Source organism: Pongo pygmaeus, chromosome 8 (assembly GCF_028885625.2).
Source record: "Pongo pygmaeus isolate AG05252 chromosome 8, NHGRI_mPonPyg2-v2.0_pri, whole genome shotgun sequence".
Taxonomy (NCBI): domain Eukaryota; kingdom Metazoa; phylum Chordata; class Mammalia; order Primates; family Hominidae; genus Pongo; species Pongo pygmaeus.
Genome location: NC_072381.2, coordinates 45,516,015 through 45,588,103, shown reverse-complemented (window position 1 = coordinate 45,588,103; position 72,089 = coordinate 45,516,015). Strand labels below are relative to the sequence as shown.

Below are 72,089 nucleotides of genomic sequence, written 5' to 3'. Positions count from 1 at the left end.
GTCCGAGCTACTCAGGAGGGTGAGGCAGGAGAATACCATGAACCTGGGAGGTGGAGCTTGCAGTGAGCCAAGATTGCACCACTGCACTCCAGCCTAGGCAACAGAGCGAGACTCCATCTCAAAAAAAAAGATTGGAGAAATTCGACATCCTTGTCTTGTTCTAGCTCTTAGAGAAAAGGCTTACAGTTTTTCCTTATTTAGTATGTCGTTAGGTGTGCATCATTGTTACACATGACATTACCTTGAATTGCATTTATTTTATAACTAGTTCAAGAGATTTATTATGAGGAGATACTGAATTTAGTTACACTTTCATTATGCATCTATTTGAATGTTACAGTTGTGACAACCAATCCCACAAAAATACAAAAGATGTTTGCAGACTACTATAAATATCTCTGTGCACATCAACTAGAAAATCTAGAGGAAATGAATAAACTCTTAGAAACATACAACCTCCCAAGATTGAATCAGGAATAAACAGAAGTCTTGAAGAAACCAAAAATGTGTAAGTAAATTGAATTGGTGATTAAAAAAAAACTACCAATTATAAAAAGTGCTAAACCAGATGCATTCACAGCATGATTTTATCACGTATACAAAAATGAGTTGGCTGTAATTCTACAGAAAGTATTCCAAAAAATCAAAGTGGGACTTCTTCCTAATTAATTCTATCATATAATATTAGTCTCATCTTGATATATTAATCCAGTAAAGACACAACAAAAAAAATTACAGGCCAATATCCCTGATGGATACAGACACAAAAGTTATTCATGAAATGCTTGCAAACTGAGTCAGGAAATCAAAGTTATTTCACTGCAACTATGTGGACATTATTCTGTGAATGCAGGAATGTTTTAACATGTGCAATCTATAAATGTAATTTAACATATGAAAATAATTAAAAAAAAAACCACATTATCTCAATAGATGTGGAAATAACAATTAATAAAATGTAATATCTATTTATGAAAAAAATTCTCAAAAAATGATGAATTGAAGGAACATACCTCAAAATAATAACAGCCATATAAGACAAATCCTCAGCCAACATCATACTGAACAGATGAAAGATTAATGCATCCTTCCTAAAAATTGAAATAATAAAAGAATGTGCACTTGTATTCAACACTTGTATTCAACATAGTTCTGAAAGTTTTAGCCAGAACAATCAGGCAAGATAAAGAAAGAAAAAGCACTCAAATAAGAAAAGAGGAAGTCAACTTATCTATCTTTACTGATGATATAACTGTCTACCTACTTCAAAGACTCCTCCAAAAGACTCTTAAGCCTAATAAAAGACTTCAGCAAAATCTCAGGGCAGCAACAACAAAAAGCAAAACAACATTCAAAAATGAGCAATATTTCTATACACCAGTAACACTTAAGCAGAGCAAAATTAAGAACACAATCCAGTTTACAATAGCCAGAAACAAAAAATAAAATAGTGATCCATTAAACAAAGGAAGTTAAATATCTCTACTGGAAGAACTACAAACCACTACTGAAAGAAATCAGACACAGTGCAAATAAATGGAATAGTATTTCATGCTAATGGATTAGAATTATTAAAAAGATCATACTGCCCAAGGCAATCAACAGTTTATTTCTATTTCTATCACTCTACCAATGCCATTTTTTATAAAATTAGACAAAAAACTATTCTAAAATTTATATGAAAACAAAAAAGCTCAAATAGCCAAGGCTATACTAAACAAAGAATAAACCTGGAGACATTATGTTACCAAACTTCAACCTTTACCACAAGCTACGGTAACCAATATAATATGGATGCAGATACACACACACCCCTATTGAACAGAAGAGAGAGCCCTGAAATGAAGCTGAACTCTTACAATTAATTGATTTTTGACAGCATCAACAGAAAGAACTCCCTACTGAAAAAAAGGTGCTGGAAAAACTGGTTAGTCATACGCAGAAGAGGAAAACTCGACCCCTACTTCTCATGATATAGAAAATTAACTCAAGATACATTAAAGACTTATCTGTAAGAGTTCAACCTATAAAAATCCTAGAAGAACACCTAGAAAATTCTCTCCTTGGCATTGGTCTCTGTAAAGAATTAATGACTACATCCTCAAAAGTGAAAGCAACAAAAATAAAAATTAAAAATTGTGACCTGTACAGCAAGAGAAACTATTAACAAAATAAACAGACAACCTACAGTATGGGCTAGAATATGTGTAAACTGCATACAACAAATAACTAATATATACGTTTTATAAGGAATTTAAGAAAAAATGTTAACAAAAATGTGAACATAAACTTTTAAAAGAAAGACAAAAAAAGCAGCCAACAAACATGAAAAATTGGTCAATATTTCTAATGATTAGAGAGATGTAAATCCAAACCACAATGTGATACCATCTCACCCCAGTCTAAATGGCTATTATTAAAAAGTAAAAAAAAAAAAAAAACAGGTGTCAAAATTGTGTAGAAAAGAGAAGCCTGATATACTCTTAGGGGGAATGCAAATTAGTTCACCTCCTGTAGAATGCATTTTGGGGATTTCTCAAAGGAGTAAAACTAAAGTTACCATTTGACCCAGCAGCCTCACTACTGGGCATATACCCAAATACAAATAAATTATTCTACCAAAAATACACCTGCACTCGTATGTTTATTGCCGCACTAGTCACAATAGCAAAGACATGGAATGAAACCATGTGCTCATAAATCTTAAGATGGATTTTTAAAATTAGGTAATTACACACCATCCAATACTATGCAGCCACTGAGGAAGAATCATGTAATACTCTTTGCAGCAACATGGATGCAGCTCAAGGTCACAATCCTAAGCAAATTAACACAGAACAGAAAACCAAATACTACATTTTCTTACTTATAAGTGGAAGCTAAACATTGGGTACACATGGAAGCAAAGACGAGAACTATAAACACTAAGGATTCCAAAGTGGAGGGAGAAGGGTTACAAGGGTTAAAAAGTACTTGTCATGTATAATGTACACTACTTGGGCAATGGGATTATTAATTGCCCAAATCTCAACTTCATGCAGTATACCTGTGTTACAAATCTGCACGTGTATCCTTGAATCCAAAATATAAATAATAAAATACTTTGTGATATAATGTCATGTTAGATTTCTCCAGTTTTGGTTAATGGTTGAAATTTAGGGTGGAAGACATAGAATTTTGTTGCCTTTAGACATAGGGGTGAATGTTTCTGTAACAGGTCTCCTGACATCCTATAAGCTATTTTCTCTGAAAGCTCTCAGCCTTAGTCTTGAGTGTGCAGCTAAAATAAATGACTGTACATCAAGCTTGTCCAACTCATGGCCTACAGGCTGCATGTGGCCCAATATGGCTTTCAGTGCAGCCCTAAACAAATTCATAAACTTTCTAAAAGCATTATGAGTTTTTTGTGACTTTTTTATCATCATTGGTGTATTTTATGTATGGCTCAAGAAAATTCTTCTAGTGTGTCCCACGGAAGCCAAAAGATTGGACACCCCTGCTCTACATCTTTATTTTTCATCTGTTTACAGTATGCTATATGATAGTGTTAATTTATTACCCTACTCCTTTGGGAAACAAAGATGGTCAGTGGTTTAAGTTTTTTTAGAACCATTTTTGAAAATATGAAGCTATGGTAATCATACCTAAGTGACATAATTAGGAAATAAAGTTTCTAGAAAAAGCATGAAAGCATTATGGTTAAAGTTCAAGAAAAATGAAATGGGAGTATTGTTTATTTAAGACAACAGTCCTGCAAAGGCAATCATTTCATCACAACCATTTTGGTGAAGAAGAATAATGTGTCAGAAGGAATTTTTAGAATAATTTTCTGACTATATGACAGTGTTAAATTTTTATTTCTATTATTTGTCATATATAAGTCTGTAAATCAAAAAGAAGATGGCATGACTTTCAGATGAATCTTTTCACACATTATATTCTCCCTAGAAGGGCACTGGTGTGTTTTTCAAAAGGGGTAGCATTGCTGGCCTTCATTGTGCTGCTATGTTTGTGTGCTAAATGAAGGCAGAAAGTGAAGCAGAGTCAACCAGGACTTTTCTAGTTTCTACATCCACATCATCTGAAATCTAGAGGTATGTCAACTAGAAATAATCCTGGGCTAAGTATTTTAAAACTGAAAAAAATGCATTGATAGATATATTTTTAGTTTATTTTTACAGTTTATAAAAATTTATAGTTTCTGACTTATTAGAAGTTAAAACAATTTGAACATGCAGATGACTAAAAGTTCCATCTAGATGATGGTATTAATATTTAGTAACTTAAGATTTTGAGCCACAATTGCCCCATTTGGCTTACTGAAAAGCAGTATTTTAAATGGAGAATAAGATTTCCATAATCCCAAGCATACGGATCTTTTAAGATAAGCACTATGCTTAGATGTGAATAGATTATGTTTGTAGTAACAGGAACTTTAATATTTTTTCTAATAGGAGCAAAAAAAGCAATAGAAATAGGTAGTTAAAATTAGTTCAAAAGAAACTTCACATGTGGTCATTAAAGGAGTAGCTGGGATTATAGGCATGTGCCACCATGCCCAGCTAATTTTGTATTTTTAGTAGAGATGGGGTTTCACCGGGTTCATCAGGCTGGTCTCAAATGACTGACTTCAGGTAATCCCCCCACCTCAGCCTCCCAAAGTGCTGGGATTACAGGCATGAGCCACCGTGCATGGCCAGAAAAAGTATTCTTATGTTACTGTTTCTGAAACTTTCAGAAACTTTAGTCGACTCAATGGATGATGATGTACATGCAGACCACAAATTATAAATAAAATAATAGGCTCCTTTTAGCTTTTAATATTAAGACTAAATATATTTCAAAAGTAAAATTAGTGGCTCTTTTAAGTCATAAGAAGAATGTCAGTGTTAGAAAGCCTTTACCAAAATATTTGTGTTAGGCTTAGTAATGAGTGCTTTGCACCAAAAATTAAGTTCACTTGTTTTTATATCTGTCTTTTTTCTTTTTTGTTATTTCTAGAAATATTTTAATTTTAAAATGTAAACTATGAGTGTGTTAATGCCTTCATTTCTATGCCTTTTTGTTAATATTTTGTCTGACTTAGAAGGTAAGTTTTTAAAAAAATTTTCTTGAATGAAGACCATTAATCAACATAGAGACAAAATAGTAATGCAAATCGACCTTGATTAGTAAAATAATTATCTAGCTCCTAGTAATCCTTACCTGTCTCACTCAACATAAAGTCTACATCTTTGCATCTCTCTTAGTTATAAGGAAGTGTTGTTTGATCAAATTGGTCAGCACGACACTGGGTAAAATGAAACTATGTTTTGGTCTGACAGTTGAACTGATTTATTACCAAAGAAGTTGATTTTTTTAGTATGTGATATTTTACTATTTTCTATTTATTTAGGGAAACTAAACTGACAAAGCATGAAATTAAAATTTTATTTCAAATGGAAAATGCTGAAAGACTTTTTATAGTAACTAAAGCTAAAAATATTTTTGGATTTTTAAATTAAAGAACATCTCAAGTACTTCAAGTTACCTTCCCCTGACAGTAGATTATATTTTACTTTATTGCTAAAATGGAGTTTGGCTGTCTTTTTTGACTGTATTCATCATTTTCATTCTATTTTTTTGTGCAATATTTGTGTCATGCATTTCACATTTTAATAGTTGTACTTCATGCGATGTGATTTTCAAACAATTGTCCTATTTACATGGCAAGCCATCTGCTTAATCAGCAGTCACTTTATTTTCAGTCTTTTCAAAGCCACTTTGCCTGAAAAGCAAAGAGACAATTCAACCCAGTGTGCCAAGCTGGTCCCCTCCAGTGACCATCTATTCAAATTCACACAGGTGATCTTTTGGTGAAGGAAGGAAGGTGCACTTCAACAGCATTGTCACAGCAATGTGGAACAGATATTATAAAATACAAGATGAAACATTGCCTTCAAGGAAAAAAGTTGATTTTTCTTATTCTGTGTACATGAGTATCTAATGGTTGTAAGGTTGAGAATGAAGAGTAAAGTTGGGCCACGTGCAGTGGCTCATGCCTGTAATCCCAGCACTTTGGGAGGCCACGGCAGGTGGATCACAAGGTCAGGAGATCAAGACCATCCTGGCTAACACGGTGAAAGCCCGTCTCTACTAAAAAATACAAAAAATTAGCCAGGCATCATGGTGGGCACCTGTAGTCCCAGCTACTCGGGAGGCTGAGGCAGGAGAATGGCGTGAACCTGGGAGGTAGAGCTTGCAGTGAGGCGAGATTGTGCCACTGCACTCCAGCCTGGGCGACAGAGCAAGACTCCATCTCAAAAAAAAAAAAAAATTACAGTTAGAGGAAGAAAATGCTTTATATTAGTAGTACCTTCTTGTTTGTCTAACACATCCTGAATGGTTTTGTCAAGTGTTAGGTTGCCATATCCATCATTTGTTAGACTCTGATAATCATTTTCTATCTTATCAGTGTAATTATGCAATTGACATCATCTGGAGTTGATGTCTTTGTTTCTTAGGTTCTCAGACATAAAACTATTAAATTATTATTGATAAAAATATTAGATTTTATTTGCCTGTTTGTTTTACTACAGAACATTTGATACCAGTAAGCTGAAGTCCCTTGAACCTTTGAAAAAAATGCTTTAGCTTTTCCTGTTTGGAAAGTCAAATTTGGTCAAAAGTAAATATAACAACAAACGAATATATGTTATTTATAATTGAATCCAAAAAATTGAGTAAAACAATACATTTGATATTTACTTGAGTATATGTCAGAAATTTTCAAAAAATTCAAATAGATACAAATTTGTGACTGAACTGAAACTTGAAAAATATACCTGGTTTCATGACAAATCATTTTGTGATCACATTAATTTTCAATTTAACCATGTTTTATAGTAGACTTCAGTAAAAGTCAGCTGTGGTCCAAATGTAAATATTGACATATTAGAGAAGAACACGTTGGTGATAAAGAATACAAAACAAAGTGTAATAGTACTTGCCTTGATTTATTCCCAACCACCAACTCTGAGACCAAGATTTAACTGTTACATCAACATTGTCCACAGTGGAAAAAGCAGAATTTTAAAATCAAACACATCTGAGCTTGATTTGGGTCATTAGCTGTGTGTCCAGGATAAATTATTCCACAACCTCGAAGCTTTAATTTTTTTTTTTTTTTTTAGATGGAGTCTCACTCTTGTCACCCAGGCTGGAGTGCAATGGTGCAATCTCAGCTCACTGCAACCTCCACCTCACAGGTTCAAGCAATTCTCCTGCCTCAGCCTCCCGAGTAGCTGGGAATACAGATGCCTGCCACCATGCCTGGCTAATTTTTGTATTTTTAGTAGAGATGGGGTTTCACCATGTTAGCCAGGCTGGTCACTGACCTCAAGTGATCCGCCCACCTCAGCCTCCCAAAGTGCTGGGATAATAGGTGTGAGCCGCTGTGCCCTGCCTTAATCTTTATTATTAATAGAATTACTATTTCTTCCAGGGCTGTTTTAATTCATACATTGTAGCTATAAGTATTTTTCATCAAAAGTCTTGTCTAAATATGGTAAATATTTGAAAATAAGATTATCATTTAAAAATATTTTATTGTGATTGTATACATTCTGTTATATTTAATGTATTTTTTAAATGCTAATTTTTTATTTGTTGCAGGAAGTCAGGGACCCCAAACAGAGGGACTGGCTGAAGCCATGGCAGAAGAATGTGGATTGTGAAGATTTCATGGACCTTTATTTGTTCCCCAAATTAATGCTTTTATAATTTCCTATGCCTGTCTTTACTGCAATCTCTAAACACAAATTGTGAAGATTTCATGGACACTTATCACTTCCCCAGTCAATACCCTTGTGATTTCCTATGCCTGTCTTTAATCTCTTAATCCTGTCAGCTGAGGAGGATATATGTCACCTCAGGACCCTGTGATAATTGCGTTAACTGCACAAATTGTAGAGCATGTGTGTTTGAAAAATATGAAATCTGGGCACCTTGAAAAAAGAACAAGATAACAGCAATTGTTCAGGGAATAAGAGAGATAACCTTAAACTCTGACCACCAGTGAGCTGGGCAGAACAGAGACATATTTCTCTTCTTTCAAAAGCAAATGGGAGAAATGTTGCTGAATTCTTTTTCTCAGCAAGGAACATGCCTGAGAAAGAGAATGCAGCCCCGAGGGTGGGCCTATAAATGGCCCCCTTTGGTGTGGCCATCTTCTACGGTTGAAACTTTAGGGATGAAATAAACCCCAGTTTCCCATAGCTCTCCCAGGCTTATTAGGAAGAGGAAATTCCTGCCTAATAAATTTTGGTCAGACCGGTTGCTCTCAAACCCTGTCTCCTGATAAGATGTTATCAGTGACAATGGTGCCCGAAACTTCATTAGCAATTTTAATTTCACCCTGGTCCTGTGGTCCTGTGATCTCACCCTGCCTCCGTTTGCCTTGTGATATTCTGTTACCTTGTGAGGTACATGATCTTTGTGACCCACACCTTATTCGTACACTCCCTCCCCTTTTGAAAGTCCCTAAAAAAACTTGCTGGTTTTGTGGCTTGGGGGGCATCACGGAACCTACTGACATGTGAAGTCTCCCCCAGATGCCCAACTTTAAAGTTTCTCTCTTTTGTACTCTGTCCCTTTATTTCTCAAACCAGCTGACGCTCAAGGAAAATAGAAAAGAACCTGCGTGAGTATCGGGGCAGGTTCCCCAATATTTATTGGCATAATAGACTAAGGGTTTCTGTGTTGTGACTTTGGTAATTTTTTCAAATGGTTTTTGCCTGGTACTGTTGAAGTTAGGCTGAATTTTGAACCAGTAGATTTGTGTTTAACTTATGTGGTTTTGGTTTCATTTGTTCTATATGTATAATGCATATTCTTTTGGGGGTAATTTGGCTTTATTTCTGCTTTTTTATTTTTACATCTGGGACTGGAGAAATTGCTAGAATTTCATAAAGGTTGATTTGAAATCAAGCAACAGAAAATCCCAGAAAAGACTGAAGGTTGTATGTACTGGATAATGCCTTTAGGTGAGGTTTACACATAAAACACAATTCAGTAAAATTTATATAATCATTACAAGTTTGTTAAATTTGAGAACAAAATGCCTATGACATATTAGGCACTTGTCTTAGTTTGTCTTTGACATCCCTATCTTGGAGAAGCTGATATTACATGAAAGGATATTGCTAATATAATATAATAAGATGTGGAACAAATACTTATGTGCTAGAAACATTCCCCTTAATAACTCTTAAATACATTTACATTTTATTCTGGCTCAATCCTTTTTTTTTTTTTAATTGATGGAGTTTCGCTCTTGTTGCCCAGGCTTGAGTGCAATGGTACTACCTCGGCTCACTGCAACCTTTGCCTCCTGGGTTGAAACTATTCTCCTGCCTCAGCCTCCCAAGTAGCTGGGATTACAGCACCTGCCACCATGCCCAGCTAATTTTTTGTATTTTTGGTAGAGATGGGGCTCCACTATAGTGGTCAGGCTGTTCTCGAACTCCTGATCTCAGGTGATCTGCTCACCTCGGCCTCCCAAAGTCCTAGGATTACAGGCATGAGCCACCACACCCAGCTGGCTCAATTCTTTTGGCACAGCTATTTTTGATCCCAGAGGCTTCTTCCCACCAAATTTAAGCCATGGTATTTTCAAATTTGTATTTTTAGTTTTATTTGCTTGTTTTGTTTTTTACTTTCTTGGAAAGGGGAGTGTGGGCTTACTTCTGAGAAATGAGATCAGCCTATTTGTAGTTTTATCCAGTAAGCTTCATAGTTGACAGCATTATATTGAGTTTCCCCAGGCCACCCTGAGCATCAGAGCTGACCATCCTACCTCATCCCTCTTGGTTTTACAGGCTCTGATGTTAAGTCCCTCTCACTTCAAATTTGAGCTTTCATAATGCCTCAGTTTGAAAGAAGCAGAAGAAAGTGTTGCCATATTTATTTGGGTGAGGATCAAGAGTTTACATCCATCATTCATAGTACAAAGCAACACTTTTAATAACGTGGACATGTTTCACTCAAATTAAATATAAGCAGTTTTATCAGCATGCTAATATAGTCAAAATAAATAACTATCAAGTTAACTAAAATGTTATGCTTTAGATTTTCCCAGCACAAAGATCAATATGTATGCATTGGTGGATGTTAGGGTTTTTTTGGTGTAGATTTTTGTTTGTTTCTTTGTTTTTATTTTTTGCAGATTTTCTCCCTACTTTATGCTGATGTAAATTTAACTACCCAAGGCTTACCAGAGGTTTTATTTTATGTTATTTTTACCAAAAAGTCATATTCTCAAATATTAAAAGTGGCATTCTGTATTACCAGTTTTCAAGTAATATAGTCTGCATTTATTAGTACATTTCAATATTTTTTTTTTACATGGGGTAAGGTTATAAAGATGCCTTGCAGTTGATTTTCTAGGTAACAACAGAATCTGTTTTCTCAAACAGTAGCATCAGAATTCTTGATATACCACCTTCAGAAGTACTGAAAACAACTATATAATTTTGCTGAAATTTGGATTTTTTCATAGTATCTTCAGAGGCTGAGTCATGGCAACATATGACAGCTCAATTCATTTTTCTTGTCTGAATGTTATGGAGACACATCCACCTATGTAAATAACACCATCTGGGTAAAAGCTTTTTTATACTAAGCCAGAAATCATTATACCTGGTGGTTTTATTTTAAATATATGAACAGTATTCTATAACATTCAAATAAGTGATAGAAATTTAATTCTATATATATGGAAAGAAAAGTTATACAGGCACACTGAGAATAAATTGGAATCTGGAACTGAACGCTGATTAGCATGGCCTATAAAATCAAAAGGAAGTTAATTACTTCTAAGATACAATGAGGGTACAGGCATTGGATGAGGCTGCTCCCATTCCAAATAGGAGAACTGGACAAAACAAAGGGGCTAAAGGCCCCATGCAAGTCTGGAATCCAGCAGGGTAGTAATTGAATTTTAAAGCTCCAAAATAATCTCCTTTGACTCTATGTCTCACATTTAGGTCACAATGGTGCAAGAAGTAGGCTCCCATGGTCTTGAGCAGCTCTGCCCCTGTGCCTTTGCAGGGTACAGCCCCATTCCAAGCTGCTTTCATGGGCTGGCATTGAGTGTCTGCAGCTTATCCAGATGCACAGTGCAAGCTGTTGGTTGATCTACCATTCTGGGATCTGGAGAACAGTGGCTCTCTTCTCACAGCTCCACTAGGCAGTGCCCCAGTGGGGACTGTGTTTGAAGGCTCTGACCTCACAGTTCTCTTCTGCACTGCCCTAACAGAGGTTCTCCATGAGGGCTCCACCCCTGCAGCAAACTTCTGCCTGTATATCCAGGCTTTTCCTTACATCCTCTGAAATCTAGGTGGAGGTTCCCAAACCCCAATTCTTGACTTCTGTGCATTCACAGGCTCAACACCATGTGGAAGCCAACAAAGCTTGGGGCTTGTACCTACAGAAGCAATGGTCTGAATTGTACCTTGGCCCCTTTTAGTCACAGATGTAGTGGCTGGGACACAGGGCACGAAGTACCAAGGCTGCACAAAGCAGCAAGGCCTGGACCCTGCACACAAAGCCATTTTTTTCTCTTAGGCCTCCTGGTCTGTGATGGGAAAGTCTTCTGTGAAGGTCTCTGACATGCCCTGGAGACATTTGCCCCATTGTCTTGGTGATTAACATTAGGCTCCCTGTGGCTTATGCAAATGTTTGCAGCTAGCTTGAATTTTCCCCCAAATAATGGGTTTTTCTTTTCTATAGCATTATCAGTCTGCAATTTTTTCCAAACTTTTATGCTCTGCTTCCCTTTTAAATGTAAGTTTTATTTTCAGATCATCTAAGTTCAAAGTTCCACAGCTCTCTAGGGCAGGGGGAAAAGGCTGCCAATCTCTGCTAAAGCATAGCAAGAGTGACGTTTGCTCTAGTTCCCAATAGGTTTCTCATCTCCATCTGAGACCTCCTCAGGCTGGGCTTCATTATCCATATCACTATGAGCATTTTGCCAAAACCTCAACAAGTCTCTAGGAACTTCCAAACTTTCTCACATCTTTCTGTCTTCTTCTGAGCCTTTCAAACTGTTCCAATCTCTGCTCATTACCCAGACCCAAAGTCACTTTTACATTGCTGGGTATCTTTATAGCAGTACTCAACTCTACCAATACCAATTTACTGTATTAGTCCATTCTCACACTGCAATAAAAATCTTCCCAAGACTGGGTAATTTATAAAGCAAAAAGGTTAAATTGACTCATAGTTCCTTATAACTGGGGAGTCCTCAGGAAACTTACAATCATGGCAAAAGGCAAATGAGAAGCAAACTGGACCTTCTTACATGGCAGCAGGAGAAAGAACATGTATGTGTGTGCAGAGAAAACCGCCATTTATAAAACCATCAGATCTCATGAGAATTCACTCAGTATCACAAGAACAGCATAGGGGAGACCGCCCCCCATGATCCAATCACTTCCCACCAGGTGTCTCCCTTAGCACCTGGGGAATTATAATTCAAGATGAGATGGGGGCACACAAAGCCTAACCATATCTATCATAAAGACATAGTCCCAATTCCCTGATATCTCTGCTTCCTGACCCCTGTATGAGACAGGCTATGTGTGTCCCAGAATGGCCTGTTTCTCTTGATTTGGGGGGCAGTGTATTAAGCATCTTTCAGCAGAATTCACCTTCTGTTTATGAATTAAGACCTAGGCACAATTCACAATGCCAGCTCTCAATAAATTTGTTACTGTAATTTGTTTCCAGAAATGATATGGGAGCAGAAACCCAAAGCAAAAGAAACCAAAAGATAGGTAATGCTGAATGGCTGGAAAATATATTTATGAAAGAGCTATGCTTCACAAAAGCACCTTTGCTATGACTCAAGGGAGAAATCACTAAACACCAACCCCATCATATCCACATAAATCCAGCAATCTACAGACTGTTAGTCTTTTTTCTTTTCTGCATTATGTTTCTGCTCTCAGTAAAGCCAGGCTTTAATTGTAATATTGAAGCATTGGAAATTTAACACTAAGATATTTTCAAAACTGTTTTTTTGTTTGTTTTTGTTTTTGTTTTTTTTGATGGAGTCTCGCTCTGTCACCCAGGCTAGAGTGCAGTGGCGTGATCTCGGCTCACTGCAAGCTCTGCCTCCCAGGTTCACATCATTCTCCTGCCTCAGTCTCCTGAGTAGCTGGGACTGCAGGCGCCCGCCATCACACCTGGTTAATTTTTTTTTTTTTTGTATTTTTAGAAGAGACGGGGTTTCACCATGTTAGCCAGGATGGTCTCGACCTCCTGGCCTTGTGATCTGCCCACCTTCGCTTCCCAAAGTGCTGGGATTACAGGTGTGAGCCACCGTGCACGGCCAAAACTAAGTTTTAAGTATAATAGGGAAACTAATGTGAGGCCAGAAATTATTGACTTTGTTCACAGAATGCTAATTTTCCCCAGAAAAAATATGCAGAGCTGTTCATTAATATGCAGAGCTGTGTTTTATTACCAAAACACACTATTGACAAATGCACAAAAGGAAAAAAGATATTTGTACCCTGTGCTAAAACAGATTCATTTGTGGTATTTAAATGACAAAACTGGAATTATTTCAACCTGGAAATCATTGGTTCAAATTTCCATGGTTAAAGGTTTGCTCAAGCAAATCTCAAAACACAGGTATGTATTTCAGAGGATCAACCAAATTCAAGAGTTTCCATCCCATTTTGGGTACCTTATAAATACAAATTTCAAAATCTTCCTCAAAAACATCTGCATTTGTTTTCCAGATTCTTGCAACCCAAAATAAAACTTCACAGAAACTCTGCACAAGAGTTGGTAGACAGCTAAACCTTCTCCAAATTGAGTTATGGACAATAAGGTCTTGATTATAGCAGAACTGGAAGGGCTATTTACAAGCCTGCACACAGTGCTATGTAAATTGGCTGCTGGGACACATTGATTGGCAGGGAAAGGCCAGGGAGGCAGTTGAATCCCTGGCATCTTTCAAAACTTTTTTTCCTAGTTTCATTATTCCTGGAATTTTGAATCTTATTAAGACATTCTCTATCCTATGTCATACTCTAGAGCACTCTAGTCAATCCTGATAGAAATAAACTCTTTTTTTCATTTTTAAAGTGTACATTTCAATGATTTTTAATAATTTTTTTATACTTTAAGTTCTAGGGTACATGTGCACAATGTGCAGGTTTGTTACATTTGTATGTGTGTGCCATGTTGGGGGTGCTGCTGCACCCATTAACTAGTCACTTACATTAGGTATATCTCGTATTGCTATCCCTCCCCCTTTCCTCCACCCCACAACAGGGCCTGGTGTGTGATGTTCCCCTTCCTGTGTCCAAGTGTTCTCATTGTTCAATTCCCACCTATGAGTGAGAACATGCAGTGTTTGGTTTTTTGTTCTTGTGATAGTTTGCTGAGAATGATGGTTTCCAGCTTCATCCATGTCCCTAAAAAGGACATGAACTCATCCTCTTTTATGGCTGCATAGCATTCCATGGTGTATATGTGCCACATTTTCTTAATCCATTCTATCATTGATGGACATTTTGGTTGGTTCCAAGTCTTTGCTATTGTGTATAGTGCCGCAATAAACATACAAGTGCATGTGCCTTTATAGCACCATGATTTGTAATCCTTTGGGTATATACCCAGTAATGGGATGGCTGGGTCAAATGGTATTTCTAGTTCTAGATCCTTGAGGAATCGCCACACTGTCTTCCACAATGGTTGAACTAGTTTGCAGTCCCACAACCGTGTAAAAGTGTTCCTATTTCTCCACATCCTCTCCAGCACCTGTTGTTTCCTGACTTTTCAATGATCGCCATTCTAACTGGTGTGAGATGGTGTCTCATTATGATTTAGATTTGCATTTCTGTGATGGCCAGTGATGATGAGCATTTCTTCATGTGTCTGTTGGCTGCTTAAATGTCTTCTTTTGAGAAGTTTCTGTTCATATCCTTCACCCACTTTGTGATGGGGTTGTTTGTTTTTTTCTTGTAAATTAGTTTGAGTTTTCCATAGATTCTGGCTATTAGCCCTTTGCCAGATTAGTAGATTGCAAAAATCTTCTCCCATTCTGTAGGTTGCCTGTTTGCTCTGATGGTAGTTTCTATTGCTGTGCAGAAGTTCCTTAGTTTAATTAGATCCCATTTGTTAATTTTGGCTTTTATTGCCATTGCTTTTGGTATTTTAGACATGAAGTCCTTGCCCATGCCTATGTCCTGAATGGTATTGCCTAGGTTTTCATCTAGGGTTTTTATGGTTTTAGGTCTAATATTTAAGTCTTTAATCAATCTTGAATTAATTTTTGTATAAGGTGTAAGAAAGGGATCCGGTTTCAACTTTCTACATATGGCTTGCCAGTTTTCCCAGCACCATTTATTAAATAGGGAATCCTTTCCCCATTTCTTGTTGTTGTCAGGTTTGTCAAAGATCAGATGGTTGTAGATGTGTGGTATTATTTCTGAGGGCTCTGTTCTGTTCCATTGGTCTATATCTCTGTTTTGGTACCAGTACCATGCTGTTTTGGTTACTGTAACCTTGCAGTATAGTTTGAAGTCAGGTAGCATGATGCCTCCGGCTTTGTTCTTTTGGCTTAGGATTGTCTTGGAAATGTGGGCTCTTTTTTGGTTCCATATGAACTTTAAAGTAGTTTTTTCCTATTCTGTGAAGAAAGTCAATTGGTAGCTTGATGGGGATGGCATTGAACCTATAGATTACCTTGGGCAGTATGGCCATTTTCATGATATTGATTCTTCCTATCCATGAGCATGGAATGTTCTTGCATTTGTTTGTATCCTCTTTTATTTCATTGAGCAGTGGTTTGTAGTTCTCCTTGAAGAGGTCCTTCACCTCCCTTGTAAGTTGGATCCCTAGGTATTTTATTCTCTTTAAAGCAATTGTGAATAGGAGTTCACTCATGATTTGGCTCTCTGTTTGTCTGTTATTGGTGTATAAGAATGCTTGTGATTTTTGTACATTGATTTTGTATCCTGAGACTTTGCTGAAGTTGCTTATCAGCTTAAGAAGATTTTGGGCTGAGACAATGGGATTTTCTAAATATACAATCATGTCATCTGCAAGCAGGGACAATTTGACTTCCTCTTTTCATAATTGAATAATATTTATTTCTTTCTCCTGCCTGATTGCCCTGGCCAGAACTTCCACCACTATGTTGAATAGGAGTGATGAGAGAGGGCATCCCTGTCTTGTGCCAGATTTGAAAGAGAATGCTTCCAGTTTTTGCCCATTCAGTATGATATTGGCTGTGGGTTTGTCATAAATAGCTCTTATTGTTTTGAGATACGTCCCATCAGTACCTAATTTATTGAGAGTTTTTAGCATGAAAGGTTGTTAAATTTTGTGAAAGGCCTTTTCTGCATCTATTGAGATAATCATGTGGTTTTTGTCATTGGTTCTGTTTATATGCTGGATTACGTTTATTGATTTGCATATGTTGAACCATCCTTGGATCCCAGGGATGAAGCCCACTTGATCATGGTGGATAAGCTTTTTGATGTGCTGCTGGATTCGGTTTGCCAGTATTTTATTGAGGATTTTTGCATCAATGTTCATCAGGGATATTAGTCTAAAATTCTTTTTTTGTTGTGTCTCTGTCATGCTTTGGTATCAGGATGATGCTGGACTCATAAAATGAGTTAGGGAGGAATAGTTTTGGAATAGTTATTGGAATAGTTTCAGAAGGAATGATACCAGCTCCTCTTTGTACCTCTGGTAGAATTCAGCTGTGAATCCAACTACTCCTGGACTTTTTTTGGTTTATGTCCAATCAAAAATTTATATCCAGAATATATGAAGATTTGTAGGAGATTTTTATATATTCTGGATATAAATTTTTGATTGGACATAAACATTGCAGATATCTTCTCCCACTTTAACTTGTCTTTTCTTTCTCTTAATGGTGACTTCATTAATACCAATTTCTAAATTTTAATGTAGTTCAATTTATCAGATTTTTTCTGTGTAGCTAATGCTTGTTTAGTCTTGCTTAAGAAATTTTTGTCTACCCCATTGTCATAAAGGTATTCTTCTATGTTACAGAAGCTTTTGTTTTTGAATTTTAACCTTTCAGATTGAGCTTTATAACCCACCTACGATTGACTTTTGTTTGTGACATAAGGGTTAAATTCTTTTATTCCCCCATATTGATATCCAAATTATCTAACACCATTTATTGAGAAGATTATTATTTCCTCACTGCACTGCAGTTTCACCTTTGTGATAAATGAGGTGATGGTATGAGTTTGTTTTTGGTTTCTCTATTTGTATGTCCTGCTAATACCATCTTATTTTAATTGTAATAAAGATGAAAACATCTGATGGTATACATTCTTGAGCTCTGTTCTTCTTCAGAACTTTCTTGGTTCTTCTTGTCCTTTATGTTTTCAAAAAAATTTTAAATTAGCTTGTCAATTTTCAAATTATCTGATAGGATTTTGAGTAGGATTGAATTCAACCATAATTTAATGAGTAGAAATGACTTATTTACAATATAAAATCTTTCTATTCATAAACATTGTGTGTCTTTTTTATGTATACAATATTTATATCTGTTTTTAAAATTTTACTTTAAGTTCTGGGAGACGTGCAGAATTCACAGGTTTGTTACATAGGTATACATGTGCTGTGGTGGTTTGCTCCACCTATCAACCTGTAATCTAAGTTTTAAGCCCCACATGCATGAGGTATTTGTCCTAATGCTCTCCCTTCTCTTCCTCTCCAACCCCTGACCGGCCTCTGTGTGTGATGTTTCCCTCCCTGTGTCCATGTGTTCTCACTGTTCAACTCCCATTTATGAGTGAGAACATGCACTGTTTGGTTTTCTGTTCCTGTGTTAGTTTGCTGAGAATGATGGCTTCTAGTTTCATCCATGTCCCTGCAAAGAACATGAACTCATTCTTTTTTATGGCTGCATAACATTCCATGGTTTACTCTAATTTGTACATGTACAAATTAGAACTCAGGATTAAGAAACTCACTCAAAACCACACAATTACATGGAAATTGAACAACCTGCCCCTGAATGACTACTGGGTAAATAACAAAATTAAGACAGAAATAACAAAGTTCTTTGAAACCAGTGAGAACAAAGAGACAACATACCAGAATCTCTGAGACACAGCTGAAGTAGTGTTAAGAGGGAAATTTATAGCACTAAATGCCCACAACAGAAAGCTGGAAAGATCTAAAATCGACCCCTTAATATCACAATTAAAAAACCTAGAGCAGAGTAAACAAATTCAGAAGCTACCAGAAGACAAAAAATAACTAAGATCAGAGTAGAACTGAAAGAGATAGAGACACGAAAAACCCTTCAAAATATCAGGGAATCCAGGAGATTAACAAAATAAATGGACCACTAGCTAGACTAACAGAGAAAAAAGAGAAGAATCAAGTAGACATAATAAAAAATGATAAATGGGGCTGGGTGCAGTGGCTCATGCCTGTAATCCCAGCACTTTGGGAGGCCGAGGCAGATGGATCACGAGGTCAGGAGTTTGACAACAGCCTGGCCAATATGGTGAAACCCCATCTCTACTAAAAATACAAAAATTTGCTAGGTGTGGTGGTGTGTGTGCCTGTAATCCCAGCTACTGGGGAGGCTGAGGCAGAAAAATTGCTTGAACCCCGGAGGTGGAGGTTGCAGTGAGCTGAGATAACACCACTGCACTCCAGCCTGGGCAACAAAGTGAGACTCCATCTCAAAAAAAAAAAAAAAAAAGAATGATAGAGGAGATATCACTGTTGATCCCACAGAAATACAAACTACCCTCAGAGAATACTATAAACACCTCTCTGCAAATAAACTTGAAAATCTAGAAAATATGGATACATTCCTGGCACATACTCCCTCCCATGACAAAATCAGGAAGAAGTCAAATCCCTGAATAGGCCCATAACAAATTCTGAAATTGAGGCAGTAATTAATAGCCTACCAACCAAAAAAAGCCCAGGACCAGATGAATTCATAGCTGAATTATATGGGAGATATAAAGAGGAGCTGGTACCATTCCTTCTGAAACTATTCCAAACAATGGTAAAAGAGGGACTCCTCCCTAACTCATTTTATGAGGCCAGCATCAACCTGATACCAAAATCTGGCAGAGACACAACAAAAAAAGAAAATTTCAGGCCAATATTCCTTATGAACAGTCATGTGAAAATCCTCAATAAAAGACTGGCAAAATGAATCCAGCAGCACATACAAAAGTTTATCCACCATGTGCAACACTTTTTTTTAAGGCATGCTTCAATAAAGAAACACTTCCATTTAGTCAGGAGACTATTTCTTTGAGTCTAACATAGATTACAGCCTTGACATGAATAAGATTCTTCTTTTATGTCTCAATAAATGTTTACTTACAGCCTATTTTATGCTGGGTAGTATTATGGGAACTGGAGAGAGAAGGTCTGTGTTTATGGAGCTTGCGGTATAGTGACAGAGATAGAACATAAATGCATAAACAGTTGCACACTAAAGTGATAGATGTACTAAGTGCTATGAAGAAATACATTAGCCAAGTGTGGTGGTGCTCACTTGTGGTCCCAGCTACTTGGGAGGCTGAGACAGGAGGTCTGCTTGAGCCCCAGAGTTTGAGGCTGCAGTGCCACTGCACCCCAGGCTTGGTGACAGAGTGAGACCTTATCTAAATAAAAAGTATAATAATACAAAGAAAATAGGGTAGGGTAATCACATTCAGGGTGTCAGGGACTGCTACTTTAGATAGGGAGCTCTGGAACAATCTTTTTGAGGAGATGACACTTGAGCAGGTCAGAATGGTATGACAGAGTGAGTTAAGCGAATGTCTAGAGGGCAGAGAGAAGAGACACTGTGCAGAGTCTGAATATAGACAGCACTTGATGAGCTCAAAGATCACTGCAAAGACCAGTCAGGCTGCAGGCACTGGGAGGAGGAAAGGAGAATACACAGTCTGAGGAGCAGATAAACACAGACCATAGTAAAGAGCTTGGATTTCTTTGTTAATTGTGATAGGTAACCACTGGAGGATTCAGAGCTGGGAATGAAATGGTATAAGATATGTTCTTACAGGAATAGTCCAGCTTTGTGGGAGAATAGATTACAGATTACCATAAATAGAATAATAACAAATGCAAAAGCAGCTTAGAAATGATTATATCTGTCCAGGGGTTGATACTGGTGGTGTGAGAACTGTGAGGTCCAGTATGATAGCCACCAGCTGCATTTAGTTGTTTACATTTAAATTAATTAAAATACCATAAAATTTATTCCTACCAGGGACTTGGGAGGAAAGGGAGAATGAGGAATTATTGCTTAATGAGTACAGAGTTTCAGTTTGGGGTGAAAAAAATTTCTGGAAATACATAGTTTTAATGATTGAACAACATTCGGAATGTAATTAATGCCTCTTAATTTTATGTTTAAAATGGCAAAGTTTATTACATATGCTTTACCACAACAAAACATTATAAAACTAATCACAGAACCAAAACTCTAAAACCATTTTTTAAAATTGTATAAATTTAAGGAGTGCAAGTGCAATTTTGTTACATGGGTATATTGGGTAGGACTTAAGTCTGAGCTTTTAGCGTGTTTATCACTGGAACAATGTACACTGTATCCACTAAGTAATTTCTCATCACCCTTCCCCCTCCCACCCTCTCACCCTTCTGAGTCTACGGTGTCTTATCATTTTACACTCTTTGTTCATGTGTACACATTATTTATTTCCCATTTTAAGTACGAACATGCAGTATTTGATTTTATGTTTCTGAATTACAAAACTATAAAACTCTTAGAATAAAAAATAACAATAACAATCTTTATGGCCTTGGATTTGGCAATAGTTTCTTAGATATGGCACCAAAAGCACAATGATAAAAGAAAATGTACTGGGCTTCATCAAAATTAGAAACATTTGTGTTTCAAAGGAGGTAACAAAGAAAATAAAACAACAACTGCAAAAGTGGAGAAAATGTTTGCAACTTATATATTTGATTAGAAATCTGTATTCAAAATGCACAAATAACTTTCACAACTCATCAGTAAAAAGGAAAAATACACAAAAATAGGCAAAATATTTAAATAGACATTTTTGTGAAGAAGATACAAGAGTGTCCAATAAGTGCATGAAGAAAAGCCTAACATCACAAGCCATCAAGAAAATGCAAAATCAAAACCACAAGGAGATATCACTTAACACCCACTAGTGTACCTACAATAAAAATTGGCAAATGGTTGGGTGCAGTGGCTCACGCCTGTAATCCCAGCACTTTGGGAGGCTGAGGCTGGTGGATGATGAGGTCAGGAGATCCAGACCATCCTGGCTAACATGGTGAAACCCCGTCTATACTAAAAAATACAAAAAATTAGCCGGGCGTGGTGGCAGGCACCTGTAGTCCCAGCTACTCGGGAGGCTGAGGCAGGAGGATGGCGTGAACCCAGGAGGTGGAGCTTGCAGTGAGCTGAGAGTGCGACACTGCACTCCAGCCTGGTGAGGCCATAGAGAAATGAGATCTTTCATACATTGCCCATGGGAAAGGAAAATAGTACACACTTTGGAAAACTGTGAGGTGATTGCTGAAAAGGTTATGCATAGGTACCTTATGACCCAGCAATTCCATTCCTAGGTACATACCCAATAGAAATGAAAACTTATGAATGAAATATACAAAAGTTTGTACCTAAATATTATAGTGGCATTATCATAATTCTGAATAATACGTACTAAATTGAAGGGATATGAAAAGTAATATTGATGAAATAAAGTTAGAAATATAAAATTTTTACCAGAGATTGATTGACCTGATTCAAATTACTTCTTACACTCTTCAATTCCATATTTTGTATATTCGGAGAGCCAGTTCAAGTTGCTTCACTTCTAACTTTTTCTTTTGTTGCTCTTCGATTTTTCCTAATTCTTCCCTATTTTTTTCATTTAATATATTGGCATTTCTTCTCTTCTCTTCTTCTTGGTTTAAAGTCAATCTGCCATTAAATATACTTATCTTAAAATTCATTTTGTTAGAAAATAGAATTCACTTTGAGATCTACTTTTTCCTACATTGGTTTATTAGTCCAATAAAATTCCTCTATTGTTGAATATGTTTTTCCTTTCTAGTTCTGAGGTATTTAATTTATTACTGAACTCTCTTCCAAATGACACACATACTTGAAAAATAGTGAGAAAAGAACATCTTCTAGTTAGAAAGATTCTGTTACTAGTAACTTCAACAACTGTTATGGGAAAGAATACTGGAAGCTATCCAGTAAAGTTATAAGTTGAAAATTATTATTTTAAAAATATAACAGTCAAAATTACTCCTCAATGAGGACAGATTATTTAGAGTTAACTAATTAAAATGACATTACATTTTATAAACAAGTTTACATATTCATTAGACATAAATATTCATCTTTATAAAATAAGGCAAGTATCCCTAAAAATAATTATAATATTAAAATCTGAAACTAGGCTGAAGAATCTAATATCTGTTATCCCATATATCTTTTGTTTCTTTTTTTAGTAATACTTTAAATGTATCTTGTTGATTATTATATATTTTATCAACAAATTTTGAATCTCTTTTAGAATAAGGCAGAATATAATATTTAATTAAGGAATAAAAATAATAAGTATTTTTAACATAGAACTCTGAATTAATTTTATTTATGTAGGAGAGAGCGAGATGTTGAATATACTAGTCATAAATTACTCTATGTTTTTCTTTATACTCCATGTATATTAAGATTACAAGTGTATAATTAAAGGAAAACGATTATTGGGGGTAGAGGAATGGCCGTTTCACCCTCTCTTTGTTGAACTATAAATGAATATAAATTTTCTTGAGAACAATTTAGAAGTAATGAACAAAGAACTTCTTAAAAACTTCCTATAATTTAACCAAATATTTTTATATTGAAGAATTTATTCCAAGTCAATAATTAGAATGGTAGAAAAAGATTTACATGCAGTTATGCCTTGCAGCACTTATTATAACACAAAAAAATTAAAAATAAAAAAATTAATTTGTTAAGTAAATAATGGGGCTTCCAAATAATGGCCTTCTATATAGCCATTAAAATTGTGATTTAAATAAATATGCATTTGATTTTCAGGAGATGTATTCACAGTTAAGAACTTGTATTATTTAAATGAATTTGACACTCTATAATACAGAGATTGCTTTCTCCAGTTAAACTTCAGTAAGTCAGCTAGTACAAAAAGTATCCTATATACTAGTATGTCATACCTCACACTGCAGAGCTCTTGCTCTCTTTTAACTTTTTGATTCTCTATGATTTTATTTCTTTTGCTTCTGATAGTTCCTTTTGTAGTACATGAAGCTTATTTTTCATTTGTTTCATTTTTGCTGTAAGTTGTTCACAGGGATTTTTTTTTTCCTTTTTTTTTTTTTTTTTGATGGGGTCTTGCTCTGTTGCCTAGGCTGGAGTGCAGTGGTGCGATCTCCACTCACTGCAAGCTCCACCTCCTGGGTTAATGCCATTCTCCTGCCTCAGCTTCCCGAGTAGCTGGGACTACAGCCACCCACCACCACGCCCAGCTAATTTTTTTTGTATTTTTAGTACAGATGGGGTTTCACTGTGTTAGCCAGAATGATCTTGATCTCCTGACCTCATGATCTGCCCACCTTGGCCTCTCAAAGTGATGGGATTACAGGCGTGAGCCACGGCGCCTGGCCCACAGGGATATTTTTTAAGTTCCCTTGCTCTTTCACAAGAAAGAACTGCATCCAAGATTTTTGATAGGCTAGTTGAATCTGTCTCAAGGAGGAGATAGAAGTAAAATATATTAGTACTTTTGGGATATAAAGAACTGCATATTTTAACAATCACTAATTCATATACTGAACAAATATATATTGATTGCTTACCACGTGGAAGGCATTATAGGAAGCTCTGCAGATTAAACAGAAAAAAACAAAAAACCTCTGCCCTTGTTTAACTTAAAATGTGCTAAAAGACAAAGCCCCAGAAAAGTGACAGTTATAAATTCAGATAGATGCTCTAAGAAAACAGATTGCTAAGAATTAGATCTATACTAGGCTCCTGGAAAATTCCCCCAAGGAACATATAGCTACACTGAGGAATGAAGAATGAAAAGGAAGCAGTTGAGCAAATGGAAGGAAAGCATTTTAGCCAGTCTGTGGCATGTGCTGAAACTCTAGTGTAGTCTGTCTCTAGCCAAGAGAGAGCAACAGGTACGATTTTTCTTCTTAGCTAAAATAACTAAAATCAAAAAAATATATATATTAAACAATTTTTCAGACACTGGACATTAGGCAAAGAAGATAATAATCCCTGAAAAATGGAAAAAAAAAAAAACAAAAGAAAGCAAACCTTATGAATGTTTCAGCTTCCTGCCTTGACAGAGATTCCAAGACATGACACAGGAAGAAAAAACTGAGGTGGGATCTACCAGACTCTCTTGGTTACGTTGATGAAGCTTAGAGTCTGGTAAAACCAAAACAGACAGATATTACAGAACAAACCCTGAGGAGGAGAGAGAGATACAGAAGCAATGGCAAGAAACCCCTGGAAACCCCCTGTCACTATTTAGGAAAATTTTGAAAATTGCATGTGAGCTAGAAAACTACCTAAGAACAAACCAGGTGGGGGTGGGGGATGGCTTATAAAATTAGAGGAAATCACACCTGGTGCTCACACAGTGCCAAGAAGAGTGGCTACTTTTATAGATTTGCCTGGGAAAACTCAGACTTCACAGGAAAATGAATACTCAGAAAGACCTTGCCTCAGGTGTGGGGAGTTAGCTCATATCATAAAAAGCAAAAATGAAAGGATCAACTCTATTCTACTATAAAAATCAAGAAGATAAGTAAAGCAATAGAAGATACTTTTAAAAACTAAATTGCACTTGTAGAGATACAAGTTACAATGCTGGAGATGAAAGCTGCACTGAGTAGATATGAGCATGAATTAATTCGCCATCATGAAAGAAAAGATTCACAAATTTGAGACACTAGTGAACTATGAGCAAACTTCCAGCAGGTAATATATAAGTCCCCAAAGAGGTAGGAAGAGAGGCAGAATAAAAAATTTGAGGAAAAATTGGCTAAATATGTTCTAAACTTAACGAAAGCCATAATCCCACAGATCTAGGCTGGGATCTCGCTGATAGAAAAGAAATGAAAATATATGATTGTAATTTCTTATACCATCTATGATATAATATTACTTGAAGGTGGGTTGTGATGAGGTAAATTCATACACTATAAATCCTAAAGCAACTACTAAGGCAGCAAAGAGTTATACCTAATACCAAATAAACTTATACCAAAAAAGATACGACTAAATCATAAAGAAATGTAAAACTAGATTAACAACTTAAAAAGTTATGCATATACAGACATATAACTAAATCATAAAAATTACTAAACTAGTCTGAAGGAAGCAGAAAAAGGAAAAAAGCAAAGCCAAGAAGATCTGGGACTAATAGAAATCAAACAGTGTGATGACAGACAACTAATCATATCAATAATTACATTATAAATTAAACTGGTCTAAAAACCTCTGCTCAAAGGCAGATTGTCAGAATGGATAAAAAAGCAAGTCTTACCTGTATAATGCATATAAGAAATAAACTTTAAATATAAAGATAAAAATTGGTTAAAAGATGAAACAAGATATACCACACTAACACTTGACAAAAGAAGGCTGAGGAAGAGTGGTTGTATTAATACCAGAGTACATTTCATAGCAAAAATATTACCAGCAATAAACAAGGTCATTTTATAGTGACAAATGGTTCAATTAATCAAGAAAACATAACAGTCCTAAATATTTATGTACATAATAACATAAATGTTTTAAAATACATGATACAAAAATTGATAGAACTGCAAAAGAAATAGACAAATTCCCAAGTATAGTCTAAAATTTCCAAACCCCTTACTCAAGTGGTATAATAAGGAGGCAGAAAATTCTGGAAAAATGTTGGAATGTGTACTCACCAGTCTAGACATTTTCCCACACCCTGTGTATGTATGCTGCTTTAGTTACAAAAAGTTAGGCAGGATCTTGGGAGATTTCTTCTTGGATACCAGAAATATCAACCACATCAACAGTATACCCAACAACTCTAAAATAATTCTTTTGAACAGATTACCACTGAAGAACTTGTAAGTTAAATCCAGTAGACTTTTCAGTAATTTTACTGCTTGAAATTCTCACATTTAAAAGAAATTTGCAACATCACTTTCTCAGACTCCTCTCCTATGTTTCTTTAACCACTGCTCAGTCTCCTTTACCAAGTCCTTTGACTCTTGTGAAATGTTGATATTCCCAGGGTTTTGTCAATGGCTTTCTTTTTATTTTACATCTTCTGCATCATGGATAAGCTCATTGAGATCTACGGCTTTGCCTAATAATTATAATAAAAGTATTCTAAGCCTGCATCTTCAACCAGAGTTCTATCTCCAGCTAGAAATGCATATAATCCAATTACCTACTGAAAGTATCCCACATGAATGTTTCATTGAACTCAATATGTAAAGAAAACTGTTGGTCTGTCCCATGACTGTTTGCACTTCTGTGTTAACCTGACAATTTCCTACTCCTTCCCCAAGAGCATTGTAAATGCTTGTGCACAATCTGAAAACTTATGAATGACCTGAGATTGTATCTGTCCCCTAGCTTTTTAAACTCAATTGTCACTAAGCCATATTAACTGCACCTATTTTCTACCTTTGCTTTATCTTTCCAGTGCCACTGGAAATACAAACTTATTTATTTTATATTTATATTTCCTAGTTAAATGTGGCCCCTTAACTGATGGCTTTCACAGGGAAAAAGAAACCCTACAAATTACTGTTCTTATTTTTTAAGTTAAAAAAATTAATCAAAATAAAATAATGCCAAAGAAGGACCTACATGTTTAAATGTGTAAATGGAGCTTCTGAATTTGATTCATTTTACCCTTGATTGGTCAAACTTTCATAATAGATTGATACTAGGCCACAGATTGGTTACAAAAAAAAAAAAAAAAAGACTATCGCATGAACTACTACAAAAGCTTCATCTTTAAATCTTTATGTGATTATCCTCCATCTTTCTTCTATATGAAGGACCAGAAACTATAGGCCACAGGCCAAATTCAGCTTACTAAATCGTTTTTTATACAAAGTTTTATTGGAGTACAATCATGCCTCTTTGCCCATACATTATCTATGACTCATTTCACCCTACAATGGCAGAGTTGAATAGCTGTAATAGAGACCACATGGCCCAACATATTCACTATCTGACACTTTACAGGAAAAGTTTGCCAATCTCTGCCTTATACCATGACCAGAATGCCCTGATACTCAAATCTAACCTTGTGACTCCCCTGCTCAAACTTTTCCACTGAATTCCTGCAGAAAACATTGCTGGCTTCCTATGCATAGTCATTATTTATTCTTTATTGCTGCAGAAACACAAGTTCATTTATATATTTATTATTCCATTACCCCCATCCAATCTTAAAAGAAAAATCATTATTCTAAGCTAATCACAGTGATTATGTTTGCTTTCCTAGTGATCGGTATAGAAATAAGCATGTGGTATAATCCAGCCAATAAAATGTTACAGGAAGATTACTGCAAGCTTCCAAGTTTTCTTCCTATTTAAAAAAAAATGTGAACAAAAGCAGCCCTCCCAGCCTTCAGATATTGTCTTGAGATAGCATGATGATTGGAGCTGTTGCTAATTAGCCAACCAAGAAAGGAGACATGAAAAAAACACTACCGATAGCACAACTAATAATGGGGGGGGGGAGTGAGATCCTATAATATCCCTGTACCACCAAAACAACTTTGATTTCTATTGTTTTAGCAATTGTTAGTCAGTTCATCTAATATTTACAGCCAGAAGTATTCTGAGAATTTTTCCAGGGCCTACAGAATAAACTCTACTCATTTCTACACTATTAAAATGTGTTGCCTAAGCTTGCCTTATCTAGACATTCAAGTCATTCCCAACTACTCCCATACCCCACTATTTCCACTAGGGAATCCAAAATGCCAATAAACTCTACAAAGTTCACTCAAGCATCTTACCATTTGTACTTGCTTTTGTAGCTATTTTTTTTGTAGGACATGTGATCATCTTAGATGTTCCTTCTTCCAAAATTTCAATTTTATTAGATGTTACTCCTGGCACACATTCAGTTTCTACAGATGTTTCTTTTTCCTCCCAAGTGGTCTTCGTAGGTCTTTCTTGTGGCCATGCAAATTTCTCAGATGTTTCTTTCACAGGCCTTGTAATTTTCCTAGGTGTTTCTCCTGCTGACTGTTCAATCTTTCCAGATATTGTTTTCCCCAAACATTGAATTTCATCAGATGTTCCCTCCACCAAGGGTGCAGCTTTGTGTTAGAAATAACTTTTTGGTGCCACAAAGAAGAGTTAGCACTCCAGCAACAAGTTAACACTCCAGCAAGGCAAATTTACTTCTATAGAAGGGTAAGTCTTGCAGATGGAGCAATGGCAAGAGCACACTGGATAAGGGAGGGGAAAATGTTCTTATTTCTAACGCAGCTAGTCCCGACTGCTATGTCTTTCCCATATTGGCTAGGGTTGGAACACAGACTCTAAGCTAATTTTGACTGGCTACTTCAAAGAGGACAGGAGTGCAAGTCAGAGTGGCAGGGTGGGTAGTTTCCACAGGAAGGACGGTTACAGAGCAGGTGACTAAGGATGACTAAGGACAGAGCAGGTGACTAAGAATGACTAAGGACAGAGTAGGTGATAGGGACTAGGAGGAGGTTGTTTACTGAAACTAGGGGCAAGGAGGCATAAAGAATGAGGAAGTTAAACTTTAAAATGGAGAACAAAGAACAGAGAAGCTGAACATACTGGCATATTGGTTCTTTGAAGAGGAACTCAGAACACACTATACTTAACAATCTTCCCTCTCTTGAATTTTAAAGGATGTTAACAGGCTAAAACCTTTGAAGAGGAATTCACTGTATTCTACAATTCCCTCTTTCAATTTGTATAGTCCTTCCTCTTCAAACCTTTTTAACATGTCTTGGCTTTGTTTTTCAACTTGATCCTCTAAAAGGAAAAGCCTACCTGAATAAGGTGGAGGACAGCTAAGGGAGGTTTTAGAAAGTGTTGTTTCTATAAGCCTTTGCACTAGCCCATGGATGCACGGTATGACACAACACCCAACAAGAATGAGTACACCTGTTACTGCTGTAAGAGGAGTAAGAATTGAGGCTATGATTTCTTTCCATTTACTGAACCACCTTTCTAGCCATCTTGAGAAAGGGTTATTAACTCCAGAATTTTTAGCTAATTCATTGGATAAAGTGGTAAATCCTTGTAGGGCCCTTGTTATGCTCCCACTGGGGGAAGTGTTGTCCGCCCCTGATGGATAAAGATACAACACTGAGTTTTAATCACAACACAAACACCACCTTTTTCAGCTAATATCATATCTAGGGCCATTCTGTTTTCCCAGGCCATCTGGCTAGTGGGACTGAATTGTTCTTCTATTCCTTTGACAGCATCCCTGGTGTAATTAATAAACCACTGTTGATTATTATAGATGTAATTTATCCAATCTACATTTTTATTGTCACCCACCAAAATATCAATTCAAATCCTGTAGCTATTTGATCCTGGGCTTAAATGTATCTGGTACTCCTCGTGGGATTCCGATAGCATCTAAATAAATGTGGGAGTGAAAAGACCCATAAGGGACTTCCCTTGCTTTATGATGTTGTGTTTTCCCTTTTTTTTTTTGTGGTTGATGAAATGTCAGAGTGAAAAGTATAGCCAACTGAACTAGAGCACAAGGGCTTCTCCAGTTACTTGGCAGAGTGTCCAGTAAAAGTCCACCACAACACCACAATACATCTGCTCAGGAGTGTACAAGGGCTGACTGATTGGTAAGCTCTTGGAAAGTCTTAAGCTTACTGCATCCTTTTAGGTCTCCAAGCAATGCTAAGTTTCCTCCTTGTTGTGAGAGACATGATGTGAACTTAGTGTCGGGAGACAGAAGCTGGATGGCCCTTGGGGGCTGACCTTCAGGGTGTTGAACTTTGGGTTATAGCAGAGACAGAGATTGACACGACTTGTTACCCCAGGCTGTGGAACCCTGGAAAAGAGCTACCATACAGCCCATGCCTGGTCAACTGAAGGACCATCCTAGTGGAAAGGGGACAATCTGTGCCTCTGGTCTGCCATGTGCACAAGCATAACATTGCTTTTGTTTAAAGTAAAAATGGAGTACTTGATCCATTCTAACCAGGCATTCACATCTTGATATCCTGTCTGAGTTGCCAAAGTTTGTTTTAGGTCTTTAACTTCTACAATACCTACCTTGGTCTTGTCATTAGATGGAGGAGGAACAACAGTTTCATTGTGAGAGTTTTTGGAAGAAGGCTTAGGGGAAGGTGTAGGCAGTAGGGGAGCAATGAAGCATATTTCAAAAGATCCAATAGGGTCTGTTTCTGAAAACTCAGACCCCATATCATAAAACCAGCTTAAAGAAGGGAATCAGCTTAGAGAAGGGGAAGAATTTTAAGGGTTTGAAATAATAACCTGCATTGGGTTGCACTAGTTTACCTGAAAGTTTAATATCTTTATTAAAATGAATGTATGGTTTTAGGAATTACAACTACTGATTGGGGCAGTCCATCCTTGCTCTCACTTGCACATAGTTGGACCAACTACGTCATAAAACTCCGTGTCAATGGGGCAAGACTCTCAGTTGACACTGGGGTCTTCATTGAGACTTTCCCAGACTAAATGATCCAAATTCACTAATGTCCAGTCTGAGGAGAGCCAGGAAGTACAGAGGTACTTTTCTGAAGTGGAGAGCTGTCTTTGACTTGACAAGTCTCCACAAGGTATAACAAGGCAAGCATCAAATGTAATAGTTTGAGGCAAAATAGGTTCCATTGCCTGAGTCAATATTTTCTATTAGCCTAAACCTGGGCACTATATTTTCAATTAAGGCCTCAACTACATTATTGGCCATCACATTTGAAAAGGGAATAGCTTTGACCCAGTGAGTAAGGTGATCTACTATCACTACTATCACTAGTAAATATTTTAGATGACGTATTGGAGGCATCTCTGTGTAATCAATCTGGATACTTTGAAATGGCCTTAAGTCCGGACTCCTTCTCCCAAGGGGTAATCTTTTTATAGTTTGTTTATTAGTTTTCTTACATACTAAGGGACGGTCTGTAACCTATTTGGCAAGAGTATATATTCCTATACACCCAAAAACTTTCAGAACTGTGTCACACGTGGCTTGGGGCCCCCAGTGGGTCCCTTGATGCAGTTGGGACAAGTTTTCCCTCATAAGGGGTTTGAACAACATTTCCCTCTGGTCTGGCAATATCCATTTTTCTTCTGAATTCTCTTAGCACCTATTTTTATTAGTTTCTCTTTTCAGTGGAAGAGAAAATGGAATGGAGATGATGGTAGGAGGAGGAAGGTAAAGAATTCAGTGAAAAATAGATGTTTTAAAAGAAATGGCAGCCTGTTTACCTATGTAATCTGCTAGGTTATTTCCTAGACTGTCAAAAGAAAGACTTTTCTGGTGTCTGGGGACATGGACAATCACTATTTCTTCTGGCAACTGAAGGTTATTCAATACTTGGGTGATTAGCTCCTTATGAACAATATCTTGATGTTTGCTATTAATGAGACCTCGTCCAGTCAAAATTTTTCCAAGTATATGAGCCCCTCCAAAGGCGTACTTAGAATTGGTATAGATGGCTCCTTCCTGGTTCTGCAAGTACTTTAAGGCTCAGCTGAGTGCAAACAGCTCACAGGTTTGGGCAGACCAATTCTTAGGCAATTTTCCTGCCTCTATTTCTTCAAGAGTTTCTCCATCAATTACTGAATACCCATTGCATCTTTTTGCCTCAATCACCTAGGGGGAACCATGTATAAATAAGTGTCGTCCCATCCTGAAGGGAGTTTCTCCTAGGTCTGGTCAGACCTTTGTATGGTAATCAGTTAAATCTAAACATGTGTGCTATCTCTTTAGATTTGGATCCCCTATTAGGAAAACTGCTGGGTTAAGGGAATTATCAGTGGTTAATGTTAAATCATCTTTTTCTAACAGAATAGTTTCATACTTTAAGATTCTTGAGTCAGTAAGCCACCTCCCTGCTTTCTGGTTTAAGATACTTCTAACTTGGTGGGGCGTTCTTACTGTCAATTTTCCTCCAAAGGTTAACTTCCTGCTTTATTTGACCATTAGTGCTGTAGCCACAATGGGATTGGATGCATTGAGGCCACCCACAAGTAACTGGATCTAAGACTTTTGACAGGAAGTCCACCATGGGCTGCTGATGGCCTCTGTGTTCTTAAGTGAGCACTCCTAAAGCTACCCCATTATCCACGTTGACAAAAAGGTGGAATGGCTTTTCTAGGGAAGGTAAGTCTAAGACAGCGGTGGTTATAAGCCTTTTTTTCAGCTCTTCAACCTGATCAACTTCCTCAGAAGTCCACAGGAGATGGTCAGTCTTCACCTGAGGAAGTTTTGGATATAGAAGTTTACTGTTTAGTGCATGTGAGTTAATCCATAAGGAGCAGTATCCAACTAACCCAAAAGTTTCCTGAGTTCTTGTTTAAGTTTGAGGCAAGGGTAGGGACATGATTCCCTCAACTCGTTCAGGCCCTATTCTTCACTTCTCTGCACTTATCAAGTGGTCTAAATATTTAATTTCAGGTTCTACATACTGAAGCTTTCCCTTTGAGACTCACAACCCCTCGAACTGCAGATGGTTGAGAATATGTGTAGAGAAGCCAGCTCTACGTTATCTATATCTTCACCAGATCTAAGAATATCATCAACATATTGGAGTAGGCATATTTGTTTGGGATGACAACTTTTTCTAATACTTGTTCTAAAATTTGACTGAAAAGGTTAGGGGAGTCTGTGAACCCTTGGGGTAAAATTATCCATCAATATTATTGTTTCCACCCTGAATGGGGATCCTTCCACTCAAAAGCAAATGTATCTTGCCTATCTTCGGCCAGGAGACATGCCCAAAAAGCATCCTTCAAATCTATTACAGTAAACCATTGATTATTATATGGAATCTTGCTGAGAATGGTGTAAGGATCGAGGACAATGGGGTGGGTAGTTTGGACTATTTGGTTAATAGCCCTAAGATCCTGTACCAGCTGGTATGACCCATCTGATTTCTTGAATGGCAATACTGGGGTGTTATAAGGGGACATAGAAGGCTCAAGAAGCCCAGCTTTAATAAGACCTTCAATTATAGGTTTCAATCCTATCTTGTCCTCTATGGGAATGGGGTATTGTTTCCTCCTTACTACTTCCCTGGGGACTTTTAGCTTTATGTGGTTGGAGGGACTCAGAGTTTCCCTCAGTTTCCTTCTTTGGATCAGACATTAGGATTAATATATTTTTCATCTGCAGTGGTGAGTAGCTTTAATAAGGTGAGGAATCCTCTTGGGCTGAGTTGCAGGCCTATGCCTAATTTCAACATTAAATCCTTCCTTAGTAAATTAGTCCCTGCTTTAGGTATTAACAAAAGCTGAATATGAGCTGATTGAGCCTGGTATCTGACTTCCGTGTTTTCTAAAATTTTTGCTTTAAATCCTTCTCCCTTTACCCCAGAAACCAAAAGTTCCTCTGAAAAGCAGGCAATATTAGATGGGAGGAAAACAAGCAGAGGATCGAGTCACTCCTGAATTGACTAAAAAGTTATAAACTCATGGTGAGTTCCCACTTCTAGACTTATCAACGGCTCCTGGTGTGACTCAAGATAAAAGAGACAGAACCTCTGATCCCATTATTCTTCCTCAAAAGCCATGAGTGGAAGGGCTTCCTTTTCCTTTTCTAATTTGGGACATTCTCTCTTGAAGTGGCCTGTTCTTCCACATTTGTAGTGTCTACCTTGCCCTTCCCCACTCTCAGTTCTGGGATTCTTTGATTTTACTCCCCTATACTATTTAGAGGGCCTGGTAGATGAGAGCCTTGATCCTCCCTATGGAAGCTTGGGTCCTTTAAAGGAGGGTTTGGAACCTTTATAGTTTCTGGCCCAGTGGAAGCTCTGTTTAGGGGTACTTGGGTTTGGAGGCATCTGTTGGAAGGTGAATAACATAAGTTTTGTCTTTTGTTTTTGCTTTTCTTTGTGTCTCTTCGCAGATACTTTTTGAGTCTCTCTGAGAAGTTCACTTGAAGTCAGTTTTCCCAATCTTCTAATTTTTTGACTTTTTTGAAATATCTGGACAATGTTGGCCAGGTGCAGTGGCTCATGCTTGTAATCCCAGCACTATGGGAGTCTGCGGTGGGTGGATCACGATGTCAGGAGATTGAGACCATCCTAGTTAACACGGAGAAACCCCGTCTCTACTAAAAATAGAAAAAACTTGCTGGGCGTGGTGGTGGGCACCTGTAGTCCCAGCCACTCAGGAGGCTAAAGCAGGAAAATGGAGTGAACCCGGGAGGTGGAGCCTGCAGTGAATCAAGATTGCACCATTGCACTGTAGCCTGGGTGACAGAGACTCCATCTCAAAAAAATAAAAAGAAATATCTGGACAACTTTTAGTGACAAAATGGAGCTTTAACATTCCCTGTCCCAGGGGATTTTCCAAATTTAGGCCTGCATATTGTCTCATTTGCTCCTTTAGTCTGTCTAAGAATTTCATAGTCCACTCATCCCTCTCCTGTTGTATATCAAATGCTTTAGAGAGATTTTGAGTTTGGGGTACTGATTCCCTAGTTTCTTTCATTATCATTTCCCTTATGTCTTGCATGTTTTCTTGGTGAGCTGTGTTATTATCACACCGGGAATCTTGGGCAGGGAATTTTTGGTCTGTGGTAAGAAAGTTTTGACAAGGAGGATGTTCACATTCCCAAATTGCCATAGCAGCCCTACGGATCAGATCATGCTTCTTTCCTCCTCCAAAAAGAGGATGCCTAGGATGGACATAAACTCAACCCCAGTGTAAAACTGAGGTCTCAAGGACTGATCAACCTTATCTGCCTCCTCATAAGGGTCGTCTAACAATGGCTTAATTTCCTTTTTCAAACTTCAAACTTCTGAACTGGTCAAGGGAGCATTCACAAATACAATGGCTCCTCCTCCTTGTGGCATGTCTTTTAAGGGGAAGAGAGTTGGGGCTGACTCCTTAGGTGCAGAGGGAAAAGGGAAGTTCTGAATGTCCTTTTTACATTGCTGTACCTCATGCTGGAGTCCCTTTAGGGAGAGGTATTTAGGCTGAAAGGGAACAGTCTCATGGGATGATAACTCCCAAGAATTAGAGTTGTAAGGAGGAGGAACAGCGTGAGCAGGAGAAGGATCTGGCGTAGGATCTGGGGTGGCAGCCACTGCCCGAGGGGAAGGGTCAGAGGCACTGAGTAGGGCAAAATGGTATACGGGATCTCATGTGCTGGCTTTAGGTGTGGGAGTCAGTTCGTCTGACTTTTCAATTTGAGATGCTGGATCGGCTTCTTCCCTACTTGTCTTTAAGGGAATAAGGACTGGTCCCTGTCTCCAACAAAGAGCATAGTCTAGTTCTTGAGAAAGCAGATTTTTATCATTAACATATTGAATTAGAAGTTGACACATTACATCCTCATTTGACCCAAACTTTGGCCAGAAGATTGAGGGTTTGAAAATGGGACCTTGTGTCCAAATGAAACAGCAGTATTTTATCATCTAATGCTTTTTCTTAGGTTTAGTCCTCTCATTATCCTTCCAATATTTTAACATGAGACCCAGGGGACTATCAGGGGGCATGTCTTTGTTACTATCCTCTTCTTTTTTGCTCCATGTCTTCTTGGGGCTTTTCCCATGTTAGGTCCTGGTTAGGCTCAATCCCGCATGCTAGAGATTTCTTCCCTATCCTTTAGCCCCATCTGCTGGAGGCTCCTTGCACGCTTCTTTCACTTCATCCACTCTGGCTGCTTCTCGCCCAGGAATTTTAGGTCCCTCTAACCATTGGCATCATGGTATAAACCCCATATCAGGATCTGCCCTGAGCCCTATAAGGATACAGTGAATTCCTCTTCAAAGGTTTTTTATTCAAATAAAAAACCGCAGATAGGACCCACTCACTCCTCACAGCAATAATGCTTAGTATCATCCACACAAACAGCACCGCAAGCAGTAGTGCTTGTGATCATTCACACACACTTTCAACCTCCAGAATATCCCGACCACCAAGGAAATACTTTGTCACCCCTACGATATTTCTTACCTCGGTCTGTGCACAGTTACCTGGTCGCCACATTATGTGAAGTTCCTTTCCCCCAAGTTGCTGGCCTGTTTCTTTCCACATTGCTGAGAGCCCGGGTTTATTAATTGCACCAGTTGAGTCTTGATTCCTTACCTTTATGGCCACTGCAACGAGGCAGCGAGGTGTGCCTCCTCACGGGAGAGGACGGGACCCTCCCCCAGAGGAGAATGGGAATGCTGGGTGGGCCCCCAAATTCGTGCAAAATAAATTTTCTGTGCCTCAAAGAAGAGTCAGCACTCCAGCAACAAGTTTTTTCAGCAAGGCAAATTTACTTCTATAGAAGAGTGGTCTTGCATGTGGAGTAATGGCAAGATCACACCGGACAAGGGAGGAGAAAGGGTTCTTATTCTTAACGCAGCTAGTCCCTACTGTTGTGTCTTTTCCCTATTGGATAGGGTTGGACTGCACACTCTAAGCTAATTCAGATTGGCTATTTCAAAGAGGGCAGGGGTATGAGCTGGAGTGGCAGGGTGAGTAGTTTCAGCAGGAAAGACAGTTACAGAGCAGGTGTCTAAGGATGACTAAGGACAGAGCAGCTGACTAAGAACGACTAAAGACAAAGGCAGGTGTTAGAGGCTAGAAGGGGGTTGTTTAATGAAACTAGGGGCAAGGAGGCATAAAGAACGAGGAAGTTAAACTTTAAAACGGAGAACAAAGAACAGAGAAGCTGAACATACTGACATACTTGTTCTTTGATGAGGAACTCAGAACTCACTGTCTTAATCTTCCCCCTCTTGAATTTTAAAGTATGTTTACAGGCTAAAATCTTTGAAGAGGAATTCACCATATCCTATCCGTCGGTGTACTTTTCACCAAGCATTCAGCCTTGTCAGGTGTTCTTTCTGCCAAGGATGCAGCCTCATCTCCTGTTCCTTCAGATGTTCCTTCTGCCAAACACACAGTCTGGTTAAATTTTCCTTCTGCTAAATATCATCCTTCTGACTCTTTACCTGGAAAACTTCTACTCATTCAGCTTGCTTTCCTTAAATACCACCAAATTTTTGTTTCCTCCTTTTTTTTTCTTTCTTTTTTTTTGAGACAAGAGTCTCGCTCTGTCACCCAGGCTGGAGTGCAGTGGCACGATCTCAGCAGATCACTGCAACCTCCGCCTCCTGGGTTCATGAAATTCTACCTCAGCCTCCCATGTAGCTGGGATTACATACGCACGCCACCCAGGCCCAGCTAATTTTTTGTATTTAGTAGAGATCTGATTTCACCATGTTAGTCAGGGTGGTCCCAAACTCCTGAGCTCAAGCAATCCACCCACCTTGGCCTTCCAAAGTGCTAGGATTACAGGAGTAAGCCACCGCTCCTGGACACTACCAAACTTTTTAAAGCTCTAATTCTTCACGTTGGATATAAAATATCTGACACATACTGAATATGGTAATGACATACTAAGTGATAATTACAAGCTCCCAAAGGGGTTCTGGCACAGAGTAAGCACTAAATAAAGTAGTAAATAATAAAAAAGATGATAATAACAAGAAAAATGCTTAGTACCTTAATAAAGTAGTAAATAATAAAAAATGACAATGATAACAAAAAAGATGCCTAGTACCTTAAAGACACCTGACAGTTATTTGTTAAATGGACAAGTAGATAAAGGAATAAAAAACATAGTTAGGAAATTCTGTTGGAAAAATGCAGAAATTCAATAGAGACAGCTCTAATGTATTATGAGCACCTTAAAGGCCCAGACTATGTATATTCCATCTTGGTCTCCTGCAACTTCCAAAATCTAACTTATAGAAGTCCTTTGATAAATATATAATAAATTAAAGATGTGCTCATACAGTTCATATTTTACAATGTATTGTGTCACATTTAGGTATCACAGTAGCACTTTTATTATTTGGAAAATTTTTTCCACTTTTATTATAATTTGTTGAGCCTAGAGTTGAGCTAGTTGAATATTCATAATGATAATATTTTGGCTAGTAGGAACAGAGTATCTTGTTGTAACAAAATTACTATTAATACACTAATTATCCAGCAGATAGAACAACACATTTTGTTCTAATGAAGTAAATATATCTTATTTGGTTTCAACTTAGAGAGAATGAAGTTGATAATCATGAGACCTTGTTGGTACAAGACTATGTAACATAACCTGAGCTTCTCAACAAAGAACTGCTTTTCTGACTTCTGCACCCAGTAGGTATCTTTGAAAAATAATACCCTATTGATACTGATGCATCCTGGCTAAGTTATGTTAATTCTTATTCACATTCATTTATGGTGCAAGAAAAGTATTATTGAGTTCCAAATTCTAAAGATAAGTTACTTTTTTAGTGACACAAGTCACTATGTCACACAGTTGATCGTTGAATAAGGGTTTTCACTCTAAGAGCCCACTAATAGACAGATTTTTCTTTTCCTTTGCCACTGCAAGATAGCAAGACAAATCTCTCGTCTGCCTACTCCTTATCAGCCTACTCAACATGAAGGCAATGAGAATGAAGTCGTTTATGTATAATAATTCACTTCCATCTAATAAATAGTGAATATATTTCTTCCTCTTTATAACAGTTTCTTTTCTCCAACTCACTTTATTCTAAGAATACAGTATATAGTACATATAAAATAGAAACTATGGGTTAATTGACTGCTTATGCTTTCATCTTTTTTCAGGTTCCAGGTCAACAGTAGAATATTAGTAGAGTTTTTTCAGCTCTGCACCAAGCCAACCTAATAGACATCTACAGAACTCTCCACCCCAAATCAACAGAATATACATTTTTTTCAGCACCACACCACAACTATTCCAAAATTGACCACATGCTTGGAAGTAAAGCTCTCCTCAGTAAATGTAAAAGAACAGAAATTATAACAAACTATCTCTCAGATCACAGTGCAATCAAGCTAGAACTCAGGATTAAGAATCTCACTCAAAACCGCTCAACTACATGGAAACTGAACAACCTGCTCCTGAATGACTACTGGGTACATAACAAAATGAAGGCAGAAATAAAGATGTTCTTTGAAACCAACGAGAACCAAGACACAACATACCAGAATCTCTGGGATGCATTCAAAGCAGTGTGTAGAGGGAAATTTATAGCACTAAATGCCCACAAGAGAAAGCAGGTAAGATCCAAAATTGACACCCTAACATCACAATTAAAAGAACTAGAAAAGCAAGAGCAAACACATTCAAAAGCTAGCAGAAGGCAAGAAATAACTAAAATCAGAGCAGAACTGAAGGAAATAGAGACACAAAAAACCCTTCAAAAAATTAATGAATCCAGGAGCTGGTTTTTTGAAAGCATCAACAAAATTGATAGACTGCTAGCAAGATTAATAAAGAAAAAAAGAGTGAAGAATCAAATAGATGCAATAAAAAATGATAAAGGGGATATCACCACCGATCCCACAGAAATACAAACTACCATCAGAGAATACTACAAACACCTCTACGCAAATAAACTAGAAAATCTAGAAGAAATGGATAAATTCCTCAACACATACACCATCCCGAGACTAAACCAGGAAGAAGTTGAATCTCTGAATAGACCAATAACAGGAGCTGAAATTGTGGCAATAATCAATAGCTTACCAACCAAAAAAAGTCCAGGACCAGACGGGTTCACAGCCGAATTCTACCAGAGGTACAAGGAGGAACTGGTACCATTCCTTCTGAAACTATTCCAATCAATAGAAAAAGAGGGAATCCTCCCTAACTCATTTTATGAGGCCAGCATCATCCTGATACAAAAGCTGGGCAGAGACACAACCAAAAAAGAGAATTTTAGACCAATATCCTTGATGAACATTGACGCAAAAATGCTCAATAAAATACTGGCAAACAGAATCCAGCAGCACATCTAAAAGCTTATCCACCATGATCAAGTGGGCTTCATCCCTGGGATGCAAGGCTGGTTCAATATATGCAAATCAATAAATGTAATCCAGTATATAAACAGAACCAAAGACAAAAACCCCATGATTATCTCAATAGATGCAGAAAAGGCCTTTGACAAAATTCAACAACCCTTCATGCTAAAAACTCTCAATAAATTAGGTATTGATGGGATGTATCTCAAAATAATAAGAGCTATCTATGACAAACCCACAGCCAATATCATACTGAATGGCCAAAAACTGGAAGCATTCCCTTTGAAAACTGGCACAAGACAGGGATGCCATCTCTCACCACTTCTGTTCAACATAGTGTTGGAAGTTCTGGCCAGGGCAATTAGGCAGGAGAAGGAAATCAAGGGTATTCAATTAGGAAAAGAGGAAGTCAAATTGTCCCTGTTTGCAGATGACATGATTGTATATCTAGAAAACCCCATCATCTCAGCCCAAAATCTCCTTAAGCTGATAAGCAAATTCAGCAAAGTCTCAGGATACAAAATCAATGTGCAAAAATCACAAGCATTCTTATACACCAATAACAGACAAACAGAGAGCCAAATCATGAGTGAACTCCCATTCACAATTGCTTCAAAGAGAATAAAATACCTAGGAATCCAGCATAGGAGGGATGTGAAGGACCTCTTCAAGGAGAACTACAAACCACTGCTCAAGGAAATAAAAGAGGATACAAACAAATGGAAGAACATTCCATGCTCATGGGTAGGAAGAATCAATATCATGAAAATGGGCATACTGCCCAAGGTAATTTATAGATTCAATGCCATCCCCATCAAGCTACCAATGACTTTCTTCACAGAATTGGAAAAAACTACTTTAAAGTTCATATGGAACCAAAAAAGAGCCCACATTTCCAAGTCAATCCTAAGCCAAAAGAACAAAGTTGGAGGCATCACCCTATCTGACTTCAAACTATACTACAAGGCTACAGTAATCAAAACAGCATGGTACTGGTACCAAAATAGAGATATAGATCAATGGAACAGAACAGAGCCCTCAGAAATAATGCCACATATCTACAACTATCTGATCTTTGACAAACCTGACAAAAACAAGCAATGGGGAAAGGATTCCCTATTTAATAAATGGTGCTGGGAAAACTGGCTAGCCATATGTAGAAAGCTGAAACTGTGTCCCTTCCTTACACCTTACACAAAAATCAATTCAACATGGATTAAAGACTTAAATGTTAGACATAAAACCATAAAAACCCTAGAAGAAAACCTAGGCATTACCATTCAGGACATAGGCATGGGCAAGGATTTCATGTCTAAAACACCAAAAGCAATGGCAACAAAAGCCAAAATTGACAAACGGGATCTAATTAAACTAAAGAGCTTCTGCACAGCAAAAGAAACTACCATCAGAGTGAACAGGCAACCTACAAAATGGGAGAAAATTTTCATAACCTACTCATCTGACAAAGGACTAATATCCAGAATCTACAATGAACTCCAACAAATTTACAAGAAAAAAACAAACAACCCCATCAAAAAAGTGGGCAAAGGACATGAACAGACAGTTCTCAAAAGAAGACATTTATGCAGCCAAAAAACACATGAAAAAATGCTCACCATCACTGGCCATCAGAGAAATGTAAATCAAAACCACAATGAGATACCATCTCACACCAGTTAGAATGGCAATCATTAAAAAGTCAGGAAACAACAGGTGCTGGAGAGGATGTGGAGAAATAGGAACACTTTTACACTGTTGGTGGGACTGTAAACTAGTTCAACCATTGTGGAAGTCAGTGTGGCAATTCCTCAGGGATCTAGAACTAGAAATTCCATTCGACCCAGCCATCCCATTACTGGGTATATACCCAAAGGACTGTAAGTCATGCTGCTATAAAGACACACGCACACGTATGTTTATTGCGGCATTATTCACAATAGCAAAGACTTGGAACCAACCCAAATGTCCAACAATGATAGACTGGATTAAGAAAATGTGGCACATATACACCATGGAATACTATGCAGCCATAAAAAATGATGAGTTCATGTCCTTTGTAGGGACATGGATGAAATTGGAAGTCATCATTCTCAGTAAACTATCGCAAGAACAAAAAACCAAACACCGCATATTCTCACTCATAGGTGGGAATTGAACAATGAGAACACATGGACACAGGAAGGGGAACATCACACTTCGGAGACTGTTGTGGGGTGGGGGAGGGGGGAGGGATAGCACTGGGAGATATACCTAATGCTAGATGACGAGTTAGTGGGTGCAGCACACCAGCATGGCACACGTATACATATGTAACTAACCTGCACATTGCGCACTTGTACCCTAAAACCTAAAGTATAATAATAATAAAAAATAATAATAAATAAAAATAAATAAAAGGCAAAAAAAAAAGAATATTAGTAGAGTTTTGGAGGAGTCAAAATAAACAGATTTTCACATAAAGCAGATTTTCAGCTGCATGGGGGTATCAGCACCCTAACTCTCATGTTGCTCAAGACTCAACTGTAATTAATTCTAATTTTCTAAATGCAAATAATTTATTGTAAAAATTAAATAAAGCCCAGAAGTTCAAGACCAGCCTGGGCAACTAAGGAGACCATGTCTCTACAATAAAGAAACAAACAAACAAATAAATAAACTGTGTTCCTTTATGGTTTATAATATTCAAATGTTGCAGTTTTCTGTTACTAATTCCTACTTTTCATTATTAGATGTTCTACTATTTGTGGCTTGTAATTCAAGGCATCTAAGCTATTTTATAATTTGTAATAAAATTTATTTATAAATATATTAATTCATTAAATTGGATAAGCTGATAATCCCCTATTACTGAGCTCATCAATCACACCAAGGATTATACATTTTATAACAAGCATAAATTGTTATGAGAGTTGAGGAAAGATACAATATATAAACTTAAAAATTGTTTTACTTATTTATACAAAAGTATTATACAGGATATTAGGGACCACAATTAAACAAATATTTTTTCAGATAATATTTTTAAGATTATAAACCACCTAAACTAAATTCTTAATGAATTCTGAATTATAAACTAAAAAATTAAATCAAAGCTATGTATATATATACAAACACTTACATATAGGTATATATGTAAACACATGCTACTTACACATTGCTTTTTTAATAGCTCTTTTGTGATCAACACTCCTATAATCTTATGGTAGCACCACCAAGAGTAGTTTATTATCAGAGGTCTTACCTGGATTGCTATTTTGAGAATTTTTAGATATCTTTTGTTTATATTCCAAAAGTTGTTGATGAATGCTATGTATAAAAATGAAATAAATAAAATTACTATTTTAACATTGATATAAAAAATTTACCAAACTTATTAAGTTCTTAGAGTATTTTAGACAATATTAGAGCTAACATCAGAACATCACTTTTTCCATAGACTTTAAGTTTGTAAGCTCTATGAACTTATTAAGCTTCTAATTAAAGAAGAAAGAAAGATAAAACACTCATGAATTGAGGGCAGTATAACAATAAATTAACCAGAGTTAGCTTGACATATGGAAAATGTCCTTAACTCAGAATAAGTCCTAGCATGGCTACCAACAGGTATTTTTACTTGAATAAGTTGCTTCTCTTAGATTCAATGTCTTCTAAAAATGAGGATTTTAGGGCCTTATTTCACTAGGTTATTATAAAGATTTAACAAGATAACATTTTAAAAATGCTTAAAGAAATAGTGAAGCAAAAAAATAATTTGTTCTTGAACCTTATTGCTGAAACTATTTTAAAAGTCCCAATAAAACCCAACATATTGAACTGGTGCAGTGGCTCATGCTTGTGATGAAAGCACCTTGGGATGTTGAGACAGGAAGATTGCTTGAGTCCAGAAGTTCAAGACCAGCCTGGGCAACATAGGAAGACCATGTCTCTACAAAAAATAAATTACAAAAAAAAAAATAAACAAATGTGTTTCTTCATAGGTTATAATATTCAAATATTGCAATTTTCTGTTATTAATTCCTACTTTTGGATATTAGATGTTCTATTCTTTGTGGCTTGTAATTCAGAGCATCTAAGCTATTTTATATTTTGTAATGAAATTTATTTATAAATATATTAAATCACTAAATCAGTTAACTTAATTATGTTCTATTACTGAGCTCATCAGTCACACCAAGGGCAGAAAACTAATAGATGTCAGTATCTGGCTTGGACTACTACTACTCTTTATCTACCTCCTTAAATTCTGAACCAACAAATCTTTGTTAGAATGATGCTTAGTCACTATGTTCATTTCCAGCTGCTGTGGAAGACAAAACCCTACCTTTATTTTTTGTAAGTTCCACAAAGAAGATGCAAGTTGGTATTTTCTCATTACTGAGATCCCTACTAACAAAATATTGCACACAAGATCCTATGTGTTACCACATCTCATTTCATAGATCACCTTACATAAATAATTTTTTGTATGAAAATCACAATTGCAGTACTGGGTGTCACCCATTTTGCTTTGACTCACATCATTTCCTTGGAGCTAGTTAGAAAGTAGTAAAATGTGCTTTTGGGGACTGTAAGAAATATGCAACACTTTACAGATTTGTGTGTCATCCTTGTGCAGGGACCATGCTGATCTTCTCAACATTGTTTCAATTTTACTATATGTACCACTGAAGCCAGCACAAATCCTTACTTTTATACATGAAGACTGATTAGTGATGGATGCTTAGCTCTGTTAAATCTTACCAACTTACTTGAGATTTCGTGAAGTCTATTGAATGGCTTCATGGTGATGCAGCATTGGAAAATACTTTAAAAACTCGAGGTAGAGATGTAAGTAGCATGGGAGATTTTTACTTTTAGGAAAAAAGAATCACTTGAGGGGACAACCACAAGTTGGAACCCACTACAACTTGGGAAAGATGACATTACAGAATAAGATGAGACCTTCCACTACCTACAAAATGATGCTACACAGGATTTAAAGAGCGAGGGATATAGATCTGGTAACAAAGACAAAATAGATCTCTAATTTCTTCCCGTAACATTATTTCAACCTGACTTACAGTTTCAAACTACCACAACTAATATTGGCTAGAGAAAATAGAAAAAAGCCACTCAAAGTATAACTTACCATGAATGTCTAGGCCATGTCCAGGCTAAGATGTGGGTTTCACATCAGGTTTTGAGTGTGAGGAGAAGGGTCAATTTGCTCACTATGTGTGTGGCTAAAGCTAAAAGTTCCAGCTGCCACAGCGGGGTGCTGGTACTTTGGAAACAATGGCTGAGAATATGTACGTGAACTTTAAAAACATGTAATAACTTCGAAGTCTACACCATGAAGACTGAGGGATCTGTGTTAGTAAGGGCAACCTGGTCACAAAGGTCAATCATTACCAGACTGCAGAAGCAGTTTCAATGGCAGCAATGCAGCAACAGAATCAATGGAAACAACAAAATGAAAAGAATGACCATTTCCCCCCTAATCCTTCTGATTTGTACAAAACGAATGTCTTCCTTGGACTTAGGTTCAGATTCTTTTAAAAAATTCAAGAATGAAGGTATGGAAGACAGCCCCCAGGGGACAATATCAGGTTTTCTGCTTAAAGTGGACATTTTGAGACCCAAATAACTAATTAGAAAAACCAAAATTGTGACATTATGTTTATCCCATGCATAGGGGTTATACTTCAAATCAAGTAGACAACGTTAGCGGCCCTAAAGCCCTAACATAAAGAATCCTGGAGCCATTACTCCTTCTAACTAGTCTAGCTTTTTGCCTAGTTTCTGGCTGAAGAAGTGAACTAACTCACTGTCATTCAAAAACTACCTGAAACAAACTATAAAATCTCACCTAGCCTTTAAATGTAAACACTTACAGATTAAATCCACAAGCAACAGCATAACATTCTGCAGTCATTCCACACGTATCTTCAGCACAGATGTCAACATTTTGCTGAAGAACCATGCCAACTATTTCTGATGATCCGTGACATATGGCAAGCATGAGAGCTGTGCTAAAATAACAAAAAGATAACTTCATCATTAGGAACAGAACCAATTTAATATGTGCCTGTCAGTGTAGAATTAACAATTTGCATGTATTAACAAACGTTAAGTATCTTGAGTGCTCAAGTGTTTATCCTTGTAAATCACGACCAAGGCTAAAAGGAAGGGGCAAAAAGACTCATGTCCCACTGGGATATGGCATAGTAGAATTGGCTAACATAAAGTCCACTGAGGGGCAAGAAAATATCTTCTGTTCACTAATTTAAAAGAGGCAAAGTTTTAAGTGAAGAATTATCTATTTCCTCCTTAGTCTGATATAATATTTTGTACTTCAAAATTAGCTAGAAGTCAGACAAGTGAGAGCAATCTGAAGGCTTAAAACAATATTAGGAATAATATTGTCCAGAGTAGCTGGGACTACAGGCTTGTGCTACCGTGCTTGGCTAATTTTTATATTTTTCATAGAGATAGGGTTTTACCATGTTGGCTAGGCTGGTCTCGAATTCCTGGCCTCAAGTGATCCACCCACCTTGGCCTCCTAAAGTGCTGGGATAACAGACAACAGCTACTATGCCCAGCAAATATTGCATTTTTTAAAAGTGTATGAAAAACAGAAGTTAAAAAAATACAATAAAGGTGTTAATCATTCAACATTGAATTATAAAGTAAACTAAAAATTCATACTTCTTAGAACTAATATAGAACCACTTTAGCTAATAGAAGATAATGCAACCAAAAGCATCAGATTACAAATAAGAATCAGTCAATGTAATAAAAGAAGAAAGTCCTACTATATACTGTTCTTTATGTTGACCAGTCCAAATAATTGCTTTTCTTCCCAACTGATAATTTGTGTTGGTATTTTTCTGTATAATCTAATAATTTTAAGTAAATGTTATTAATTTAATATTTCTGACTTGAGTGTTATTACTCTAGCACACTACTCAAGTGTTTTTTAATTAAAAAAACTACTGTACCATTTAAACTTATCAACTGCATTTGCATTTGCATTTTTTGTCAGTAAAAGTTCCACAATTTGCTCACTTCTTTTCCTTATGGCCAGTAAAAGTGGTGTGTGGCCAGCCTGTAAAACAGCAAAAACAATTTATAATTCATGAAATTACATATTTCTCAGCTGAACTGAATATTTTATATAATATCCTATGAACTTAAACAACAGAAAGTAAATCAATAGCAATCCCTTCTTTTTCACTTTTCTGTGCTTTCCCATGCACTGCACCTTCTCTTGTAAACATTCAGCCTCTGCATCATCACATTAACTCTGGTTATCTCCAAAAATCATTATATTGTAGTGATTTTATTGTTTCCCATGTAAACCAAGAGCTTCTTGAGGGCAGGGGCTGTATCTTTTATCTCTATATCCTTAAACCCTAAGACATAGTAGTAAATACTTTGTTTTTTACTAAATTAGTAATCTAAATTATTGCCTCTAGAACAGTGTTTCTTCAACTATATTCCAAAGAATAATTACCTTACCAGAAGCACTGTACCCCAAGAGATTCCACTATTATTTATGTTCAAGAAATGTTATTTATAAAACTGTGAATTAAATGTTCATTATTCAAGAAATGAACTTTACCTAATCCTTATTTGACAGTATATTTTTGTGGCACACATTAACATTTGACAAATTAGAATTTCAGAGATGCAGTTTTGAAAGCTTCCCCCCAAAAATGGAGGTTTCCTCTGGGTGATACAAACTCATTGATTCTCTTCTATTAATGATCCCAAGATTCCAGATGCCAATGTCAGGCACTCCTGCTCTAAATGGGTCACTAAGGAAGTGGCTCTAAATTAAAAGAGATTGACTTCAAATAAACTTTGATTGCTTATTATTAAATAGTCCATGGGGTTTATCCTATTACCAGACAATAGGATTTTATCTCAGCTATTAGAAATTCAGTATAAAAGGCCAGAGAAGGTGGTTCATGCCTGTAATTCCAGCACTTTGAGAGGCCAAGGTGGGCAGATCACAAGGTCAGGAGATCGAGACCATCCTGGTCAACATGGTGAAACCCCATCTCTGCTAAAAATACAAAAAATTTAGCTGGGTGTGGTGGCATGCGCCTGCATCCCAGCTACTCAGGAGGCTGAGGCAGGAGAATCGCTTGAACCAGGGAGGCAGAGGTTGCAGTGAGCTGAGATCACACCACTGCCCTCCATCCTGACGACAGAGCGAGTCTCCATCTCAAAAAAAAAAAAAAAAAAGAAAAGAAATTCAGTATAAAAGTTTATTCCCAATTATAATGATACTCCTAGGATCCTAATGCATATCTACTTCTTAAAATGCAGTAATCCATTTTTATTCTGGTTTCTATTGTAATTGATACTATTTTTTGGCAAAATATCAGAAGTATGAATAAAATGGCTTATTAATGAAAGTTCTAACTCATGTATATGGATTAGCAAAATAGAAGCCACTAAATCACTTGAATTTTAAGGGACAATTCTGTGGAGAAAGATATAATATTCTCTGCAATATGCATAATCTATTCAAACATAACCATGATTAATCTAAAAAGGTTTAAAGGCCTTCTAATAGAAGATGATTATTTATGGTATATATAAAGAAAAATCATCGTTTAAAAAATATTCTAAATTCTAGAAGACAACCCCATTGTTAATGAATTAATGTAAAATATAAACTCTATATTATAAACACCTATAAACTGCCTTCAGTAACTTAAAATCTTTACCAAAATATACTATGAGAGAGGAATTGATAACTGAAATATTTACAGAGGCAAAAGAGGTAAGTTGAGTAAGTGATATAACTAGGTGGGCACAGTGGCAAACTGGAAACGTATGCTTTATGTAAAGCTAGAATGTCTTCATAGCATACCAAAGAGTCATATGGGCTCAAGAGACACCAGGTTCAATCCTTTAAGAGGAAATCCAGATTTCTGCATGTCTCCTAAATTTTACATGTTGACTCAATTTATGCAGGCAAATTTTACTTTCCTGTAGTTTTACACTAACTGGAAAGAAAAAAAAAAACTTGGGTGGGAAAGAATATTTGAAAAAGTTTTACCTTTAGCAAATTCAAATATTTATCATAAATGCACAGAAAAGCCATACTAATAGTTCTTGTAAAAATATTAATATTTAAAGCAAAATCCTAGACAATTAAGTTTTGTCAAACTATTTTCATAGAAAAATGGGAATGTTTGAGCTTCCAAATATAAAACAATTTATATATGCTAATGTTAAAACAAATGGATTTCAAATATTTTGAAAATAACATTGGTTAATGTCTACCTTGTTCTTCACTTAGATGTCTGCACCACAGGACAGCAATTTTGCCACCACTGACAAATTCTCACTATAAACAGCATAATGGACAGCTGTGTTGCCATACACATCTACAATATTTGGATCAGCACCAGAATCTATGAGAATATTTGCACAAGCCTCTCTCTGGCATTGCAGAGCCTGTCAGTATTCAAGAAAGAAGTAAATTATAAATTATAGGAAATATAAATAAATATTCCACAGGTTTCACAAACTAGTTATATTTCAATGAGATAAATTCATTTTTATTCTATGTATTTAAACCAAATCCATCTCCTGCTGAAAGAACTGGCTACCGTTTACCTTCATCAGAAGTGTCCTGTTTTCACCATCAAGGATGTCAAGCTGGCACTTTCTATCTACCAGAAGTGTTACTACTTCTGCATGGCCATTGGCACAGGCCCAGGGTAGAGCAGTCCTATGAGAGTGAGAGGATTTTTTAGGAAAGTTTAGTCCACTGTTTCAAAACATATAATGATTTATGTAATTGTCAACATTAAATACCATGTTCTTTCTCTGCCTTCAGAACAAATATTTAATATTCTCCTGAAGAAAGTACAACATTCATTCGCTCTTATTACTCACTACATTAATGAAAGAGTGGCCTATTTGAATAGAAAGAGTTTGGCCTTTGGATTCCATTCAACTTGGGCTTGAATATTACTTTAAAGTCTTTCACCTAGCTATCACTTAACCTTTCTGTGCCTCAATTTTCTCATCAATAAAGTGAAGATGAATACAGCAGTTATCTCACAGGACATCACTGTGATGCCTCATGAGAATCTGTGCAAAGTATTTTGAAGAATTCCTAGCACATTTAACAGCTCAGTAATTGTTAGATATTGTAATTATTTCTACTACTTAACAAAGAAAACATTTTAAGTAAAATGGTACAATTATGCCTACTTTGTGGATTGTTTTAAAGGCTAGAGATAAAACTATTTTAATAATTCTAAGATACTCTATTTCTCATATTTTAACATCTCTGACATTGAAATGCCACTTATAAGTCATTATTTATTACAAGTATATTTTGCAGAAATTTAAACAATCTTTTATTGGTACATAAATAAGGAGGCATCACACAATTCACGGTGCCTTCCATGAAGTGGAATATGGTATATACAACAGGATGATGGCAGTCCTAGTCACAGGATTAACATTTAAAGAAATTTTAGCTTTTAAGAGTGCTACACAAAAGGAGAGTTGAAATAAAAACAAAATGTTAAAACAAAGTATTTCTTTAATATTTTTAAAACTTCAAGCCAAAGAAAACTTGGGATTCAAGTAGGTATGGCTCATTTTATTCCATATTTAGATTTGCAGAGAGCCAAGATGGCCGAATAGGAACAGCTCCGGTCTACAGCTCCCAGCGCGAGTGACTCAGATGACGGGTGATTTCTGCATTTCCATCTGAGGTACCGTGTTCATCTCACTAGAGAGTGCCAGACAGTGGGCGCAGGTCAGTGGGTGAGCGCACCGTGCGCCAGCCGAAGCAGGGGCGAGGCATTGCCTCACTCGGGAAGCGCAAGGGGTCAGGGAGTTCCCCTTCCAGGGGTGATAGACGGCACCTGGAAAATCGGGCCACTCCCACCCGAATACTGTGCTTTTCCGATGGGCTTAGGAAACGGGGCCCCAGGAGAGTATAGCCCGCACCTGGCTCAGAGGGTCCTACGACCACGGAGTCTCACTGATTCCTAGCACAGCAGTCTCAGATCAAACAGCAAGTCAGCAGCGAGGCTGGGGGAGGGGCGCCCGCCATTGCCCAGGCTCGCTTAGGTAAACAAAGCAGCCGGGAAGCTTGAACTGGGTGGAGCCCACCACAGCTCAAGGAGGCCTGCCTGCCTCTGTAGGCTCCACCTCTGGGGGCAGGACACAGACAAACAAAAAGACAGCAGTAACCTCTGCAGACTTAAATGTCCCTGTCTGACAGCTGTGAGGAGAGCAGTGGTTCTCCCAGCACGCAGCTGGAGATCTGAGAACGGGCTGACTGCCTCCTCAAGTGGGTCCCTGACCCCTGACCCCCGAGCAGCCTAACTGGGAGGCACCCCCCAGCAGGGGCAGACTGACACCTCACACGGCCGGCCAGGTACACCAACAGACCTGCAGCTGAGGGTTCTGTCTGTTAGAAGGAAAACTAACAGAAAGGACATCCACACCAAAAACCCATCTGTACACCACCATCATCAAAGACCAAAAGTAGATAAAACCACAAAGATGGGGAAAAAACAGAGCAGAAAAACTAGAAACTCTAAAAACCAGAGTACCTCTCCTCCTCCAAAGGAACGCAGTTCCTCACCAGCAACGGAACAAAGCTGGACGGAGAATGACTTTGACGAGCTGAGAGAAGAAGGCTTCAGACAATCAAATTACTCCGAGCTACAGGAGGATATTCAAACCAAAGGCAAAGAAGTTGAAAACTTTGAAAAAAATTTAGAAGAATGTATAACTAGAATAACCAATACAGAGAAGTGCTTAAAGGAGCTGATGGAGCTGAAAACCAAGGCTCGAGAACTACGTGAAGAATGCAGAAGCCTCAGGAGCTGATGCTATCAAATGGAAGAAAGGGTATCAGCCCTGGAAGATGAAATGAATGAAATGAAGCGAGAAGGGAAGTTTAGAGAAAAAAGAATAAAAAGAAACGAGCAAAGCCTCCAAGAAATGTGGGACTATGTGAAAAGACCAAATCTACGTCTGATTGGTGTACCTGAAAGTGACGGGGAGAATGGAAACAAGTTGGAAAACACTCTGCAGGATATTATCCAGGAGAACTTCCCCAATCTAGCAAGGCAGGCCAACATTCAGATTCAGGAAATACAGAGAATGCCACAAAGATACTCCTCGAGAAGAGCAACTCCAAGACACATAATTGTCAGATTCACCAAAGTTGAAATGAAGGAAAAAATGTTAAGGGCAGCCAGAGAGAAAGGTCGGGTTACCATCAAAGGGAAGCCCATCAGACTAACAGCGGATCTCTCGGCAGAAACCCTACAAGCCAGAAGAGAGTGGGGGCCAATATTCAACATTCTTAAAGAAAAGAATTTTCAATCCAGAATTTCATATCCTGCCAAACTAAGCTACATAAGTGAAGGAGAAATAAAATACTTTACAGACAAGCAAATGCTGAGAGATTTTGTCACCACCAGGCCTGCCCTAAAAGAGCTCCTGAAGGAAGCGCTAAACATGGAAAGGCACAACCGGTACCAGCCACTGCAAAATCATACCGAAATGTAAAGAACATCGAGACTAGGAAGAGACTGCATCAACTAACGAGCAAAATATCAAGCTAACATCATAATGACAGGATCAAATTCACACATAACAATATTAACTTTAAATGTAAATGGACTAAATGCTCCAATTAAAAGACACAGACTGGCAAACTGGATAAAGACTCAAGACCCATCAGTGTGCTGTATTCAGGAAACCCATCTCACGTGCAGAGACACACATAGGCTCAAAATAAAAGGATGGAGGAAGATCTACCAAGCAAATGGAAAACAAAAAAAGGCAGGGGTTGCAATCCTAGTCTCTGATAAAACAAACTTTAAACCAACAAAGATCAAAAGAGACAAAGAAGGCCATTACATAATGGTAAAGGGATTAATTCAACAAGAAGAGCTAACTATCCTAAATATATATGCACCCAATACAGGAGCACCCAGATTCATAAAGCAAGTCCTGAGTGACCTACAAAGAGACTTGGACTCCCACACATTAATAATGGGAGACTTTAACACCCCACTATCAACATTAGACAGATCAACGAGACAGAAAGTCAACAAGGATACCCAGGAATTGAACTCAGCTCTGCACCAAGCGGACCTAATAGACATCTACAGAACTCTCCACCCCAAATCAACAGAATATACATTTTTTTCAGCACCACACCACACCTATTCCAAAATTGACCATATACTTGGAAGTAAAGCTCTCCTCAATAAATGTAAAGGAACAGAAATTGTAACAAACTGTCTCTCAGATCACAGTGCAATCAAGCTAGAACTCAGGATTAAGAATCTCACTCAAAACCACTCAACTACGTGGAAACTGAACAACCTGCTCCTGAATGACTACTGGGTACACAACGAAATGAAGGCAGAAATAAAGATGTTCTTTGAAACCAACGAGAACCAAGACACAACATACCAGAATCTCTGGGATGCATTCAAAGCAGTGTGTAGAGGGAAATTTATAGCACTAAATGCCCACAAGAGAAAGCAGGTAAGATCCAAAATTGACACCCTAACATCACAATTAAAAGAACTAGAAAAGCAAGAGCAAACACATTCAAAAGCTAGCAGAAGGCAAGAAATAACTAAAATCAGAGCAGAACTGAAGGAAATAGAGACACAAAAAACCCTTCAAAAAATAAATGAATCCAGGAGCTGGTTTTTTGAAAGGATCAACAAAATTGATAGACCGCTAGCAAGATTAATAAAGAAAAAAAGAGAGAAGAATCAAATAGATGCAATAAAAAATGATAAAGGGGATATCACCACCGATCCCACAGAAATACAAACTACCATCAGAGAACATTACAAACACCTCTATGCAAATAAACTAGAAAATCTAGAAGAAATGGATAAATTCCTCAACACATACACCCTCCCAAGACTAAACCAGGAAGAAGTTGAATCTCTGAATAGACCAATAACAGGAGCTGAAATTGTGGCAATAATCAATAGCTTACCAACCAAAAAAAGTCCAGGTCCAGATGGAATCACAGCCGAATTCTACCAGAGGTACAACGAGGAGCTGATACCATTCCTTCTGAAACTATTCCAATCAATAGAAAAAGAGGGAATCCTCCCTAACTCATTTTATGAGGCCAGCATCATCCTGATACCAAAGCCTGGCAGAGACACAACAAAAAAAGAGAATTTTAGACCAATATCCTTGATGAACATTGATGCAAAAATCCTCAATAAAATACTGGCAAACAGAATCCAGCAGCACATCAAAAAGCTTATCCACCATGATCAAGTGGGCTTCATCCCTGGGATGCAAGGCTGGTTCAATATACGCAAATCAATAAATGTAATCCAGCATATAAACAGAACGAAAGACAAAAACCACATGATTATCTCAATAGATGCAGAAAAGGCCTTTGACAAAATTCAACAACCCTTCATGCTAAAAACTCTCAATAAATTAGGTATTGATGGGATGTATCTCAAAATAATAAGAGCTATTTATGACAAACCCACAGCCAATATCATACTGAATGGGCAAAAACTGGAAGCATTCCCTTTGAAAACTGGCACAAGACAGGGATGCCCTCTCTCACCACTTCTATTCAACATAGTGTTGGAAGTTCTGGCCAGGGCAATTAGGCAGGAGAAGGAAATCAAGGGTATTCAATTAGGAAAAGAGGAAGTCAAATTGTCCCTGTTTGCAGATGACATGATAGTATATCTAGAAAACCCCATTGTCTCAGCCCAAAATCTCCTTAAGCTGATAAGCAACTTCAGCAAAGTCTCAGGATACAAAATCAATGTGCAAAAATCACAAGCATTCTTATACATCAATAACAGACAAACAGAGAGCCAAATCATGAGTGAACTCCCATTCACAATTGCTTCAAAGAGAATAAAATACCTAGGAATCCAACTTACAAGGCATGTGAAGGACCTCTTCGAGGAGAACTACAAACCACTGCTCAAGGAAATAAAAGAGGATACAAACAAATGGAAGAACATTCCATGCTCATGGGTAGGAAGAATCAATATCATGAAAATGACCATCCTTCCCAAGGTAATTTACAGATTCAATGCCATCCCCATCAAGCTACCAATGACTTTCTTCACAGAATTGGAAAAAACTACTTTAAAGTTCATATGGAACCAAAAAAGAGCCCGCATCGCCAAGTCAATCCTAAGCCAAAAGAACAAAGCTGGAGGCATCACACTACCTGACTTCAAACTATACTACAAGGCTACAGTAACCAAAACAGCATGGCAGTGGTACCAAAACAGAGATATAGATCAATGGAACAGAACAGAGCCGTCAGAAATAATGCCACATATCTACAAGTACCTGATCTTTGACAAACCTGAGAAAAACAAGCAATGGGGAAAGGATTCCCTATTTAATAAATGGTGCTGGGAAAACTGGCTAGCCATATGTAGAAAGCTGAAACTGAATCCCTTCCTTACACCTTATACAAAAATCAATTCAAGATGGATTAAAGACTTAAATGTTAGACCTAAAACCATAAAAACCCTAGAAGAAAACCTAGGCATTACCATTCAGGACATAGGCATGGGCAAGGACTTCATTTCTAAAACACCAAAAGCAATGGCAACAAAAGCCAAAATTGACAAATGGGATCTAATTAAACTCAAGAGCTTCTGTACAGCAAAGGAAATTACCATCAGAGTGAACAGGCAACCTACAAAATGGGAGAAAATTTTCGCAACCTACTCATCTGACCAAGGGCTAATATCCAGAATCTACAATGAACTCCAACAAATTTACAAGAAGAAAACAAACAACCCCATCAAAAAGTGGGTGAAGGACATGAACAGACACTTCTCAAAAGAAGACATTTATGCAGCCAAAAAACACATGAAAAAATGCTCACCATCACTGGCCATCAGAGAAATGCAAATCAAAACCACAATGAGATACCATCTCACACCAGTTAGAATGGCAATCATTAAAAAGTCCGGAAACAACAGGTGCTGGAGAGGATGTGGAGAAATAGGAACACTTTTACACTGTTGGTGGGACTGTAAACTAGTTCAACCCTTGTGGAAGTCAGTGTGGCGATTCCTCAGGGATCTAGAACTAGAAATTCCATTCGACCCAGCCATCCCATTACTGGGTATATACCCAAAGGACTATAAATCATGCTGCTATAAAGACACATGCACACGTATGTTTATTGCAGCATTATTCACAATAGCAAAGACTTGGAACCAACCCAAATGTCCAACAATGATAGACTGGATTAAGAAAATGTGGCACATATACACCATGGAATACTATGCAGCCATAAAAAATGATGAGTTCACGTCATTTGTAGGGACATGGATGAAATTGGAAATCATCATTCTCAGTAAACTATCGCAAGAACAAAAAACCAAACACCGCATATTCTCACTCATAGGTGGGAATTGAACAATGAGAACACATGGACACAGGAAGGGGAACATCACACTCTGGGGACTGTTGTGGGGTGGGGGGAGGGGGGAGGGATAGCACTGGGAGATATACCTAATGCTAGATGATGATTTGGTGGGTGCAGCGCACCAGCATGGCACATGTATACATATGTAACTTACCTGCACATTGCGCACATGTACCATAAAACCTAAAGTATAATAATAATAATAATAATAATAATAATAATAATAATAATAAAAGAAAAAACAAACAAACAAAAAAAAGATTTGCAGAATGTATGTAAATTCATATTTAAATTTATAGAATGCATGTAAATTAGGTATTTCCAATGATTAATATTACTATTTAAAGCTGTTATAAATTTCCAAAATCGTGGTTGGTAGTTATCTTTTACTAGTTTCTCACTTCAGAAGTGTTTTTGTTTTAAAAATGAGAGGAAAAGCTTCAACTGAGATTCAGTCCTAGTACTCCAACTTTAAATCTCTCACTTTGCTAAGGCTGAGCAGGTAAATGTGAAGTTTTTAAGGATGAAAGGATCTTCAGAGTTAATGTATATTCTAAATAATAGGCATTCAGCTTACATGTGATAAATTGATTAAAAGGATAAATAGAGTTGGGAAGTTCAATATCTTAAAAAAACTGCTATAAATAAAGCACTTATATTTTCTATTTTATTTTCTTAATAATAAAACGACACTAATTAACCTATAATTATTGACATATATGTAATAAATCTATATAAAAATAAAAATATGTGCCTAATAAGATGTATATGTAAATCAACAAGCACAGGTAAAAAGATTGTCTTTTGAAGATGCTAAAAGTTCACAGTATATACTAATCCACAAAAAATAATAATCAAAATATGGTAAGTGAGAAATTATTTTTATTGGTGCAAAATTATATTCCTGCTCTTTCCAAAAATAACAAATAACAAATTCTTGCCCTCTAATAACAAATTTTATCATATTTCATACACAATTTCAGATAACACAAGACTGTAGTCTGTGTGTACGTATAATCAAACTGAACTTTACCCTCACTTGATACACCAAAATACATTTTCAAATGTCACCTACTTCTCTATATATTTCTACCTTCAGTGGTCACATATCCCATGCTGTAAATTCACTGAAATGTATTTATAAAAGCCATTATATGGATTCTTCCTAATAATATGGTACTTACCACCAAATTGTCTATTTGAAAAGTTATCTGCAACTTAAACTTTAAACAGCAGTATAAATATCACTGCTCTTTATCCTCACAAACTTTGTAGATAGAAAACAGTATTTGATTCCTCTTTTAACTTAAATGCCTTCTCTAACCAGGAACACTAAATATTGTTTTCTGTGTGCATAGGTCTCTTATAGATCTTAAGAAAATACTTTGCCAAATTTTAAATTACAGGCAAAGTACTATTTTTAGATCTGCAATTTAGATCTCTAATTTAAATTGCCCAATTTTAAATTAGAGAGTTTTTTGTTGAGTTAAGTGAATTATCTATAAAATGACGATTTTTAAATCTAATATATATACACACACGCACATACATGTGTAGTAAATATTTTACAAGTATGCTGCCTTTTATTTTTTCTCATTACAGGTTAATTTAATTTTGTTTTGCTTAAATATCCTTCAGACTGCTTGCTTCTGAGCTTCTTAGGTGTTGTCAACATAAAAATGTACCTGTGTAAATAGGCATTTATGTTTTCTTCTGGTGCTTTTATCATTTTGTATATTAAAAAATTTTAATCTATATTCTGTCAGAAATTTACTTTGTGGCATAAAAACCTAGTTTTCTCCAAAAAGCAGGCATTTCACTATGAAACTAATTCTTTCCCTACTAGTATAAAGTGTGAGCATTACCAAGTTCTAAATTCTTAGATATTTGGGTGTTTCTGGATTTTCTATTCTGTTGTATTCATTTACCTGTCTTTTCAGCTGTTATCAAACAATTTGTGATTTATTTATTTTTGAGACAGAGTCTCACTCTGTCGCCCAGGCTGGAATGCAGTGGTAGAATCTCAGCTCACTGCAACCTCCGCCTCCCAGTTTCAAGCGATTCTCCCTCCTCAGTCTCCCAAGTAGATGGGATTACAGGCTCCCGACACTGTGCCTGGCTAATTTTTGTATTTTTGTAGAGTCGGGGTTTCACCATATTGGCCAGGCTAGTCTTGAACTCCTGACCTCAGGTGATCCACCCACCTCGGCCGCCCGAAGTGCTGGGACTACAGGCGTGAGCCACCACACCCGACCCTTTTTTTTTTTTTTTTCCAAATTTTATTTATTTATTTATTATTATTATTATTATTATTATTTTTCTTTTTTGAGACAGAGTCTCGCTCTGTCACCCAGGCTGGAGTGCAGTGGTGCGATCTCGGCTCACTCCAAGCTCCACCTCCCGGGTTCACACCATTCTCCTGCCTCAGCCTCCCTAGTAGCTGGGACTACAGGCACCCACCACCACGCCCGGCTAATTTTTCGTATTTTCAGTAGAGACAGTGTTACCCAGGATGGTCTCCATCTCCTGACCTCCTGATCCACCCACCTCAGCCTCCCAAAGTGCTGGGATTACAGGCATGATCCACCGCGCCTGGCCGTGGCCCATTTTGTGCAAATTAATAGCACATTTTGAAATCTAGAAGGACAAGCCTTTTCTACCCCGTTACAAAAATTTTTAAATGTCATCACAATAGTAAAAGACAGCGTGTGTAATTTAAAAAATTTTAAAACGTTGGTAACTTTATTAGGTTTATGTAAAACTGATAAAGAACTTGCATCTTGAGAAAAATGAGTCTTCTTAAATTCGAAAACATAAACCATCTTCCCACCTCAAAGTTACCTTCTAAGGTCCCTCAGCAAAGAATACATTTATATAGCCATTCATTGATATTGAAATGGATACTGGACTTTATCCAAAAAATTTTTAGCCAAGAAGTTAATATATTATGGGAATTATTTCATTATGCACCATTTCATAATGTATCTAACACTATATTTTAAAACCTGTACATTAAAAGTAAAACCCTGTATGTACTTAATTTTGTAAGTTAAATCACTTTAAAATTCTCTACACAGTGCTCTGTGAGAGGAAGTGGGAGTGAAGGAGAAAGCAGCTAAAGTTTGGGGTTGATTTTAAGGTGGCCTGGGCCCTCCGCCCTGCAGGGCGCCCCCATCCCAGGCCTGGGGGAACTGCCCGGGAAGAAGGCCTAGACCTCGGAGCCCAGGACGGCCGCCCCGTCGCCCGCCACTCCTCCACCTGCTCCCCTCGTCCCCAGGCCTCCCAGCCCCGGCTCTGAAGGGGCGATCTTCTCACAGCCACCTCCTCCTCCTGCAGCCCCACCTCAGGCAGGGCCTGGTACCTCTTCCTCGCATCTCTTCTGTTCAGGTCCATTGTCGTCTTCTTCATCATCCTCTCCAGCTTCCAGGCTTGGCCCCGGGAGGCAGCTTTGTGGATCTTCCTGAGATCCCCATGGTGAATCTCGTAAGAGTCGCTGTTGGTGTAGACCAGCTGACTGAAGGGGCTCGGGCGCTCCGGGCCCGTCTCGCCCTTGACAGCGGCGGCAGAGAGCCTCTCCATGGCTGCGGCCACCTGCTAGAGACAGCCCGTGCCTCCCTCTACTCGCCCTTCCCCAGTCCCCGCCGCTCGCCCTCGCCCTCGCCCTTCTTCAGTCCCCGCACCCGCCCTGACACCAGTAGAAATCGCAGTCGGGCCAAGCTTTTGGACACTCCAGCCTCTCCCGGGAGAAACTGGCTGCACAAAACCGTTAGGCAGCTGAGCAGAACCGTTAGGCAGCTAAGCAGAACCTTTAGGCAGCCGAGCAGAGCCGTTAGGCAACAGCGCATGCGCAACTCAGCAGACCAGGGAGACACGAGAGGCGGGAAAGCGCCCTGGCTGCGCTTCGCCCAGCACCGCGTGCAGGTGGCACCTGCCACTGAGGCGCTGTCGGGCTGGCGGGGCTCCCTGGAGCGGAACGTAGGGGGGCTCCCTGCCACACGGCCTGCTTGACAAAGCCGACTCTGGACCCTCCTCAACCTGAGATCCAGGAGCTGGGCCCTGGCCCTGGGCATCGTGCAGCCTCCGGGGTGGCGCTGAGCGTCGGTTCCCGCCCTCCTGCAGCCAGGGACCCAAGCCCTGACTTAGGCGCCCTGGAGGCTTCCGGCCCAAGTATCCGCGCTGCTGGTGGCGCTGGCAGGGTCGGGGTTGCAGCCTCTGCTGCCACGTGCCATGTTCAAGTGGCAGCTGCAGCTGAGCCCATGGTGGAGGCTACAGGGTTGGGCCCAGACCGCTGAGCATCGCCGAGTACACCGCCGTTCCATCCAGGGCTCTGCTCTTCCTCGGCTCGCGCTGGCAGCGCGGGCTCGCGACCACTGGGCCCTGTACAACTGCGGCGATGAGGCTTTGCGGCAGGTTCCCACTCTCCCGCAGCGGAGGTCCCACTGCCTGACTTAGACGCAGTGGCGGTGTCCGACCCTGGGGTTCGCTTGCTGGTGGCGCGGACAGGTTCTGGGGTTGCCACCGCTGCTGCCACCTTCAAATGCCAGCTGCAGCTGAGCCCACGGCAGAGGCTGCAGGGCTGGGCCCGACGGCCTGAGAGTCGCCGTGTGGCACACGCCCTCCCACTCTAAGCCCTGCTCTTCCTTGGCTAGCGCCCAGAGCGCTGGTTTGCAGGCTCTGGGCACTGTGCAGTCGCCAGGATGGGGCTGAGCGGCAGGTTCAGCGCTGCCTGGGCCCAGAGGGGAAGAGGGGAGTTTGGGGTTGCTGGCCATATTTGCCTGTGCGCCAAGTGCAGGTAGCGGCTACAATTCTGACAGGCACGAATGGCGGGTCCCGTTTAGAGGGCTTCAAGGTTGCTGAGAGCGCCCGCTGCCAGGCCTCAGGATCCCTTCCTCGTTGAACAGCATCTGGAGTATGGCGTTGGCGCTGGGTGATCTGCAGCCATCCTGGATGGGGCTGAGCTGCAGTTCTCTCCCTTGAACTGAGAGGGAAACTTTGCTGAGTAGAGCAGACGGAGAAATAGTTAAATTGAACTCATCTATAAAGACTTCCAGGCTGGGTGCAGGACCTCATGCCTGTACTTACAGCACTTTGGGAGACCGAGATAGGAGGATCACTGAATCCCAGGAATTTGAGACCAGCTTAGACAACACAGGGAAACTTCATCTCTATAAAAATAAAACAAATCAGCCAGGCATGGTGGTGCATGCCTGTGGCCCCAGCTATTTGGGAGATTGATTGTGGGAGGAACACTTGGGCCCGGGAGTTCGTGGGTACAGTAAACTGATTGTGCCACAAACAAGGAATGAGAGGTCCTGTTGCTCCACATCCTTGACAGCATTTGACTTTTTCAGTCTTCTGGATTTTGGTTATTGTTTGATTGATTGTGCCGCTGCACTCCAAGCCTAGGCAACAGAGACTCTCTCTCAAAATAAATACAAGACTTCTAGTCACTATATCATATCTATGTCGAATTCTTTACACATCAAGCTTAAAGAGTTAAAACCCACAGCGCCCTCTGATTATGTGATAGGGACCATGTGATTAAAGTGGGTGACCATGTTCTTGCCTCCAGGGGGCCCAAGTCAAGGAATGGGTCCCCAGCTGCAGGAGGGTGGGAATGGATGCTCAGCACCACCCCGGAGGCTACACAATGCCCAGCCCCAGGGCCCAACTCCTAGTTCCCGGGTCATGGACAAAAACCCAAGAATTGAAGACTTGAGTGTTAGATATGCTCATTTCTGCTGGGATATCATTGGTTCTAGACCATCTTAGCTTATGAGCAAAGAAATAAATGTGTGTATACAAAGCTGTGTATGCACATAACTATAAATATTTCTAAATGTAATGTGTGTAAGTGTTAGTTCATACTGATGTCTACGACTCAATTTATCACATGATCATTCTGGCCTTCTCCCCTTGCTTACACGTAACCTCTCACTTTAATAGGGACAAACCAAGCTCCTGTTATTTGTCATCTGTTTGCTTAACTGTCTAGTTCCAATATACATTTATTCTCTATCAATATCAGAATCGCTGTCCTATTTCCTGTAGGAAACAGCTATACCAACCAGATCACATGAATTGTTTGCAGTTTCTCTTCTTTTCAGTCTCCATGCATTTTCTTTGATTCTTTTTTTTTTTTTTTTTTTTTTTGGAGATGGAGTTTTGCTCTTCTTGCCCAGGCTGGAGTGCAGTGGCATGATTTCGGCTCACTGCAACCTCTACATCCCAGGTTCAAGCGATTCTCCTGCCTCAGCCTCCTGAGTAGCTGGGATTACAGGCACCCGCCACCATGCCCAGCTAATTTTTGTCTTTTTAGTAGAGACGGAGTTTCACCATTTTGGCCAGGCTGGTCTCAAACTCCCAGCCTCAGGTGATCTACCCACCTTGGCCTCCCAAAGTGCTGGGATTACAGGTGTGAGCTACCACTGAAAGCCCATCCATTTTCTAAGATGCTTATGTCAGCACGTTTCTCCCACTCCCTAGAGTGAAGTGGCTTTATACATTTGTAGTACTTTAGATTTTTTAATCACATTCTGCATTCCATCACCTACTTTGTTGTTGTTGTTGTTTTAAAATTTGCATATATTAAGTGACACTCTTTGTGCTGTGAGATTCTTTGTTTTTTAACAAATGCAGGCTGGGTGCAGTGGGTCACGCCTGTAATCCCAGCACTTTGGGAGGCCAAGGCGGGCAGATCACGAGGTCAGGAGATGGAGACCATCCTAGCTACATGGTGAAACCCCGTCTCTACTAAAAATACAAAAACAAAATTAGCCAGGTGTGGTGGCAGGCACCTGTAGTCCCAGCTACTCGGGAGGCTGAGGCGAGAGAATAGCATGAACCCGGGTTGCGGAGCTTGCCGTGAGCCCAGATCGTGCCACTGCACTCCAGCCTGGGCGACAGAGCAGACTCCGTCTCAAAAAACAAAACAAAACAAAACAAAAAACAAACAAACAATCAAACAAAAAACAAACAAACAAAAAAACCCGCAAATGCATAGTATCATGTTTCCACACTTGTGGTATCATACAGAATACTTCGGTCCAAATAACTCCCACGTGCTTCACCTATTAAATCTCCTCACTGAATCTTTTGCCAGATCATTTACTTTTTTAGGAAGTAAAACTCCCTTATATGATGTATCACAGCGTTTTTTTTTTTTTCCATTCATCAATTATGAGCCCTCTTGGTTTCTTCCAGTTTCGGGAATTATAAACAAAGCTGCTCTATATATATTCATGTGCCAGTTTTGGTGTGGACATAGTTTTCAGATAAGGTGGATAAACACCTAAAAACACATTTGCAACCAGGCGCGGTGGCTCACACCTGTAATCCTAGCACTTTGGGAGGCTGAGGCAGTCACATTGCCTGAGCTCCGGAGTTGGACACCAGCCTGGGCCACATGGTAAACTTTCCCAAATCAACAGGTTATACTGTCTCTAGTAAAATCCAAAAAAAAAAAAAAAAATTAGCCGGGCATGGTGGTAGGTGCCTGTAGTCCCAGCTACCCTGGAGACTGAGGCAGGAGAATTGTTTGAACCCAGGAGGTGGAGGTTGCAGTATCCTTCTATTGCACCACTGCACTCCAGCCTGGGTGACAGAGCAAGACTCCATCTCAAGACAAACAAAAAAACCACAATTGCTATATTATATGTAAGACTTTTTTTTTACATATAGCATAGCAACTATGGGCATAAGAAATTGCCCATCTGTCTTCCAAAGTGGTGGTTTCATTTTGCAAGTGGTGAAAGAAAAAAAAAATTCTTCTTGCTCCTGGTTTTTGGGAAAAAAGCATCCCATTTCTCATCATTAAGTATGACAGTTTTAGGGGTTTTGTAGATGTTCTTTGTCAAGTTAAGAAAATTCACCTCAATTCCTAGTTTTCTGAGAGTTTCTCAAATTATGTATGGGTGATAGATTTTGCCATAAGCTTTTTCTACATTAGTTGATACAGTCACATGATTTTTCTTCCTTAACCTGTTGATTTAGGAAATTCTGCAGATAATTTTCTAATATTGAATCAGTCTTGCATACTGTCTTACCTAGAATAAATATACAGTTAGATTCAATTGTACAGTATTTTGTGAAGGATTATGGAATATTTGTTCATGAGACATATTGATATATTGTTTTTATTTCATGTTATGTCTATTTTATTTGGTAAGAGGGTAATGTTTACCTCATAGAATGAATTAGGAAGTGTTCTCTGTAATTCCATTTTCTTGAAAAGTCTGTGGAAAATTGGTATAATTTCTCCTTTAAATGCTTGATAGAATTCACCATTAAAGCCATTTGGGCCTGGAACCATTGTGGAGGGGGGGTTTATTAACTATTTATTCAATTCCTTTTATAGATATGAGTACTCATGTTATCTATTTTTTCTTTTGTGAGTTTTGGCATGTTGTGTCTTTCAAGGTTATTTGTCCATTTTATATAGGTTATTGAACTTGTGAGTATAGAGTTTTTAATATAGTAAATATATTATCCTTTTAATGTCCACAAAATCAGTAGTTATAACGCATACCCCTCTTTCATTTCCAATATTTGTAAGTTGTGCATTCTCTCCTTTTTTCTTTATTAGTTTGTCTAAATATTAGCAAGTTTATGGATCTTTTCAAAGAAACAGCTTTCTGTTTCATTGATTTTCTCTATTGTTTTCCTGTTTTCTATTTTACTGATATCTGCTATATTTTATATATTTTTTCCCTTGTTACTTACTTTGGATTTTCTTTTTCTAGTTTCTTAAGGCAGAAGCTTAGGTTATTGATTTTATATCTTTTTTCATAATAATATGCATTTAATGCTATAAATTTATGTACTAGTTCTACTGTATCTCATATATTTTAATAAGTTGTGATTCCATTTTCATTTAATTCCAAATATTTTAATTACTCTAATTTAGTCTTCTTTTGGGATGCATTTAGATGTTTTGTTAAGTCTTCAAATGTTTGAAAAATTTTTCAGTTCTTCCTGCTATTTATTTCTACTTTAATTTTTATTGTGGTCTGAGTGGGTACTTTGTATGAACTTTATTCTTTGAAAAATTTTAAGATGTTTATAGCCAATAATGCAGTGTGTCTTGTACAAACTAGAGAAGAATGTGTATTGTACTTTTGTTGAAGTAGAATATAAACATTCATTATATTAATTTATTTTTATTTTATTTTATTTTATTTTATTTTGAGATAGAGCCTCACTCTGTCACCCAGCCTGGAGTGCAGTGGTGGTCTTGGCACACTGCAACCTCCACATCCCAGGTTAAAGTGATCCTCCCACCTTAGCCCAGAGTAGCTGGGATTACAGGTGTGTGCCACAACACCCAGCTAACTTTTGTATTTTTAATAGAGACAGAGTTTCATCATGTTGGTCAGGCTGGCCTCAGGTGGTCCACCCACCTTGGCGTCCCAAAGTGCTGGGATTACTGGCATGAGCCACCATGCCTGACCTGCCTCCTCTTATTTTAATTGAGCATCTTCTATGATTGCATTTTTTTCTCAGTTCTTGGTGTATCTCATCACCTCATGAGATGCGATCTCATCACTTCTTTAAAAACTTGTGGTGGTTTTCTTAGAATTTATTATATGCATTTTAAGTCTATCTTTAAATTAATTAGAATTGATTATATATATTTTAGGTCTATCTTCAAATAAAATTGTTACTTCACTTGTAGTGTAGGTATCTCATAAAAATACTACCAGATTGTACCTCCTGTACCTTATGACATTGCTATTGTTCATTTCATCTGTCCACATTCTATAATTACCCATTTTTTGTTACTAAACAGTTATCTTACGGATCAATAAGAATAAAAAAGGTTTTTAACTTTTATTTATTCTTTTTCATTTATTGCTTCTTTATTTTGTATCTGAATTTCTCACTTGCATCATTTTCTCTCCTCTTGAAGAACTTCCTTTAGTATTTCTTGCAAGACAGGTCAGCTAACAATGTGTCACTTAAATTTTGTTTTTCTGAGAAAGTTTTCTATTTGCTTTCTTTGTTAAAGGAAATTTCAATATACAGAATTGCTTTATCCCCCTAAAGTCATATGTTGTTGAATATATTTTCAAATACTTTTCTGCCATTTTTATATTTCCTTTGGTGATGTATCCATTTATATTGTTTCCCCATTTTTAACTGAATTGTTTGCTTTCTTGTGAAATTTGAAGTGTTTCTTGTGTATTTTGAATAATAGCCTTTATTACAGATTAGTGGATAAAGAAAATGTGGCATATACGTACATGGAATATTATTCATCCTTTAAAAAGAAGGAAATCCTAAAATTTGTGATAGCATTGATGGACTGAGAGAACATAATGCTAACTAAAATAAGCCAGACACAGAAAGACAAATATACTGCGCAATCTCACTTATCTGTGAAATCTAAAAAATTTAAACTCATTAGATGCTAGGGATTAGAAGGTAGGAAAAATGGGGAGATGCTTTCAGTTAAAAGATGAATAAATTCTGGATACCTAAAATATATAGCATAGTAGCTACAGCTGATAAGAATGTATTGTATAGTTGAATTTTGCTAATAGGATGGGTTTTACATATTTCCATACAAGCATACATAGACACACACAGAGAAAGTGTAACTTTGTAAGTTGATGAAAATGTTAATTGTGGCTATTACTTCACAATGTATATATATATCACATCATATTATATACCTTAAATATGTACAATTTTTATTTATCAATCATACTCCAATGAAGCTAGAAAGAAAAATAAGAAAAAACATATTTGTACAGCATAAGTAATTAATTATGAAAGGGATACATTTTCTAACAATTATGATATATTTTTCTATGCTTATTTTAGAATATTGCATTGTCATTGGGATTATTGCCACCATTTTCTTCTCTGCACCTGTATTCCTATCTTTATCACAGTGACCAAATCTCCTCTGATAACACTTGATTTTTGCCCATCTGAAATTATATCTTAAATTCCAAAAAGTAAATATTTTCTGATTTTTAGGGAAAAATAAGTATTTTTTAGATTTCCTAGGTGACCTCTAGAAAAACTGTGACAATTTTTGCCTTATAAAATGAGTGAGGCTAAAATAAATTGGGCTTCTTTGGTGTGCCCCATATTTCTTCATTAGTTCCACACATCTGTGTGAGTTGCATGAGGTCAATTCTAGAGGGCTCAGCCTTCTCAGTTCATTTTACATAATCTTATATATTAAGATGAATGGTGGCAGGGTGCGGTGGCCCACGCCTGTAATCCCAGCACTTTGGGAGGCTGAGGTGGGCAGATCAGGAGGTCAAGAGATCGAGACCATCATGGCCAACATGGTGAAACCCTATCTCTACTAAAAATACAATAACAACTGGGCATCATGGTGCATGCCTGTAGTCTCATCTATTCAGGAGGCTGAGGCAGGAGAATCACTTGAACCCAGGAGACAGAGGTTGCGGTGAGCCCAGATGGCACCACTGCACTCCAGCCTGGTGGTACAGGGATACTCTGTCTCCAAAAAAAAAAAAAAAAAAAAGAGGTGAATGGCTTAGGAATTGTAGACATTTAACTCATAGATTAGAGACCGTAATAGGAAATTGAAGAGGTATATGCCCCCAGGTGAAACATTGGTCTTTATGAGATAGTATTGAACTTAATGCAGAATTTTATTCATCTCTATTTTTATATTATTGTTTACTATATAAATTAAACACAGCCATTTAGTTGCATCTCTAGGTGGTTTTTGTTTTCCTCTGACACTTACTTGAATGTTCTCCTATAAAGTACTGAGCATAACAACTTACTTTTAAATCTCATTGTTTTAAGGATTTATCTTTTTGCCTCATTGGTAGATAATTTTATCAAAGCAAAAAACTGACAACATCCAGTAGAAGGAGTATTAATTACAGTTTCTTTTTCTATCTCTGATCCTCAGTTTTATACACTACACCTTGTAAGTGAAATACATCATTCAAACACTAATTTCTATTTTTCTCTGAGAATTCAGAACAATATATTTGTACTGACTCTCCATGCTTGTAGGACAACATATTATTATTGTAGGACTTTCTCCTTAGTTCAGCTAAAAGCTGCGTTCTTGTCACACAGCCATGAAATATTAGGCTCACAGACACTTTGAAGGGTGAGAAAAATGGAATTTATTGGGCGAAAGGGAAAAAAGGGGAAACAGAGACTGTCAGTAAAGTGAGTCCTGCTACCCAGCTTCCTGACTCATAGATTGAATCCCAGCCTCCGCCCTGGAACAGAAGAGGCCAGGCTCCTCCCCGCTGCAAACTTCCCAAGGCTCCACCTCAGTGTGCACTCCTGCCAGTGTGCAAGCTGGTCGGAGGTTCTGCCGGTGAGCCCTTTTTACTTGCTGTCTCATTATTTGCATAGTTTCATCAAGAATCTGTCCTTTTTTCTTGGGATTTAGTTGGACATCCAAGGCCATACATCTGTTTATAAGGCATGAAAATACCTATTAAGGAACAAGATTGTACTTTAAATGTTGAGCCAATATCTACTAAGTCCTCCACCTGTTCTATGGTTCCAGCCTCACATTGGTAAGGGAGTCTTTTCAGAAGGCCATGAATCTTACATTTTAGAACCTGGTGGAGGGAAGACTTCACCTATGTGTTTAACTCCTCTTTCTGAAGCTACATAAATAATCAGGGTCAAATATAGTCAGGTAAACTTTTTCTTTTTTTGATTAAGAATAACACTTGGAGGCCGAGCCGGTGGCTCACGCCTGTAATCCCAGCACTTTGGGAGGCTGAGGCGGGCGGACCACGCGGTCAGGAGATCAAGACCATCCTGGCTAACACGGTGAAACCCCATCTCTACTAAAAATACAAAAAATTAGCTGGGCATGGTGGCTGCCTGTAGTCCCAGCTACTCTGGAGGCTGAGGCAGGAGAATGACGTGAACCCAGAGGCAGAACCTGAAGTGAGCCAAGATCGTACCACTGCACTCCAGCCTGGGAGACAGAGCCAGCCAGACTCCGTCTCAAAAAAAAAAAAAAAAAAAAAAGAATAAAACTTTGAAATTATTGAAATGAAAATAAGGAACTGAATTAGTTATGGATTAGCACTAACAGAGGACATATTTGTGATAGGGGACTGCTAAGGAAAAGTATCTCTGACGTAAGACATGTATTTTTAGTGTAATATTACATTATTAAAAGCTATCATCTAAAAGGCCGACCCAAAGATTACTTCATTTTCTTTTGACTTGGCTATGTATTAGTTGATTTGATCCTAGACGCTATGCAATTATGTGATAACTTGTAGGTTTCTCTCTAGTAGAAAAAGACAATGCGAGATCTTATGGATCTGTTTCCATAAAGGATATTAATCAGTTTTAATTCACAACTGATAGGAGTTCATCAAGCATCAGAAAAACTGCTCTTGAGTGCATTTACTGTACATATTTTTGTGAATTACTGCATTATATCACATTTCCAATTCCCTTTTTCTAATAAGCTTAATAAAGTTTAAATTTTATACTTAATAACTAAAAATACAGTGCAATTGGGAATACATGCTTTTTTCTTTTAATTTTCTTTTTTAAATTGTGGTAAAATACACATACTGTAAAATTTATCACTTTAATGAATTTTAAATGAACAGTTCAGAGGGCATTACATTCACCATATTGCAATGTTTACCACCGTCCATTTCCAGAACTCTTTAATCATCCCATATAGAAACTCTGTACCCATTAAACAATAACTTCTCACCCACACTAGTCCCTGGGAATGATTATTCTTTCTGTCTCTATGATTTGCTTATTCTAAGTACTTCAAGCAATATTTATCCTTTTGCATCTGGCTTATTTCACTAAGCATAATGTTTTCAAAGTTTATGTATGTTGTAGTCATTGAAATTCTGTAGTGTGTATCAGACTTTCATTCCTTAATAAGGCTGAATAAGTTTCCATTATGTGAATATGGTGTATTTTGTTTATTCATTCATTTATTGATGAACATTTGAGTTGTTTCCTGCTTTTGGTTACTGTAAATCATGGTACTGTGAACATTGGTGGTCAATATCTGTTGGAGTCTCTATTTGCAATTACTTTGGGCATGTATATAGGCATAGAATTGCTGGATCACATAGTAGTTCTATGTTTAACCTTTGAGGAGCCAACTAACTGTTGTCACAGAAGCTACACCATTTTACATTCCCACCAGCAATGCACAAGGGTTCCCATTGACTCTAAATCCTCACTAACACTTGTTATTTTCTGGGGTTTCTTTTTTGTAATCATCCTAATGGGTGTGAAATGATATCATCATTATTTTTATTTGTGTTTTTCTAATGCTAGTGATATTGAGCCTCTTTTCATGTGCTTGTTGGCCATTCATATATCTTCTTTAGATAATTATCTATTCAAGTCCTTTGCCTATTTAAAAAATTGAACCATTTATTATTTGTTGTTGAGTTGCTGGAGTTCTTTATTCTGTTATACACATTATATCCACATATACTGATGTCATACCACATATGTGATTTGCAGCTATCTTCTCCCATTCTTTGAGTTGTTCCACTGTCTTGAGGGTGACTTTTTTTTTTTTTTGAGATGGAGTCTTGCTCTGTCACCCAGGCTGGAGTGCAGTGGCACAATCTCAGCTCACTGCAACCTTCGCCTCCCAGGTTCAAGTGATTCTTTTGCCTCAGCCTCCCAAGTAGCTGGGATTACAGGTGCACACCACCATGCCCAGCTAATTTTTGTATTTTTAGTAGAAATGGGGTTTCACCATATTGGCCAGGCTAGTCTCAAACTCCTGACCTTGTGATCCACCTGCCTCAGCCTCCCAAAGTGCTGGGATTACAGGCGTGAGCCACCACACCTGGCCAATGGTGACTTTTAATGCACAGAAGTTTTACTTTTGATGAAACTAATTTCTTTGTTATTTTTTCATTCCCTGTACCTTTGATGTCATATCTAAGAAATCATTGCTAAATCTAACATAAAGAATATTTTCTCCTATGTTTTTTTTCTAAGAGTTTAAGGGTTGTAGGTGTTACTGTTAAGTCTTTGATCTATTTCAGTCTATTTTTGTATATTATGTAAGCTGAGGGCCCAAACTTTATATTTTGCCTGTAGATATCCAGTTTTTCCAGTACTATTTGTTGTTATTAATCAATTTTGCTTCTTTTTTATTTCTTTGACAGAGTTTCACTCTGTCACCCAGGCTGGAGTGCAGTGGTGCAATCTTGGATCACTGCAAGCTCCGCCTCCTGGGTTCATGCCATTCTCCTACCTCAGCGTCCTGTGTAGCTGGGACTACAGACCACCACGCCCGGCTAATTTTGATTTTGTATTTTTAGTAGAGACCGGGTTTCACCGTGTTAGTCAGGATGGTCTCAATTTCCTGACCTCGTGATACGCCTGCCTTGGCCTCCCAAAGTGCTGGGATTACAGGTGTGAGCCACTGCTCCTGGCCCAGTTTTGCTTTTAACATAGTTATCTTATTCTAACATTTCTTGTTTTTGGGGAAAAATATCTGTAATTATTTGTTTTCACTTGTTCTTGGAACCAGCTTTCCCA

General features: G+C 37.9%; 1 non-coding gene and 1 pseudogene across 1 annotated transcript; both read right to left on the bottom strand.

The window, feature by feature from the left end:
• Positions 1 to 35,076: 35,076 nt before the first annotated feature.
• On the bottom strand, positions 35,077 to 60,204 carry LOC129044995 (putative ankyrin repeat domain-containing protein 30B-like; annotated as a pseudogene).
• Positions 44,691 to 44,797, bottom strand: LOC129006939 (U6 spliceosomal RNA). The gene has a single exon (XR_008492132.1). It is a non-coding gene; the product is annotated as a U6 spliceosomal RNA (small nuclear RNA).
• Positions 60,205 to 72,089: the final 11,885 nt, after the last annotated feature.